Source organism: Vigna radiata, unplaced genomic scaffold (assembly GCF_000741045.1).
Source record: "Vigna radiata var. radiata cultivar VC1973A unplaced genomic scaffold, Vradiata_ver6 scaffold_51, whole genome shotgun sequence".
Lineage (NCBI taxonomy): Eukaryota > Viridiplantae > Streptophyta > Magnoliopsida > Fabales > Fabaceae > Vigna > Vigna radiata.
Window position 1 is genome coordinate 256,918 of NW_014542732.1, and position 52,325 is coordinate 309,242.

A 52,325-nucleotide genomic window follows, 5' to 3' on the forward strand; every position below is an offset into this window, starting at 1 on the left:
ACTCCTTAATCTTTTAGCACTCCAACTGTTCGATAAAAGTTTTACAAGAAATTTAAAACTGATAAAGGAACTATTTTTGTGACCGAACACGCTTTTCGCTTACTCTAAGTTTCCGCTGCGCTATACTCTTCAAACCATACATCGCTGGTACCAACAATTGGTATCAGAGCTTGCTTTGATAGTTTTTCAAATTTTTCGAAAATGAGCGGTCATAACCAAATGTATTTAGAGGGTGCTTCTATTGATAGACCTCCTTTGTTTATGGGGGAAAATTATGCGTTTTGGAAAATAAGAATGCAAATATTTTTAGAGTCAATTGATAGGGGTATTTGGGAAGTTGTTTTGAATGGTCCTTTTATTCCTACTGTAAATTTAAATGGTGTAGAGGAAGAAAAACCATATTTGCAATGGACTGCTGACGAAAATAGACGAGCCCAATTTGATATAAAGGCTCACAATATAGTATCCTCTGCTTTGGTATTAGATGAATTTTATAGGATCTCAGTATGCAAAACGGCTCAGGAGATGTGGGAAGTTCTTCAAGTAACCCATGAAGGAACCGATGATGTGAAACGTGCTAGGAAGAACACCCTGATACAAGAGTATGAGATGTTCAAGATGCAACAGGGTGAAACCATCGCTGATGTGCAAAAACGCTTCACACATATCGTCAACCATCTTTTTGGTTTAGGTAAGAAATTTGACACTGAAGAATTGAATGTTAAAATTTTGAAATCTTTGAACAGGGCGTGGTAGCCAAAGGTTACTGCCATAACTGAGTCTCATGACTTGACGTCCATGCCTATGGCTGTGCTTTTTGGAAAGTTGAGAGAGCACAAGCTCGAGTTGAATAGACTGAACGTTGAGGAAGCCTAAGGAAATAAGAAAATGTTGGTCTTCAAAACTGAAAATTCAAAAGGCATGAGCTCAGAAAAGGATGAGGAATCTGAATATGAAGACTCTGACGACAAAAATATGATTCACATGTTCAGAAAATTCAACAAGTTCATGAAAGGAACAAATTAAAAAGGATCGAAAGAAGAAACAACGATCTTCTTCAAATTACAAATGTTATGGTTGCGGAGAAAAAGGACACATTAATGCAGATTGTCCAAACCTCAAAAAGGGTGAAGAAAAGAAGTCTCACAAAAAGAAGAAGGCATACATTGCTTGAGAGGATACTGCATCAAGCACTTGTAGTTCAAGTGATTCTGTTGAAGAAGCAAAGTTGTGTTTGACGGTTGCTACTGATGACACTACAAGCCAAGTAAGTTGCTCTAGCCTTGACACTAGTGAGTTTGATTTACAAAAAGCTTTTCTTGAATTGTTAAATGAATCTGAGAAATTAGATGCAGATCATAAAAATTTGAAAAATAAGTTTAAGGAATTGAAAACTAAATATGAAAGTGCATTAGATGAAGAAGTGGTTTTGAGAAACAAAATTAGTAATCTTGAAATGAAATTAACTGAATCTGATGCAAATAATCAACCTGTTGAGTGTCTGTCTTGTAAAAGTCACATGTTTGACATAGATATTCTTGAAAATTTGCTTGCTAAGGCCACCAAATCTATTTCACATGTTCAAAATGGTTTTAGAAAGAAAAATGTTAAAAACAAGAACATGCATCAACATAGGAAACCTCAAATTAAAGGAACCCGTAGAGTTTGGGTTGAGAAGTGGACTTTTATGAAAAACAAGGTGCATGATGTTTGTTGTTTCTATTACATGAAAAAGGGATACACTTCTAACAAATGCAACATTAAACATTTTGGAGTTCCAAATGGAAAATATGCTTGGGTTCCTGTCATAAAGTAATATGTGTCTAACCTCAAGGACCCAAATAAGGTTATGGGTACCAAAAGTACTATTGCTTTGTTTTGTAAATTAAGTTTTCAAAAGGAGAAGAGAAGTTTCTGATATTCTGCTTTTGGAATTGATGCTCCAAGCCAGGAAGTGAATCAATCAAGTGATATCCAAAGCTTTGGTTCGAACACCAAGTGATTGAGCTAAGTAGTATTCAAACTGTACTATTGCATTTTGCTATGTTTGATCTTCAAATCTTTGATTACTATTATATTCATTTCTGTTTGAGCAAATGATATGTTCATCACTGTTTCATTCATCCTGTGGAGTGTTCCTGTTTGCTTGCACATTTTAATCAATGAAATTAATTTATTTAAGACATTCAAGTGCTAAATTTTTATCTTTTTATGTGCATTGTATTTTGATACTTTGCTGTAAAATTGTCAAATTGAATATATGTTTAACTAGTCCAGTATTCAATTTCATGAGTACTTTGAAGTTACCTTTGGTATAATCTCTGTCTAGCATCAAAAATTATGAAAAAGTCATTCAAATGAGCTGGTTTTCATTGGCATTTTTGGATGATTAAAAAAGAAAAAAAAAACATTTGATGATTAAATTATCATCTCTATTTTGAAATTATTTCGATGGAGATCTGTTTATATGTTCAAAATGAATTCCAAATGAGCTATGATAATTCACATTGAGAGCTTGGATACAATAAATGAAACGGATCAAATTTGCTTAATTGTGCTGTAAATTATTTGGTTTAAAAAAATTGTTGAAAGATAAATTTTGAATCAACTCTTGTGTTTGAATTTTTGTATATTTTGTTTTGATATGCACAACTGAATTCATGGGATTGAACAGATTGGGATATGAAAGTGCATGAATCATAGTTGTTTTTTGGGAAGTTATAAATTATGCTGTCAAAATTAGTTTTTTTGAACTAATTATGCTAGTAGAAATGCTTTCCTGTTAAACTTTGAGTTGTTGTGATGTGATCACATTTATATTAGCTATTGTTGCTTTCATTATAGTTTATAAATTGATTGCAGAATCATTGATAAAGTCTGATAAAAGCTGAATTTGATTTGCTAAGAAATATTGAAAATGGTTTGGAAGTTCAAATACTTTTCTGAACTGCCTTGTAAGCATATCTGCATTGTTTTGGACTGAACCGATCTTAAAATATTTTTCAGAATCTACTTTTGAGTTTAAGAGAAATTTTTGTTTGACATCTTATGACATGATCTTGTGATACCTAGTAACCATTTGAGGGGGAGATATGTAAGGTTGTTAGATGTTTGGACCTTTTATGAATGCTAGATGTGTTTTAGGTTGAAAATTTGGCCTAAATCTCTGTTTTTTCGGAAATTAACGTAAATAATCGATTACCAAAGGGTGATAATCAATTATCTCAGCCTAAAAATTTAGATTTTGACAATTTGGATCACAGATAATAATCGATTATCAGCTTAAATAATCGATTATCAGCGTAAAAAAAAACTTTTTAAAATTTTTTTTTAAAAGGGGACTATTACATTTAGGAGGAGTACTTTTAAAAAGGACTTAATTTTTTAAGTTACTTATTTTATGAGGAGCATAAACTTTAGATTTTTTTAAAAAGAGGGGGTGAAGCTTTTGATTGAGAACTTTTGTGATAATTGGAAGATATGAGTCTTGCCCTGAAACCTCACTTTGATCAAATTTATGAATGGCAGCAAGCTCATGAAAAGTTATATGGTTGATCAAATTCTTGACATTGATGTTCATCTAGTAAATATTGAAAATCACCTAAACCTTCAATCACCCGAGTGATCCAAGTCCTGAATTTTAGAATTAGGATTTTTTTTTCTGAGTGCTCTTTTGATTGGTTGTTATTCTTATCTCTATGTTAAACTTCTGTCTTTTATGTTTCTCCTTATGGTGTCTATGTAATCCTTTCTTTTATGAATAACATAATCTCTTGTTTTATGCATACATTGTTTAATTGAGGGGGAGATCATATTTAGGGGGAGCTTTTTAAATTTAATCTTTTTGCTTATGATCAAAAAGGGGGAGAAGAATAATATAAGGGGAGAAGTATAAATTGATACAGGTATTGCTAACTCTGTTGTTGTTTGTTAGCTCGTATGTTTTGCAGGATAGCCAAAGTTGCTTTTAAAAAATGAATTTTTGATCATCATCAAAAAGGGGGAGACTGTTACCAATAAGGAGTATTGGTAAATCTTGAAGACAATTGTTTTGATGATGCTCCAAGAAAACTTAGTTGAAGAAGAGTCTAAAATTATTTAAAAGCAATTTGTTGAAATTAAGTGTAGTAGGAAAGTCCTATAAACTTTGTAAATCTTACATTTTTAACTGCAATAATCGATTATTAAGAAGCAATAATCGATTATCAAAAGTCATTCAAGAATAATCGATTATCACCTCATATAATTGATTATCACTTTTTGAAAATACCTATAACGGACTTGAATAATTGATTATCACTTACAATAATCGATTATTTGTGGCAGTTGGGACTTGACCTTTGATATTCAGAGCAGCTGCCTATATATTGGGTTTCTGTGAAGTTCAGAAGTAACATTTGAACTTAGGTCTTTAGCAGAATACAGTTTGTCTGAGGAAGTTCTCTAAGGCTAGTTCTGTTCCCTTACCTGGTCTCGTGAATAGGAGAAGCTCGCATTTCGTGTGTCGATAGTCAGAGTGGTTCTCTTCGAGTTGGTAAGGTGCTTTGCCTGGTCTCGTGAATAGGAGAAGCTCACGTTTCGTGTGTCGAAAGTCGGAGCGGTTCTCTTCGAGTTAGCAGAGTGTTTGCTTCCGGTTCGTGTGTCGAAGGAAGCACTTCCAGTTCGTTTGTCGAAGGAAGTTACTCACTGCACTCTTCCGGTTCGTTTGTCGAAGGAAGGTGTTTCCTATCCCTTACTCATTTCATTATCTTGTAATCTGACTATATTTTTAGTGGAAATCGTTAATCACTTTTTATAGTGATTAACAACTGGACGTAGAATCTTTTGATTCGAACCAGTATAAAAATCATTTGTGTGATTTTTCTCTTCCCTACACTCCTTAATCTTTTAGCACTCCAACTGTTCGATAAAAGTTTTACAAGAAATTTAAAACTGATAAAGGAACTATTTTTGTGACCGAACACGCTTTCTGCTTACTCTAAGTTTAATTCCGCTGCGCTATACTCTTCAAACCATACCTCGCTGGTACCAACACTATGCAGGTTATTGACAACTCATTTAACACCCAAAATCACTTGTGGTCCCCCACGTTACTACAGGTGGTTCCTTCAGTACAACAGGATGTCCAAAACAGGAATATGGCTCACGTAATCGATTACAAGCCTATTGTAATCGATTACAAGAGTGTTTTATGTGGCAGATTTTAGTGAACTTCACCAAGGTTGGTGTCATCACCCTGGGTGGAGCCCTCTTACATCATGGGGTTTCCCAAGCATCACATCCAACCCTAGACTCACATTTATACCAAAAACAAGTCAAGTTGTCTTAAAAAACACCAAAAACACTCGTGGTCCCCCATGTTACCACAGGTGGTTCCTTCAGTACAACAGGATGTCCAAAACAGGAATATGGCTCGCTTAATCGATTACAAGCCTATTGTAATCGATTACAAGAGTGTTTTATGTGGCAGATTTCAGTGAACTTCATCAAGGTTCGTGTCATCACCTGGGTGGACCCCTCCTACATCATGGGGTTTCCCAAGCATCACATCCAACCCTAAACTCACACTTATACCAAAAACAAGTCAAGTTGTCTTATAAAACACCCAAAATCACCCGTGGTCCCCCACGTTACCATAGGTGGTTCCTTCAGTACAACAAGATGTCCAAAACGAGAATATAGCTTGCGTAATCGATTACAAGCCTCTTGTAAACGATTACAAGAGTGTTTTATGTAGCAGATTTCACTGAACTTTACCAAGGTTCATGTCATGACCTTGGGTGGACCCCTTTTACATCATGGGGTTTCCCAAGCATCACATCCAACCCTACACTCACACTTATACCAAAAACCAAGTTGTCTTCAAAAACACCCAAAATCTCTTGTGGTCCCCCACGTTACCACAGGTGGTTCCTTTAGTGCAACAGGATGTCCAAAACAGAAAAAAGGCTCGCGTAAACGATTGCCAACCTCTTGTAAACGATTACAAGGGTCTTTTTTGCTGCACAGATTGCAGTACTTGGCCTTAAATGCTATGGAACTTTCATACATTGCACATAACAAAAACTTGGACATCAATCAACAATCATTTCTACATTGCACATAAGCAATCTTGAAATCAATCATCTTATTGCAATAACAATTTATACAATGTCTTCAAAAATATAAAACAATCTTATTCCAATAAGAAGTTGTACAATGTCTTCATATATATAAAACGAAAAGTACACTGACTTCATATAAAAAGTACACTGTCATGACAACTATCCTATCAAAACAAACTAAACTACACTACATTTTTACACTGGACAACTATCCTACAACAATCCATAGACCTCTAGCGCATCCAGTAGTCTTATGTTCTCATCGTCCAGGATCCATTCACGTACATATCGCTTTCTGATTGCAAGCAATTCTTCCTGAAATGAAAATATTGTACTTGTCATATCAACCAAATCATCAAAAAATAATGAAAATATTGTACTTGTCATATTCTCCTAATCAAAAAATAATGAAAAGATTGTTATACTAACAAAAAAAATGCAACTAAATAAAAGACCAAAACTTTAACTTACCTTTGGGATTTCGGAAGCCATTGCAACTGCACAAAAAATGAAAACACGAAAGAGACCAAAAAATCAATGGTGGCTTAGGGTTCACAAAACACAAAATGAATAAATAACGCCAAAGAGAACAATGCGAGAAGGGGACGAAATGATACAGAAAGAGAACCCACATAATGCGAGAAGGGGACGAAATGACAAAACACACACACAACGCCAAAGCCACCCAAAAAGGGAATAGAGGAAATAGAGCTTACCTTGCGAAAGATAGTTTTTTTGGGGTTGAGATGAGATGAACGGTACAACAGAGAAATCAAAGGATTGAAGAGATGAAACAACCGGGAATGGAAAGAGTGATGGGAGACAAGAAGCTTCAGAAATAAAGTGAAAGAGAAGAAAAAGGAACTGCCAAACGAAATTTCATATCTTCAGAATTCTTATTCTACCCTCGTCAGTTTTTAAAAAACCCATTTTCATTTAAAAGAAAAAAGCCAATAGAAATTTGACACCTGGCCGGTGTGAAATTTGTGTCAAATAAAGGTGTTAAAGAAACATTTTCGATAGAAAAATAGTGATACTTACCTCCCACATCGCACCTCACTCTCGCAAATGGCAACATTTCACCGGAGACCCCACACCACTACAACACATATAACCTGCACATGCATGCGTCTCAACAAAGGGAAAGGTTCAAATAAAATACAAAGAATGAAATTAAAAAAAATGATGAGGTACAAGAAGAAATTGATGAGTGCAGAAAGCAATTGCTCCCATATAAACAACCAATATATTGAAATAAAATTATTAACACCTTTTACCTTAATTGAATCATCTCTATTAGCAAAAAACTTCTTATTAATCCAAATAAACTTTCATAATCAAACCTTACATGGGCACTACTTCTTTAAAAAAAACCACTAGAAAAATTCTTGATAAAAAAAAGTCTGTTGTAACAAAAATGAAGAATTTAATCTAAAAACACTAAAATGGCAAAAGTATTCTTTAAACTTACAGAAAGATAGAGAATATAAGTTTGTGTGGGGGTAAACTTTTAAATAAAATAAAAAATAAATATTTATTCTTAGTATTTTTCAATAATAGATAATTGTCTTTAATGAAAATTTGAAGGAGTTTTCATCGACATGGGATGAAAATAATAATAATTAATTCTATTGTAATTTAATCTGGCTTTATAACACAGTTCTCAACCAATTTAAAACCGAATAGATTTTAATATCGTGTACAATATATATATAGATAATTTAAAAATGAATGCACGTAACTAATATTTCATGGTCCTAAAATTTCAATCGCTGTCCCTTCCTTGGAGGCAAGAGAAGTTTTTATGTGAAATGTCTCCATGGAATTTCGAAGAGCGTGTAGTTAATATTTTGTTTTAAAACGTTGATATTTAAGAAGTTGCAATGGTGAGGATAAGAAGATTAAAATTGTAAAAAATAATATGAAAATCAGGATTAAAATAAAAGCGACCACAGCATTTAGCATCGATTATGATTGGTTTGTAAAAGGCGGAAAAGAGTAGGAAGATGTGAGTGGTGGGAAAAAAGAAAAGAAAGGAAATAAAAATTATCTTAATGTGCAGGTGAGGGAAGAGAGAGGGCCCGCAGAACCCTAACCTATGTGTCGTGATAAAGATTGATAAAGCTTCATAAAAACACAAAAAAATAAGCGCCAAATCTGATTCATGCAAACACCACCACACACCATGAGCACCCCTAACCAGTCTTCCAGGAAGCCCAAGCGCCCTCACAAAAAGTCCCTCTCCCTCCCCGCCCGTAACGGAGTCACCGCTCCGGATGATGGCGGAGAAAGGACCGTTAGGAATCTCCGTTTGTCCAAGGCCCTCACCATCCCTGACGGAACCACCGTCTCCGATGCCTGCAGACGCATGGCCGCTCGACGCATCGACGCCGTTTTGCTCACCGATTCCAATGCTCTGCTTTCCGGAATTATCACTGACAAGGTTACCATACAATTTCACGCCATTCTTTTTGCTCTAAATGTTCTTTTCTCTTGTTCACGTTCCTGCGTGTCGTTTTCAGGACGTTGCCATTAGAGTCGTCGCCGAGGGGATGAAACCGGAGGAGACAACGGTGTCCAAGGTCATGACGCGGAATCCCGTCTTCGTGACGTCTGATACCCTTGCCATTGAAGCGCTTCAGAAGATGATTCAGGGTTAGCTTCGTAAATTTCCTCTGTCAATCTCGAACTACTAGTTAAATATTTTAAATATTTTGAAGCATTTTTCACAGATATTCCAGTTTCATTCTGGGTTTTTTTTTTTCTTCGCAGAGGATGATCGTTGTTGAACGTTATGTTAGTTAAGGGATATTAGTTTTTATTTACGTTACATAATCGTAGCTTGTGGGACCCTGTGTATATAAACATGTCTGCTCCATTCTAAAGTTAATTGAATTTGGAGGAAAGCACTTTCAGAGCTAGATATGGAAACGTTACATCACGTGACACATATTAGAGTTGGGCCATAACTTTATTGCCTTTTACTACTGCCTCCATTTTATCGTGAGAACTATTAACTAATTCTGAAAGATTAAGAAAATTATTAATTTAATTAATAGTATTGATCATTTTTTAAATTCATTTTTTATGACAACATTTAGTTGTTGCAGATACTGTTGTCTAATTAGTTTTAGAGTTATCTGTATATTAGGAATTTCGTTAAGTTATTGCGCTTATTTCCGATTGGAGAACAGTGTTAACGGAGTATCATAAATATTGCATCTATATTTTCTTTTTTCCTTTTTTATATAATGCGCAACGCTAGTGAAACACTTGAAACTAATGTATTTCTTCTATTACTCATTGAGTTAAAAGTCAGGTTAATTTTGTAAAAAAATAATGAAGTTAAAAGATGGTGTTAAGATATTTTAGATTGATTCTCAGCAAAAGTACCCAGCACTCTTTTACTAAATGTTTCATTTTTTGTTTATTTGTCCTTCTTAAGTGATTCCTCAATTTTTTTTTTTGGCGCTGAATGGCTTTAAACATTGTTATCTTGTAATCATGGTCACCGTGTGTTGTCCTTGTAGAGTTTTTGTTGCTCTGTTTTTTGTTTTGTTTTATTTTTGCCCGTTACGTTTTCTTCTTTAACTAGTTGATTATGCTAGAATCAGGCAAGTAATTTTAATAGATTCTCTCTGTGTATATATATCTAGTTTAATGGACTCATACACTGGCTAGAAAGTATTTGATTAAGCGAGAAATATAATTTGACTTTTCTTCCGATAGGTAAATTCAGACACCTCCCAGTTGTGGAAAATGGTGAAGTCATTGCCATGCTGGATATCACCAAGTGTCTTTACGATGCCATATCTAGGGTGGAAAAAGCTACTCAACAAGGGAGTGCCGTTGCTGCAGCAGTTGAGGGGGTGGAACTCCGACTGGCTGGTCAATTGTCTGGTTTGTTAACTGTTGTACTTTTACATACATTTTTATTTATGATGCTTCATGCTTTTACATAAACTCGAGTTGCTTTTCATTGCCTCTCGTACATCTATATTAATCTTTAAAGTAATGATAATTTGACACACCTCCACTCATTTAATATGATTTTTATAATAAGAAAATAAAAAATAATGTATCAAACGAGAATGAGTGTAGACATGTGTCAGAATATTTTCTCTAATCTTTATTACATGGTCGAACATAAGTTTAAATTTTAAGATAAAATATGTTTTGGTCCTCTAAAATTTTGAATTTAATTTTAATCCTTGTAAACTTTTTGTTTTAGTCCCTTTAATTTTGAAATGCACCACCACTTTTAGTTTTTTCAATGGCTTAGATAATGTTTTGTTGAGAGACAAAAAGTGGTTTAGATTACATTTAAGAATCTAAAGTGGGCATTTCAAAATTAGAATCACAAAATCTCGACAAAATGATTTAGTGAACTAAAACTGAATTTTAGATATTTTAGAGGAATCAAAATATATTTTATGCTGGCTTACTCTTAAACTGACTTGGCTGTCAAAAAGAAGTTAAAGCATTGTTGTCTCTCTGGCATAAAATAAGGCACAAAGGAACTGGCAATACGAAAAAAGTTTGGAACATTTTCTCTTTTATCTTATTTTTCTTTTTATGAGGTTCTATTATTCGCCTTCACCCCCCTTCCTACTTTACCCTCATTTTTTTTTTGCAATAGTTTTTTTTTGTTTCTTAAAATGCCCAGAGTGGTCAGTGTGAAAAACCTATTAGTTAATGACTCGTGTAGTTATTTGTTACTAAAACGAAAATATAGTTGTCGTCAGAGATACTATTTTTGCCCGTAATTCCTCCACTGTATTTAAAAAATTTCGAATATTTTTATGGATCAAGTGTAGGAATTGTTTGTTTATGCATATATACTTCAATGGCATACTTCAGATGTTAATTTGGAAGGTATACTCTGTGATGTTTGGGAAAGGTTGGTAAGTGGAAGACAAGATACTATCAAGAAAGAGACATTAAAACTTGCGAGTTCTGCTATCTAAATTCTTGGGCAGCTCACAGTAATATTTGGGAGTGTTGAAAATTGCTATGTATTCTCTTTGTTTTAATGATGCTAATTTTCTGTTTCAATTCTCAATGTTTTTGTCAGTTCCAAATACTTTTATTGAAACATTGAGGGAGCGCGTGTTCAAACCTTCCCTGACAACTATAGTTGGCGAAAATACAAAGTAATTTCACATCATATTTTCTTGTTCTTTTACATGTTGCCAAGTGACTCTTTTATAATTAGATATGATAGTTTTACAACATTCTGTAGCTTTATGTGTTTCTAGGGTTGCTATTGCATCAGTATCAGATTCGGTCTATGTAGCAGCAAAAAGGATGCGGGAGTTGCAAGTAAATTCAGCTGTGATTGTGATGGAAAATAAGATTCATGGGATACTTACGTACAATCTTTTTCCTTAGGCTTTTGTCTCTCTCCTCTTATAAATACATGATAGCAAATAACATTCGCACCTGCACCTTGTTTATAAAAAGCAATGTTCTTGATTGACATTTACCAAATGGACATTGGAAAATTTTGTTTTATGCACAGTATATTGTCCTGTGAATCCGTTTTGCAGTTCAAAAGACATCCTTCTGCGGGTCGTGGCTCAAAATCTTTCTCCTGAGGAGACTCCTGTGGAAAAGGTTGTTATTATTTTATATTCTTAAGTAACTATACTGGAAAGTGGTTTATTCTGAGATATCGTTTCATCTGCCTGGTGCTTATATTTGCTAGGTATTCTGAAATAATTTTGATTTTCTTCTTTATTCTTTCACTTTGTTACTTATTTTTTGTTAGGTGATGTCTCCAAACCCAGAATATGCATCTCCAGAAACAACAATTTTGGACGCACTGCATATGATGCATAATGGAAAGTACTTACATATTCCTGTGGTGGACAAAGGTTAGCTTTGCCTTAATTGCGTACGTACTTCCTAATGTAATTGTGCTAAGTATTATTTATTTTTCACTTGCAGATGGAATTGTTACTGCTTGTTTGGATGTTTTGCAGATAACTCATGCTGCAATTTCTCTGGTAAATTTCATGTTTGAGTCTCAAAATACATGATAAACTAAGCCTTTTAATGGATATTTTGAAGAAAAATATTCAGGTTATCCAGTGTGTTGTGTGTCTGGGACTCTGTTTCGGTTGATAACTGATGCTGCATAATAATGATTTTTATAATAATTGGACCATTACTAATATTGAACAAAAAATAATATAATCTTCATTCTTGAATATTATGAATTAAGAAGCATGTACATTACTAACATTTGGTACTATTAAAAGGATTATGGTGTCCTGTTTATAAGTTGTGTACTTTGTAGGTTGAAAGTAGTCCCGGTGCATCTAATGATGCGTCAAACACAGTTATGCAAAAATTTTGGGACTCAGCATTTTCTCTAGAGCCGCCTGAAGATTTTGACACCCATAGGTAGGTACCTTGTTAAATGTATTCTGTTTTCTATGTGTTTGTTGAGCTGTTTTTTTGGTCGCACAAAAACACATGAAACAAAAACACATGAAATCTTAGTCCCTACTAATGAAAATATCTTAGTCCCTACTAATGAAAATATAGGACTGACCAGAAAATCAATCGAAGGACTTGACAAAAATTAAGTTTAGGATGTAGAGTTTAGTCTGATTTTATTTATTAACTAACAAATTAATGCAAGGTGGGGACATTTAAAAGAATGAAACTAAAAAGGAAAAATCTAAACTAAATCTCTTTGAAGAAAGAAAGAAAATAAAGTAAAAGAAAAGAAAAAGAAATAGAAATCTAACTAATAGGAAATGAACCTAAAATGTACAACGAGATGTGATATGAAACCGAACAAAACAGTTAGAAATAGACAAAAACAGAACCTATTTAATATCTCTACAAAGTAAAATTCATTACTCAAAAAATACAAATTCAAATGAAAAGCCAATATGAAATCAATAGCCGAACTAATTCAAAGCATATTCAACAAACATAAAAGCTAAGAAACCTAAATGCTAAATGATCATGAACCTATATGAAATACTAAAATGAAATAATGGGTCTAACCTGGAAAGTGAAAGAATAATGCAGTGAAATAAAAGCTTAAAGTGAAATGAACCATGAGTAAAGTACCCAAAATCTAAAAAAGATTAAAACTAAAATCCAATCTTTAGAACTCTCAAACAGAAATGATCAATTCTAAAACATTTGGCAAAGGAAGAAATTTTTATGGATGAAGAATCACTCAATCAGAATCTAAAATTTGGAAATAAAAGAAATTCAACTAAAACTAAAATCATTCTAACAGAAACACCTACAAATATTACTCAAACAATGAATCATTGATTAAACTCACGAATTAGAATCAAAATTGCAGAGATTAGTGCACAAAAGTGTTCATTTACAACTCAGGAAGACGTCCTGTAAATTTATAACCACTGTGGGGTTTTTAAGTCCCAATTTAGAACTTAAAATGTGTAAAATTCTATTCAATGCACCAAACCGCAGCAAGTTCAACTCTGGTTCAAGTTTGTAACCAATATCAGAAGCACATTCCTATCCTAAATGCAATTAAAAGTTACACCTAATCTTTAATGCACCTTTAAATTCCTAATAAAAACAATTGGCAGAAGCAAATCATCATTCTCTACTTGAATTTCCACAAACAATCTGGAATCCAAAAGAACTAACTAAGCTACTTGCAATCAATTAAAAAAACCTAATTAAAAATTACCTAAACAGAATTGCCATCACATGAACTCAAAAAATATACCTAAAATTGGGTAAAACTTAATACTGAAACATAAAAGCAACATATGCATGAAAAATAGAATAAACAATTAGAATCTAAACGCTGAAACATAACAATACCAAATCAGAAACTGTAAAATGCACCAATCAATTGTCCAGAGGCATCAGAATTCAACACAAGCTTCAACTATCACTATCAAAGCAAATAACAACCTAAAGTTACAACTAAATCAATAGAAAGCATGAAAACTGCCTTAACTACAAGGTAAAACCACAATAGCAATAAAAAAATAGAACCATGGCAACGGAACTGAAATTTATTAAAAGGAAAATGGAAATTAAACCAATAGAATGAAACCGAGACAACCACCCTACGAAGAACGCGTAAAAACCCTAGGAAAACCAAATCTCTCGAACACACACCTGTACAAAGTCGGTCGTGTCTCTCGTCCAAAAACCCCCTACGCTACGTATTGTCTATTTACATACCCCTTTATATAGGGGTCTGAATCAGAGAAAAAGAAAATAAAGGAAAAGAACCTTCTTCGCTTTTTCTTCTCATCCGATAGTGTCTCTTCTTCACTTTGCTTCCAGCTCCTCTCTGGACCCTTCGATCAACTCCACCTCACCGCCGATTAGAGCTTCCCAGATCTATTCATCTTCGTTCTCCTCTGGGCAGCGACACACGAGCCATGGCTCTTCTCTTCCTCGCGTTTTCTCCCGCACAAACCCTAGTTCGAGGGAGTGCTCTTTTGCCAAATGACTTGTGTGCGAATGAACCCCTCAAGCAAAGGCAGTTTCAGCCTACCAAAACGACGTATTTCCACTTAACTTCAGCCCAGATTCCATTCAGCCAATGGCCCAATGTGCATCTGTGGACTTTTCAGCCGAATTGACCAGAGACTAACCTATAAAAAGAGAAAAATGGAAGAAGGTTTAAACAGAAAAAAAAAAAAGGTTATATAAACAAAACTATAAAAAATATTTTTATTTTGAAATTAAAAAAAAAGAGAGACTAAAAAACTATTTATTTAAAAACATTATTCATCATCTAAAAAGCATTATTTTTACAAAACTCTAAAATTAAAATAAAAACTCTAAACTATCTTAATTCTAGAAAATTAAAAACTAAAAGAAACTAAAATTATAATACAGAAAAATAAGAAAAATTGGGGAGTTATCAATTTTGTTTTGTTCTGTAATTAAGCATACAATGTCTGATTGCAGTGAAAACTCTGCACTGGTGACTTTGGACGGGGCAGATACGACAAAGTCTACATATCAGTCTGTAGGTTTTGGAAATTCATTTGCTTTTAAATTTGAGCATCCCAATGGCAATGTGCGTCGATTCTACTGTGGTAAGTGACATCTTGGGGAAAGCTTAGCGTGAACTTTAATTTACTGGCCTGCGTTTTGCTGTCGCTGTGGACTTCCTGACCATAAGTCTGGATTTATAATATTTAGAAGTTGCAAGTATTTGCTGCTGTCTTTTTTATAGGTGCTGAACATGTAGACGAGCTTGTATCTGCTGTCATGCAAATAATTGGGGATTTTAATGACGGAGAACGCCCTAAAATTCTGGTATGTTTTATTCTAAGATTAGTTTAGTCTGCCTTTTGGTCATACTAAATGTAAATATTATGATATGGTGTCGGGTTTTACTTTTTTCTTCTAGTATAAGGATGATGAAGGTGATGATATTATTCTTGAGACTGATAACGATCTTGCGGCTGCTGTCAGCTATGCTAGGTCTGCAGGACTGAAGGTGAAGTTGTCTTCTTTTGTTTGTCTTTTCATTTGACAATGTGGCCTTTCCATGGATCTGTTGTAATGTCTTAGATGCATGCTTACACTAAGCGTCTTTTTTTATTTCAGGCATTAAAATTGGATTTGGTGTTTGCCACTTCGACCAAAACAACAAAAGTACCATCTGATACAGCGAGTATACAGAAAACCAGTACATTGACTCTCCGTTCTGGAATTTTTGCGGGTGTTATTGTTCTTGCGAGCGTTAGCGTATTGGTGTACTTAAAGCGCTCTAAACAGTAATAGATTTGCTAGCTTGAAAGCAAACATGCTATATTCTTATTCTAATTATTTCCAGAGGACACGGAATAGGTGTATATGATGTGGAGGTTTTCTAATCACCTCTTTTTATCTTTTTCTTGTTTGGGTCACTAATGTATTTATAACTTATGATATAGTCGTAATTTTAAGTGTTACATTCTTCTGTGTTAAGGTACTCTCAATTCTTTATACATCGAATTTTCATCACCCACACGGTGTTCTATTATCAGCTTTAGATCATCGTCAAAGTCAAGCCATTTGAACCGGGAAACGGTTTATGTTTCTGAACTGGAAACATTGTTCAGATCATATACTTTTGGCTACAATATAGAACATCTACCTAGCTAGTGATATGGGGAAAAAAGCACTTTTAACTGTTTTCTAAACAGTGCTGGATATGACCTTAACTTGACCCGTAGCTTTCTATATTCTTAAAAGTGGGTAATATTTGCGTCTTATGTCTGTTAATAGTTTGATTGTAATTAAATTGATAATAATTAAATAATGTTATTTTAACTTTGAAGCATAAAATGTTAAGTAAAATTAAATGAAAATAATATAATATTTAAAGTCATAATATTAAAATTAAATTTTATATATAAATTTCAAATACTTGATTCATAACTGCTGAAATACAATTTTTAAAATTAACATGAAATTATAATAAACGTGACAACTCAGTAATCATCTATTAAGCAGGTACACAAACAAAATAAATATAATCAATATAATATTTTATTGTCACAATTTTTGGTTAAATCCATACCAATTAATATTTTTTTTAGTCAAGAAACTGATTCCAGCAGATTGTTGATGATTTTGTCCAGTCTTCCTGGTTTTAGACTGATTCTTTGCATGACCTTTTTTTGGATTCATATCTATGAAAGATCTAGCACGAAGGCACCCGACATCTTATTTGAGAGCCATATTATCGATGAAAATGAAATAAGGTTATTTTGCCTTGAGATCAATGCTCAATTGTATTACACTTTCTGCAGCTTACGTTCCACAGTAGCAGGTTCTTTTAACCCTTTGGGTGACAGGTATAGTAATGATGAAGACGAAACTATGTTGTATCTTAAACGTGATTGTGCTAATTCAAATAAAGTATGGATAGAAATCAGGATTTATACTCAACAGAACTGGAGTTGTCAACAAATATAAAAAGTTCAGATGGCACTATCTTTGCAGTGGCTTGATGGGTCATTTGGAAGCAAGAAATGCAATCTGACTCTCCGTAAACAGACCAAGGTGGCGCGGAATCACTCATCACAGACCATGCTTATTTCATACGGAAACCCAGGGTAAAGCTGGCTTCGTTTATCTTTCGGGATCAATTAGGCAATTGATAACAGATTTTCAGGTGCTTGTGGGCTCTCCACCACTTTCAAAGCTGAATTAATCTCAACACTATATGGTAAACAAAAAGCTTAGGAAAATGGGTAATAGATATTTGAATATCGTTTCGGACATGTAATTCGTTAGGACTGATTTAGAAATCTCCTTTATTAATAATGAAGCATTAAATAATAAAAGAAATCGTTTTTACTGTATAAAATGCAATAATTGAGCATTAAATGCAAGATCAATATTATTACAAATGAAAGTCACTGGCAATCGAAATATCGAATAGTTTGTCATCAATAGCTTTCATTAGCAAACACAGTCAACACCTGCTAATGACTGAGGTACACTACAGACAGCAGTAAACCTACCCTTTGCTGCCATATATGGATAAAAGGTTAAAGAGAGACCGATTTTCAAATCTAATCAACAACGAACAAGACAAGAATCAAATCGCAGCTATATGAACTAGCAACCACAAAAACATTAGTAATTTCTACAAATACTTTCGTGCAAGAGCTCGGACTTTGGTATCAAAATGCGACGACGTGATCCGGGAGCCAGGCAAGTACAGGGGATTGAGGAGAGTCTGCAATTTCCCAAACAAACAATAAAGTTACTTCATCTTTTATCATTTCAACAATCCATAAAATGAGGTTTACAAACAAAATTAATATAAGAATTTGCACTTATTTCCACAATCAAATTAAGAGAACAATTAACAATTTCAACTTCTTATACTGATAAGAGTGTTCCCAATCTTATCCTCTCGAGCAGAACAAAAAGTAGTAGTTAAAACTCTGAAACTCCAACAACCGAAAAGAAACCATTGGGAACTTATTTTGCATTCTGCATATTGATACAGGAAGAATATTGTTTGCCAAAACAAGTAAGGATGGAATTTTGTAACACTTCTAAAAATTGCTCCTAACCTTATTGTCGTGGGTTTGGGCCCCACTGTGGGCACTAAAATATTCTAGGCAAGAGAGATGACCTCCTTTGCTAAAGCACATAATGTTTGTTGACTTTTCTATGTTTTCTTCAACTCCTTTTATAATTGAGTAAGCTTCTAGGCTTATAATTTTTATGCTAAAATTAAGATCATATCCCTAATTTTGTTCCTTGCATATATGTTTATTTCCTTATTTGATGATTATTTGATCCTACCTACTAGTATTAGGATTTGCTATAGTATTTGGTAGATTTGTTCTAGATTACGTAGTTTTTGTTTAACTATGATAAAATCTTTCCATATTTATATGGACAAATATATTCTCATTTACTCGTTAATATTTGTATTATTATATTCCTAATAAATATTACGTGATTAATCTTATCCTGAATACGTCATATATTCACTACATACTTTCCTAGGTCCGATTGACAGAGCTTATCTAAAGGTAGGCCAGGATCCTACCTCTCACTATGCAGCCCCCTTTGACAAAACTTATCTTAAGGTAGGTCGGAATCCTACCTATCACCACAAAAACTTTAAAATACCAGTTTGTCAATTGTCATTCTAGTTGTAATAATGTACGAAGTATCTAATAGGTAGTTTAGCATACCTATTATAGTGAAACATTGAATTGGTAATTAGGGGGAAAACGTAGAATGTGGCTAATTAAACATTTTGATAAGACTGAGACCAGATGTTTTTTTATTCCAAGAGCTACAGATACTTTGTGTAGTCAGCAAAGCATGCTTCAAGGAACTGATAAACATGAACTTTCTCATAATCCCGTTTAAAGAGAAGGATATTGTAGACTAAGAAAAGGCCACATACGAAACTGAAAAAGTAATGAAATGATAAAATTAAACATGTTATTGGGGTGAGCAAGAAAAAAAAAAACATATTACCTTTATGTAAAGCTCGTGCACCTCTTGGAAGAAACTTTTAATGCCATCATCATTACGAGAGTCATGTAGCAACATCAATCTGGTATGTATGATAAGTCAAGGAAAATCTCACACAAATGCAGAAAAAATGTTCGTAAGCTGTAAGAATTCTCCATTCTTGGCTTGTTCATTTTGTTCCCCTTCATAATAATGATTCTTTAACCCATTTGTCACATTGATTTAGTTTAGAATTGAGCAAGTTATTTTGTTTTCTTTTAAAATGAACTATTCCTTGTGCTCCGAAAAAAGAACCCTTTATTTAATTTTTTAAGAATTTTTTTTTTATCAAGTCTTAACTTATAAATGTTTATGTTAATAATTCAGGTTTGTAACAAATTTAAAAATACATATGGTTGTGACAAAAAGGAGACATTAAAATAATTATGTGAATTCGCATTCACAAGAAAGTGAGCAGGATCAATGGCATAATTATACAATTAAAGAAGCAAACTATATTCAATGGTCCTTAAAGGTGGGTACTCAGTCTTCATTTTTTGGGATAAAACAAGGTTAAACAAAAAAAAAAAAAGTGAACAACATGAAAGGTGAAAAGGGAAGGTTTACAGCAGAAGGAAAACTGTATGATTTAATCTATTGTAAGGTAGATAGTTATTTGTCTGTAGTTAGTTGCATCTGAGTTCTATAAAGTTAAAATGGACAGTTTTAGCAATTTCTGACTTCTATAAAGTTAGAATGGACAGGCTTAGCAATTTCTATCTTTATTTTGTAACTTGTGAAGGTTAGGGAGGGAGAGTCTAGTTCTCTCTAATAACCAGAGGCTTAGCAATTTCTATCTTTACTTTGTAACTTGTGAAGGTTAGGGAGGGAGATTCTGGTTCTCTCTAATAACCAGAAAGTTATTTGTTGTTTAGGTCCTCTCTTCAGAGGAAATTCAATGTGAATGCTATATTACATTTTACAGTTTAACCAAGTTCATTCGTATAGGTCTGTAATACCTATCATTGGTATTCAGAACCACTTTCCTGGTACTGTGGTGGCTGTGCGGCATGGTCAAAACAAGAATGGAGGCAAGATTGCCAAACCTCTAAGGCTTTAAGGGGATTTTTCGGTCTCACATGTTATTATAGATGTCTTGTCAAAGGATATGGTAAGATTGCCAAACCTCTAACTTGTAATACCTATCACAACACAAGAAGGGCAATACACCTTTTTTTGTCTCAACTATAAATTAACCCCACATATAAAGGATATGACCAGCTGTAACATACACGGACACCATAAGCTCATTAAACCTGTCTACCGATTTCAAGTACCTGCATACCAAGGAACAATATGTTAAGAAAAAGAACATATAAAACAGGAAGCTCAAAAGAGGATCATGATGTCAAAAGTTTCAAATTTCAACTACAATTATGTATCAAATAAAAATTTAACTCACATAGCACTAGTAGTCCATGCGAGGTCCTGAACAATATCCAAAGCAGCATGGAGGATAAATTGATGCAGCTGAGCAGCATCCTCTCTCTGTCACCGGAGCATGGAATTGTAAAATGATGTAAATTTGGTGAAGTAAAAGAACAAACTACTTTAAAAGCCACATAAGACAAGCTGAAGCACAAGATTCAGATAAGCAATTAAATTAATCAGGTGAAAAAACCAAAACAAAAAACAAATTAACCATAACATTTTTCACATAATAGCGAAAAAAAATCACACAACTTAATGGTGGTCATGGTACAATCCACCTAAATAGTCTAATTACCAATATCTAGCAAGCAGCATGTTAAACAATATAAATAAACTTCATAAATGAACAAAAAGCTTGAAAATCACAAAAGCTAAAATGAAATAAATAAAGAAGAAAACCACACTTTAGCAGCTACTCCAACTTCAGCTTCATATATAGGAATGTCATTTCTGCTAACAATGATGAAACAGGCAGTGGTTGCCATTATGAATACCCTGGACACAAAAGGCAAAAGAGGATATAAATATATTATTATTATACTTATGTCCAATATATCAATAAAGATTTCAAAATCACAGAAAAAAAAAACAAAAGAAAATCCTAGTGATTTGAAAATATTTGCTTGCGTGCAAAAGCACAACAAATTAATCAATTGAAGAAGCAGGCACTGTCGTGTTCATTGAGTGTTGTTAAAATCGCGAGTAAGATCGTAAACTCGCACGATCCTGCGAGTTTGGACCACCAAGAGTAAACGCGGAGGACGGATCGTAAACGGACGGATCGTGGGCCGTGTCAATCCTTCTCGTCCTATGATAGACGCAACCCATGAGAAACCCAACGCTCTTACCTTTTTCTACTAGGGTTACGTTCGCATAAAGGAATGCCGCCCTCGCTTCGGATTCGCCGGCGATTACCGCTCTCGCCGTCGTCGACGCTAACCACTCTCGTAGTCGTCGGCACTTGCAGTCAGCTATACTTAGCCTCTGTTTCTCTACTTTTTATTTTGCTCTCCATCTCTGTTCCTGCTAGAGTTTCTTTTACCACTTATGGGTGGCTTAATTCGTAAGGAAGTAAGGGTAAAATGACACTTTTTACATTCATTCATTCTATTTAATTTTATATTTATTTGACACATAATAAAAAGAGTAAAATAATTATTAATAAATAAATTTTTATATTTTTTTTAAAAAGAAAGAATAAAGAAAAAAAAATGCCAAAGTAAAAAATTTATGTACTGGTGAAAGTGTCATTTTTCTTCTTCTGACTCCAGTTTTGAAAGAAAAAGATATCATCTCCTCTTATTGCTTCTTTTTTATGTATTAAATTTTAATACTTAAACTTTTTATTATTATTATTTTGTGTAAATTATTTTTATCATATTTATATATTATTTTTTTTATCATACATCTGTTTATAAATATAACTTTTGTTCATGAATATATATTTTTTAATTCGTTGAGTAAAGAGAATTACGATTCTTTTCTTGTCATTTCGATCCCTATCGATCATCTGAGTTTAAGTTCACTCCACGTCTTTCTCAGTGGACCAACAAAATAAGTACTTAGAAATGAAAAGAGAATAATGTGATTTTCATGAAGACAGAAACTATAACGATTATTGGTCCAAAACCACAAAGACAAAACTAAAGCACATTATTTCTTTACATTTTAACAACCTTTTTTTTGTTATGAGAAGTACATTTAACGTATAATTATAAAGAGAACAGAAAATCACTACTGTCTACTTAGAAAAAATTATTTAATTTATTTTGATTGATCACACTTTAACTTATAATTATTTATTTTGAAGTTATCCTCCACCCATGTGACTGATTATCTGTTATGCTCAACAGTTCTTTAATTTGCCACTTAACGAATATACTTTTCACCATTGGTGGGAAATAGGATTACAAAACATTCCACTCCACTAAGTAGCAAAATATGCTACCTGCTTACTAGGTTTGATAGTACAGGTTAGATAGTTCCGATTAATTCAGGTACATCAAACACCATGGAATTTTAATCCAAAAGTGCACTTCCAACCCAATTGCCATACATCAATTAATAAGAACCACACAAGTTAAACAGAAGGGAGATCTACAAAAGATCCCTCATTCCTTTACCCTTCTCTGTTAAATTCACGTTTACAGCCTATACAGACTCTCTCAAGTTTCATGATACAGTTCAAATTCTAAGCAAAGAACGTGACATAAATAGACAATGCTCAATTTTTCTTTGGGGCATATTCCACCAGTTTATCCAGCATGGAAAAATGCCAAATAGCTAAAACGGGTTTGTTTAACAGAAATTGATCAAGCATTATAATTTTTCAGAAAATAAAAAATGCATGGTATCCTTTATAATTTCAAAAATCCTTATCCTGAAAGATTTGGACACAGTTTCATCGTCATGGGTTTCTACCTATACAACACTATTAACACTGCACAATAGGGACCGGTGTAAAAGACATTCAGTAAAAATTGCACCCAAGAAGAGTGACCTATAATCAGGAAGCCAATATTTTAACACAAGGCTTAACCGCGTCTGACTATTGCAGTTTCAGTCAACAAGGAAAATTGAGTTTCATATTGGCTAATAATGTCTAGGACAGCTTGAAACATACGCACGAACATAAGACAAATCATTAGTTCCTAAAAGCTCATACACATCAAAACAAACGATTTGAAAATAAAAATTGATACACAAATATCAATATTTAACGATTAAAAGTAGCACTAGTTATTGGTGGAGCCTATTATAAATAAGTAAGATACTATTTAAAATATACATATTATTTTCATGAAAATATGATGGCAATTATAACAGAAAATTACACGATATTGGTGCTCATATTTTATGAGCAGCTTTATATGCAAGGGCTAATAGGTAGTAGGAGGGAATTTTAAAGACAGAATAAAAACACCTAGCCCCATTCTCGGAAAACTTAGTTCTATTGGGTAAGGTCTTGATGAAGTCACTAAAGTAATATAGAGGGGAATGTGTTCATTACAGGTCAGGAACTGCTGTAGTGGAACAGTTTAGTGTAGCAGCCATAGCGGGACAATTATTGGGCTGAATAGTGGTGCTATGCTCTGATTCCAGAAAATCCCTCAGAACAAAGATCTTATGGCTTTCTGAGAGAGTATGTTTGGGATTTCAATTTCCAAAAATGAAATTTACAACGGTAATAATAATGAAACTGATCAACAAGACCTGGATTTAATACACTTGATTCATGATTATAGTAAACTTGCATTTGACTGTTGCCTGTATTTACTTACAGTTACATGTTTTGTTTAAGACACCTATGACTTTTATTGTTAAATATGAACACCAATAATTTTGAGTAATGTTTAGCACTTTTTAGAATTTGTATGTAATAGCATGCATCATACAAACCATATAAAAAAAGAAAATTCAAAATAGCAGCTAGCCTGTTATACTCTGTCCCTCTTCTTGGCTCTGTATCTATACAGAAGTACAACACACCCTATCAGATATTTCACATTTAGTATTGACAGTATGTCTACAATCTTAATATATCCTCCTACATGGCAGTGTCTGATTCATCACCTCTTAAATGGAAGTTTCTATACAGATACAAAGCCAAGAAGAACTAAGAAAGAACATCTGGAAGAAGCTCTGCTTTGATTTGTTCTGTTTTACTTGATGCTGAAACATTTGATGTTCACTGTCTTCAATTCAATTTACCTTAATCTCACATCGCATTGGACTAAATGGTGTGTTTGGTTTTGAAGAAAGAAATAGAAAGGATGGAAATAGAGAAGAAGCACAAGGAGAAAAAGAGAAACAGGTAAGAAATAAAATTGAATATTTAGTTGCTTGTTAGAATAGAAACACGAGAGAAATAGAGAGAGTACTTTGAAAGTTTTGTAATTTGATTAGTTTGATAGAAAATAAAGGTAGAGATATAAGTCAAAATAGGTATGAAATAGTGGAGTAGGTCCCACCATATTTTAAAATTAATCCTCCCCTTATTCTCCATCAACCAAACTAACCAAATTAGTTCTCTCCCTATCCCTCCTCTGTACCAAACAAACTTTAATTGTTTTACAATTAGGTTGCATTTGTAAACATGTTAGAATATGAAACATAACATGAGCTCCTTTTTTTTTGTGAATTTAAGCTGGACTAAAACATTTCTGTAACCCCAAAAAGTTAATCCTTAGATAAAATGGAAGGAAACAATGGTTCAGTTCCATTAGGTCCTCCACACACCGAATGCTAGATTAAAGAAAACAAATTCCTATGATGTAGGATAGAGTATCCAAGCAGAACCCACCAAAAACAAGCCAGACCCAGGAGTGAAAAGATATTACTGACCTATCACAGCTATGTAACATATCCAAGAATGGTAAATGCAAATGAAATGGGTGGACATCTCCTTTTTAACAATGGTACAAAAGTCCTAAATGAAAAGATTTCTTTAAACACTTCATTTAATAACTCTTGTTTTAACAAAAAGAAAAAAATTTAATTTGTTTTCAATATTATCAAATAGCCAAATAACTCTTAACTAATTTGGCATTTGGCTGCAAATGCCACAACAGTATTCTACAAGCTGATCCCATCTAGTAAGTCATTGGCATATGGAATCGAACCCAAAGTAGGCCAATGTTAGCAATTGATAGTGAAAAGGGATTTTTCATACACATACTAAGTCCTGATCGAAGTGAATCTCCCATAGATAGATGTAAAAGTTACTTTGCACAAAAAGAACAAGACTTTAAAAACAAAATAGAAGGTTAAACAAAATGAATGAAATCAACATGGAAACACAAAATCAATAGAATAGAAACGAAGCACAAACTCAAATAACCCTAGATCTGGTAGAGAGGAAATGAACGGAGATTAGAGAGCCAAAGTGACAAACCGGCGAGCGCGAAATACAGTTCTGAAGAAGAGAGAGGGAGAGCAGGAAGCTCTGGACCAATACGAAGGTAGAGTAAAGGAATTATATATTAGTGGAATTTAAATTTCGATACTTTAAATTAATAAAAATATTTTATAATACTACTAATTATTGTTTTCCAACTAACTCTTATTTATCAATTTTACGAATTTTGTTATTAAATAATAAAATTTTATATTCTATTCTATCATTTACATTTAAAACTTCTCATATCACATGTTTGTCCTCTTGTATCTTTGTTTGAATTGGATGAGTTGAATAGTGAAAATGCAAACAAAAGCTTATACTTATTTTAACTTTGCACAGGCATGTTTAATTGATGAATAAAAACTTGTTTGAAAAGCTTTTCTTACCAGATTCAACTTACAATACAGTTTGGCTCATCTAGTTCTTATGCATTTTCAAATTAAGCAACTTTAGTATCCAAATTTTAAAGCAAAAATTCAAACAGACTTTGGACACTGAATTTGACTCCAATACAACAATTAAAAGTTGCTCAAAGTAGCAGAACAGTGTAATGGATGGCTAGCAAAGATCTAGGTGCTAAAACCATATTTAAAACACAAAATGAGCCACGCAAAGAAGGTGCAGATCGGCCAACTGCATTTTTGTGTTCTGTTGAATTTTTCTCAAAGCATCCAAGCTATGCCTAAGCATTTCATGGCTTATATGGTATGCAATTGCTTTTGACCAGAAGAAACAACTCACAGTTTGCTAAAATTAGATGTGCAACCAATGGAACAATATCCAATTTTGAAATAACTTCAAGGAAGTGATCTAAAACTCATAATCTAATTGCATATCTGTCATCAAGCTCATTCAAACGAATTTCACAGCTCTTTGATGATGTACAAAATTTACTTCCAATCATAATTCACTTGATTCACAGAAAATGAAGATGTAGCTAATTAACTCAGATTTAAAATGACAATGAAAACCAATGCATAGCAATGCACATGAGTTGAACATAACAGAACAAGATTCATAAATAAAATGACTTAAACATTGAAATGGTCTGATTGAAAATAAGAATATCAACAAAGCAACAAAAAGCTGGACAAAACACATACTCAACAGAACCTAAAATAACATCCAGTGATGGTAATTTCAGTGAAACAGTGCACATGCAAATCAGAAACAGAAAAAGAAATTTAATGACAGTGATGAACGAAAAGCAACTGGACTTAGCTCTTGGAGACAACTTGAAGCTCGGATTACCACTTGATAGCTTCGTCCAGAGGCATTGCTAAGCAGAGAGCAGCGAGAATGGAACAATGGAGGTTAATGGTGAATCTGGCAGCGGAAGTAAAGAGGTTTTGGTCACTGTTTGGAATGGAGGAAGGATTCTATGGTGCAACTCTAGCTCAGGCAGCCTACCATCTATGGGAGGAAGCTAGAGGGGTAAGGGAGGAAGCAATGAGAGTGACTCTTAGTGCAGAGAAAGGTTGGAAATGCATCAGTAGAGTTTTCTCTATATAATCCAAAAGTGAAGTTTACATATGGTGCTAACGTGAATTTATAGGGGGATTCACGTTGCTGGTGTATTGCTAATGATCAGCCCAAATACGTGGATCAAAGGCCACGTGGCTAAGGAAAGAAAAATGTGCGGAATTCTAGAAGAGCAACAAATACATGTGTTGGAAAGTAAATCTGGAACGTTGCAGCTGAGCGGCAAGGAGGGTGTGCTCAGAGCCACCCGGTCAACTTTTTCCTACAAGTTGGACTTCTTCTACCCTTCTCCATGTTCTGGTATGGGCCTTGTTGGATCATCTAGTTGGGCTTCTGGCTTCCATTCAAAGTGTGTAAAGAGCACTTGGCTTTCTGGAGGGAGATCTTCAAATGCTTGTTGTATCTTCTTAGCCATTCCACGGGTGATGGGTCCATGATTTAGCAGTGTGCTTGGACCCCGTCTATCAGATTAGGTTGGAGAAGACATGCACTATTTGGTTGCAGTTCATCACTTTCATATTTGAAGGAGTAGGGACTCGTGGAGGCATGATCAATCCAAGATTCATAGTTGCATTGAGTATGCTTTGCTTCCAATAAAGATAAGCTTCTGATTCATTATTGTGTAAGTGGATGTCCTTGTCCCAGATTCTACGAGGGTTGCTCAACGAAGGTTTTGTAAGAGCTGGCCTTGTACTCCTTTTAGAAAAAGATTGACCAAGTTTCTCAACCAATAGAGGGGGTGAATTGGTTTTGTTTTATAAAAATTGTTCTTTTAAAACTCTTTTCAAAATCTTTGATCCTTTATTAGAAAGCAAGCAAATAAAGAAAGTAAGGAAATGTAAAAGAGAAAGGATAAAAAGATCAACACCACAGTTTATAGTGGTTCGGCCTCAACTGCCTACATCCAATCTTCTTTCAATCAATCTGAGATTGAAAGGATATCACTATTAAAAACATTTATGTTGTTGTTGTAATCAAAAACACATATGGGATATATGGGTTTAGCTTTTACATAGCTCCCCCTATCAACACTCTTAATAATACTAATCTTTTTCATCTTCAGAGGTCTTTCATCAATAGGAGGTAATCTGGGTGCAATGGTGTCTGGCATGACAAGTACCTTTTTTAGGGGTTTGTTTCCATATTCATTTGCTTGAAGCACGGTCAGAGCCATGTTGCGATAAAATTCTTTCGGAAGGCCGCCTTTTACTTCCCACGGATGAACTATAGTGAACTTAGATAGATGAGGAAAGAGTTTGATGTTGCCTACATAAACTCCTAGAGGACTTGAGTTATTGTGTTCAATGCTTGAAGCACGGTCAGAGCCATGTTGCGATAAAATTCTTTAGGAAGGAGGGATGAACTATAGTGAACTTAGATAGACGAGGAAAGAGTTTAATGTTTCCTACATAAACTCCTAGAGGCCAACCACACATGATTGCTAACAAGACTTATATAATCACATGCATAGGCACAGTGAATATGCATGACATAAGTTCAAGCACATATACAAATATAAACAACAATTTTGCTATATGTGTGCAAGAAACTATTAGAAACATTTATGTTGTTGTCATAATCAAAAACACATATGGGATATATGGGTTTAGTTTTTACATAGCTCCCCCTATCAACACTCTTAATAATACTAATCTTTTTTATTTTTAGAGGTCTTTCATCAACAGGAGGTAATTTGGGTGCAATGGTGTTTGGCATGACAAGTACCTTTTTCAGGGGTTTGTTTCCATATTCATTTGCTTGAAACACGATCAAAGCCATGTTGCGATAAAATTCTTTAGGAAGGCCGCCTTTTACTTCCCACATGTGAACTGTAGTTAACTTAGATAGACAAGGAAAGAGTTTGATGTTGCCTACATAAACTCCTAGAGGACTTGAGTTATTGTGTTCAACAAATGAATGCTCAATTTCCTTTCTTATCTTTTCATCCTTAGACGATTTTGGTTGATGAGTAGGTTGTGACTCATGCCGAATGAATGCCATGGACCTTGTTGGTATGCAATATGGTGGTGACCGCTTGAGACCCAGATATATTTCTCTGATTATAATAGGTGCAGGTAGAGCAACTATGGAATCTGGTGGAAGATTCAAATACTCACTTAAGGGTATGTGGTGATATGACAACTGATAAGGAATGGTTTCATAGGGTATTTCAATGGTAACTCTGTGGACAGGTTCAAAATGGGTAAACTTTTGTGGCTATCAAGTGAGCATTCAACTTCATAGTCTTTATTGTAAGGTATGCTCAGGAGTGGATAGTCGAAGGGATGATGTGGAGTAGGCTGATAATTTGGAGGATAGAAGGACGATAAGTTTAAGGTGAGTTTTGGGTTTGAAGTATTATAAAGATAAGTGGCTTAGGGTTACCTACGCCTGCAGATTTCTCTACGGTCACCATATTTGTTTCTATAGCAATTGACTTCTGTTAGGGTATAAGGTGGAAGGATATTCAATATAAGTAATGTTAGGGGCTGGAAAGTATATGAGAGGAAGAGGTATACGAGAGAAAGAGAAGGGCGGGAAAAATAATTAAAGTAGCAAAGGCATATCTCAATATTTTATTCAATATAAGTTAAATATAGTAAATAAATATATTCGTATTAGAGGCATATCTCAATATATTATTCAGTATAAGTTAAATATGGTAAATAAAGCTAAATATATTTGTATCAGATACTGATAGTAAATAGGATTATTTTCTAATATTCAGTACATTTTGGGAGGGAACTAATTAGTATAAATAAAGGGGAAGCCTAGGGTTAAAGGGATGCTTTTGATTTGTGAGTTTTGTAAGAGAGATTATGCTCTCAGGTAACTGATGGAGATCCTGCTCCCAGTTATTAGAAATAATTGACGGAGGTTATGCTCCCAATTATTGTTTGCTTTTCTATTTGATTCAGATATTCTTATCAATAAAAAAAAGGTTTATTAAGCTATTTTCCATTGTTCCTTGTCCGTGTGAGTGTGTTAGGAAGCTTTCTAGTTACTCCCATACTCAGGTACGTAACAACTTCTCAAGCATCAACTCACGTGAGGACTGAGCAAAGCTTTCAAATGGAACAATTTGCAGTTCAGCTCCGTCTTGACCTAATGCACGTACATTAGACACAATGTTTATAGGTCGTTTGACCACCAGTTTTTGCCTTTTTGTTGGTGGTAGTGTTGTCGTAGGTCGACTTTGTGCTTCTTTCCTCGCCAGTTTTCTCAGGTGTTCAATAATCATTCCATCATTGGAGTCCGATTTTTATTCAGAGGTTCCTCTTCTAATTGTCGCCATCATTGCTGTCTTTTTTTTATTGAAAAGTCTTAATAGACTTTCCACTCTTTGACTACCATAGTTCTTCTATGAGAGGAAGTGAGGGGAAATGGATACATTTTCTACCAAAGGACTTGGAGATCGTTGAACAACAGCTACTTGTACTTCATGTTCCTTAGTTAGTCTTTTTCCTTGATATTCTCTCAAGATTTCTCAGTTCTTGAGTGTTCTTTCAACTTCACTCAGACTTCTCTTGAAGCATCTCATTAAGAGACCTTCTTTTTGTTGCAGATTTTGATGGGGAGGTGTAGCTTTGTTGTCCCTTTCTTTGCCAAGACGTTTTGACTCGAGAGGAGGAATTTTTCTGAGCTTCCTTACCTTTAACTACATTTGCTTGAGGTTTCCAACATTGAACTTGTGACTTGCTATAACACCATTTACCAGAATAGCGTTTCTGATTTGAGTTGATGTGGCTTTTAATAACATGTGGGATATGATTCCTTGATGTTGCATTATCCTTGATATTAGACAGGGATAATAGGTCCATAAGCATTCTTCGTGCAATATTCTAATACATCCCATTATATTCAAGTAGATCAAATGTGGCATATTGAAGGGAATACCAGTTAGCAAGTGATAGATGACAAACTTCCCAGTTCCGTGATGTGATCATGAGAGCTATTCTTGTGAAGAAAGGTCTTGGAGCATACATGTTGCAGTACCTTTGCATGTGGGGTCAGACTATTGTAGATAAGCTCTACTCCGACATATTCAGGTTTGAAATTTTCATCGTAGAGGAGTTTTTCTACTTTATTCCCTTTTGTGTACACTTCATCCTAATTGTCGTAGAAGCATGTATCCACCCTGAGGCACTCGATGGATTTCACTATCTTTTGGGTGTTGATTATAACTTCCTTTCCTAAAACTTTCGAGACAACTTTATCTTTTCCTTTAAGTTCTAAGTTTGTCCAGAACTGATATATTGGTTCCGGCAGAATTGGAGTGTTCCATTCAAAGAATCGGTGAATGTTGCACTTGTGTGTGTCCTGCAGAATGTCACACCCATATATCCTTAGTTCCTTGAGATCAATCCAGCGTTCGATGAAGATTCCAATCCCTTTTTCCATCAGAGGAGGAATAGTTGATGCCTTTCTTGCGTTTGACTAAACTTCTTCAATGGAGATGATTTCCTCTGGTTAATTTTCCATGACTTCTTCGGAGATTTCTCATAGTGGAGGTGGTTTCTGAAGTTAGGTTTTGAGATGGCTTGAGGAACACAAATAGCTAGGGTTTTGGTGAGTTTGGGGAATGTGAAGGTGTCGCAACCAGAGCCAGCCATCGAACCGCCACCCTACGCCGTCGTCGAGGTTCCTCTCGCATCATCGCCGGCGTGGTGGTTGTTCTTTCTTCTTGCAGAGGAAAGGAATCAAAGGTTGTGTGTGAGTTTCTGCTTAATGATTTGATTTCATTGTTGATTGGTGGTGAACGAACCCGTGATGTTCAAGGTTTAGGAGCGGAATGACCGCAAAAGTGGTTGTCATGGTTTCACTGATGCAGGGTAATGAGAATGCAGAATGGAGAATGTGGAAGACTCACCACAGTACATACTCAAGCAAAGTGAAATCAAACATAAAAGGCAGTATAATGCAGTAAACATTCATCACCACATAAGCGAGCACGGTGCTTACCTCTTGGAGCTCTACTCGCTGTTGTTAGCTTCGTGTGTCCGGTGACCCTTTCTCCTTCTTCCTGGCTGGCCTCTGTCTTCCTTTGCAGGTAAAATGGTGAATGCCCAATGAATACGCTTTTTAAGGATCTCGATTCTTGATTCAGTGATGAGTTTTCCTTTTTTCTTCCTAGTCTGTCTTCTCTTAGGTTCTAATCCCTTTTACTTTAACCGTTTTACTTTTAACCGTTTTTCTCTGCCAATTTCCTCTGCTGTGTCCCGCTCGCGTAGTCCTTACCTGCCGAAAACAATTTTCTGCACCCTTCCCCTCCAACACACGTACCCAATGTACCTTCCTCAGCCCAACCTCCTTTTTCCTTTTTTCCTTTTTTATTTTTATTTTTATTTATTATACTTTTTTATAATAAAGACAAAGCCTTTTTTTTTCTTTTTTTCTTTTTTTCTTTTCAACTATATTACTTATATTAATTACGTTTAACTATACTAATTATATTAAAACAACACTAAAAATAAAAACTAATTATATTAGAACAACACAAAATAAAAAGTAAAAACAAAAATTAAAATGAAAGTTATGAGAGGAAAAGTAAAATAAAATAAAATAATATAATAGATAAAATAAAATAAAACTAGAGATAAAAAAAAGAAAATAGAAAAATAAAAAGAAAATAAAAATAAGTAAATAATAAAAAACCTAGGACAACAAAATATAATAAAATAAAAAACCAATCCAGACGAAATTTGGTATTGACATAAGGATTTTTGTTTTAACGGTAGTGATGTGAGAGGATTGTGTCACAAAGTTATGCCTGTTAGGGATTTTTGAACGTGTGATTCATCATTGTTTGCTTTTAACGAGTGTTACTTGCTAAACAAGGATGTGAATTAATTTGAGGTTGAGCGAGAGAGAGGTTTTGTTTTGGTTATTGTGACAGGGTTATTCTTGGGATTTGTGGGCTGTGGTCAAATTTTATGAGGGTATACGCTTAGTCACTTTTGACTCTTCCATCCTAAACAATTGATTTCTATATGTGTATTATGGGTCAAAATAGAAGAATTTCTACAACATTTTTCTATTTTCTATAAGTAGTAATAGATATCTCATTACCTACTTTGAAATACTCAATCAGTGCATATGTATTAACAATCAAGCAAACTAACAGGCAATGCAAACACAACAACAATATTTGCAGTGATTTATGATGATCTATTTTATAAGTGGTGTGGTAAACATACCTTTTTCCTTTTTGATTTTTTTTCTTTGTTTTGTTGTCCTCTATCCTCAATGATTGCAACTTTCGTCTGGCTTGTCTTGCTTCAGAATGTATACTCTTTGTTGATTATGCATCATCAACATCCACTCCCCTTGACTCATAACATGTGTCTTTACCCCCATCATCCAATACGTCAGAGAGTTTGAGAATTTGGGCTTTTGGTATCCACCTACCCCTATGGTTGTTTCTTTGGGCTGAGTTAGCTAGACACTTCTTGTATGACTGACATGTGAGATTGAAAATATTCTCTTTAAACTTTGCCATGTGAATTTCTTCATCCTTGGTGGCATTGTGATCTATTACAAAGGTGTAGTTCTTGCCTTTTTTGATAAGCCTTTTAAGGCCTCGATTATCACCATATAATTTCTTTAGCTCTTCTATTATTTCATCGTTTGTTTGTTTGAGAAGGTTGAATTCTTTGATATCCTCAACAATGATGGCATCTTTGACCATTTTCTTATGCTCCTTTGCTGATTTATTCTTTTCTTTTCTTGATCTGAGCAGTTCATCTTCCAATGTGTTGACACTTCTTTCAAGCATTTTTGTCTTCTGTTCAGATAGTGTGAACTCCCTACTAAGCTCTGTTGTTCCTCTTGAGATTTTTTTGCCTGTATTTCTAATTTGTGACATATTTTGGCCAATGTTGCACATTTGGCTAAAATTCCTTCATAGGCGTCTATTACGGTGTCCAACTCAAAGAAATTTATTTCTCTATTGTTGTCTTCTGTGAGATACATGAGATCTTCTTCCTCAACTTCTAAGAAGTAGTTTGAACTTACGTTATTCCTTGAATGCTTTCTGTTGTAGACGTGATGAAGTACATCGTTGTTGCACATGTAGTCTTTCATTTTTCAGGATCGTTTCCTAGAGTCATGGTAAGAACTAACCCCGCAAGGTTAGCTTTGATACCAACTAAAGTACCTGAAAAACATTAGAAGAGGGGGTTGAATAGTATTAATGAAAAATGTTTGTCGCAACTCTTCTAATATAGCATATTATCGAGCTTTTGAAATATTCTTTTGAAATCTTAGATGCTCGACTTGAAAATATGTATAAGCGTTGATATGTTTGTCGTGCTATTTAGAATATATCTACTGCAATGTTTTCTTAAGAACTTCCTTAAAAATAAATAATTGTTTAGCTTGGAAGTTCTTGTATTTGAAATATAAAGCTCAACTGCAAATTTTGCAAGAGAATCATTTGGTTAAGAGAAGAGAAAATAACACAAGAGATTTTATGATAGTTCGCTCCAACTAAGGTACGTCTAGTTTCCTCCATAGAGGGTTCCACTATAATCTTCACACGATTAAAAATGAGTATTAACACCACTCTTAGTACTCAATTACCTCGCCGAGATTTCCTCTGAGTATTCCCACCACTCCTGGTACTTAGCTACCTTGTCGAGATTTCCTCTGAGTATTCACACCACTCCTAGTATTGAACAACCTTAGCCAAGATTTTCTTTGAGTATTGAACCACTCCTGGTACTAGACTACCGCACCTAGATTCCTCAACTCAAACAGAGTTCAGTTGCAAGTGTTTTAATTCTCTTCATAATTGCAATCAACGATTGCTAAGTAGTTCAGACTATATTTCTCAACGAGAGGATTTGATTACAATACAATACAGTCCAAACACTCATAGGTGTTTCTCTCTTCTCTCTTACAATAGTAAGAAATTTGATGCTTAAGCTCGAGAGTATCTCTTTCTCTTTTTCTCTTTTCTTCTCTTTTCTTCAACTCAGACGTGTTCTTTTCTTTGAGCTCTTTCTCTCTTTTTCTCTTTAGGATGGATGTATCATTGTAACCTTTATTTGTGCTCTTGAGCTATCCTCTTGATTTTCTTCTTGAGAGATCTTCTATTCATAGGCTTCATGAATATTTGTCCATTAGACTGAGTTTGTAGTTATATCCTTGATACTTCTGTTTTCTTTTTCTTCTTTTCGCAGCAACGGTTGTGTAAGTCAACTTTGTCAGAGCAGACATGCTTTTCAGTCCTTTGCTTGAAGTAGGTTGTACGATTTTTTTAGACTTTGCTTCAAGTGAACATTATGTGAATATCTCCTTTGTCTCTAACATCCATATTTTGATATTTGATCTGTAGCACTATGGATGCATGTATAATAGCTTATATGCAAAATTAAAGTAAATTGTGCATCCAATAGATATGACTTTTCTTATCACTTTTCTTGCTTTTGAATGTTGAGCATTTAATGTCATTTAATGCTTGCTAAGAACAACAAAGTGCTTTTTTATTTTCTATCGTTAGGTAGTATTTCTCAAATAAGTTCTTTCATCTAGAGATACCAAGCGTATATATATACTTCATCAAAAGATGAGGTATTTATGTAGCTCATGGTATCATTTGGTCAAGTAAACACTTCTTTAACTTTTGTCTCTTTTTAGACAAATAACATTTAGCTTGCTTAAGCTTTGTTAGAATTTTTAATCTTAATGTATTTTGTTAAAGACATTGTCTTGACCTTTTTGTTTTCGAGAGAAGCCAAATACCTAATTAAGGTATTATAAGCATTGAGCATTTAACTCAATCTCTCTTGGACTCTTTTAGACAGGAAATCGTCTAGTCATGCGTCTGGGTGTTTTAGTCTAGATTTTTCTTTTTTTTGTATTTCCCGAGACCTAGTTTGTATTTGTTTGGGGTTTAGGCTCTAGGTTTTGTGTTTTCACCCTAGGTTATTTTCTGATTGATAACTAGTTTTAATGTTATTTGATTAAACTTCAAAACATGAAAGCATTTGTTCGCATAGACGATTTTGTCTTTAACATCAAGGACACCTAACACCACTCAACGCTAAACCATTCACAAAATGGACGCTCAACAACACCTTGTCTCTGCTCATCGCTATACCATTCACAATATACGACACTTAACAATTTAAAACTAGCACTTAGTGACCTAAAACTAAAATGCTCTTAACATGGAAAATGAACTAGCGCTTAGTGCCAATTTGCCACTGCTTAGTTTTGTGTGGAAAACAGTTGGCAAAATTCTATGATTTGGGAAAAATGGAACCTATTCAAATGGTCAAATTAATATTTCCTTCTTAGCACTTTGGTTAATAACAACTTTTATTGTTAGTGCACATACCAATTGGCTAAATTGATCAGTTCCTAAATTCCCCAATCAACACAATAGTCACCAGGACAATTCAATGTATCAAACATCCAACTTAACAGAATTCACCAAATCAAACATCATCATACCACTCAATCACACAAAACAACATTTCAAGATATTTATAACTGAAAAACAAATGTAATTAGCTTTTCTTAGTTGAGAAATAAACGAACTTGCTCTAAGGAACCCTAAAACCCTTCAAGCTAGCAGAATGTCCTATCTACACCTAGGAACATCACAAACATGATTAGGGCACATCATTAAAATCATTGATCAATAAGACTCATATAGATAACGTATACAAGTGAAATAATTATGTATTTTAAAATAATGAAACTCGTTCATAATAAAATTATTTATATTAAAAGCTTTTAATATTAAAATAACTAATTCTCATATTTTTAAACTACAATCATTTTTAAAATGTTACTTTTAGGTTTTTATATAATCGATTATAATTTAAGTACTATGCTATAACTTTTATTTTACATTCATACCAAGTTTATGCATAAAAGAATTAGAAAAGCATAACCATCTTTCGAGAGGATATTTAATATAGTAATGTCGAAATCTTAATATTTAAAACAAGCATTGTTAAAACTTAAACAAATTCATACTTGTGTAAGAGATGAAACTTGTAAGGACTTAAATAACTCAGACAATCTCATAATAGAAGAAACAACACCTCATTAAACAAGTTAATTATACAAGCAATAATAAGTGACCATTTTTTAAACAAAATAAAGTTGGTAACAAGATGTTTAAATTTCATAATTATGTTGTAACATTTATTAAAATGAAAAGGATAAAAATAAAAATTAAACCAAAATTATTCTATCGTAGTCTTTTGTAAATATATTTGATTATCAATAAGAAGTGCATCTATAATTTTTGTACTAATTATTTTCCAATTGACATTTATTTATAATCAAGGCATGATGATGATTAGACCGGTCAAATTAGTTTATATAATGGGATTTGATCTAACTCATATGGGTTGGGAAAAAAAAAACCCAAATGACCAAAAATAACTTTTATTAGAAAAGCCTACAAGATCAAATATAATTATATTAACATCATTAATATTAATTTAACAAAAAAATATAAAAATCACATAAAACAATAAATAAATAAAAAATCATTGAATCAATTGTTACCAATAAATAATTAACAAAAAAGTGTTTTCAACCCAAAGCTAATACAATAAATAACTACATTCTGTATTGTTAAACTGAAGTTGTCAAAGTGTATTTAAACATCTGTATTTAAGGCTTTGAATGTTTTAGATGTGAATTGTTTCACTGAATTGTAACCAAACATCTGTTATATATGTAATCTGCTATTGAATATAACATAATAATAGGAAGAAGGATATTTGACAACTCATTTAAGAGTAAAATAGCCACGAAAAAAACATATTCTCTTAACATTTTATTTTTTAAAATTTACATTTTTCTTAAGTTTATTCTAATTTTTACTTATTTATGAAATTTAATTTATCTCAATAATTTTAAAACTTTCCATTATTGTTTCACTTATGTTTTATAAATAATATTTGTGTTTGTTAAAATTAAATTTACAATGTGTACACATTTGGTAGTTAAGAACAGATGCAACTCAAAAAAAAAAATCAAATATAAATAAAAGACATAAAAAGTAAACCATTTATAGGAGATTGTTGTGTGAGTGAGTTTGCTCAAACAAAATTCATTTTACAGCTAAAAATATCCATAATGGTTACTTAATAAAATGCATGGTTGCATAGTTACTAAATTAAACAAAAATATAGCATTCAACAAGAAAAGCCAATTAACATATGTGCCAATTTGACAATTAGTTACGACAGATATTTTATTAGAGTCTTCAACTATATATAAAACAAAAAATTAGCTTTATATAAACGTAAACTTATGACTTGAAAATTTCAACCATTCTACACTTACTTTCAATCAAGAGGGAAATCTTCAACATGGTAAACAATTTTATTTTTCTTTTAATATGCAAATTTTATTTTTAACCGTATCCACTTTTACTTCATTTTCCAATCTTTCCAAACCACTAATTTATTTAAATTATTTGTAATTACACAAAAAATGACGATTTTAGGTATATTTTTCATAAATTAACTAATGATTTATGTACAGGTTAACATGAAGATGATGACTAAAGTAACTATACTTTCATTATCGATAATAGTGTTGCTTTCTAGAAATGCATGCTCAATTTATCAAGAATCTGAAAATCATATCAAGTCAGCTACTTTTTTGTCTGAAAAATTTGAAGTAGGACCACGGAAAATTGCGTTAAAAACATTTTTAGATATTGATTTTCCTAAAGGTCATATTGGGGTCAAGAATTTTGAGGCTGAAGTAATTGATGAAGATGGCAATTTTGTACCTTTGTATGAAGCTTACCTTCATTATTGGTTTGCAACATCTCATAAAACACATTTCCCAAGATGAATTTCATTAAACATTTGACTTTACCAATCCAACCAGCAACAAAAACTCCCGCAGCAATATAAACAATAGCTGCGTAGATAATTGTTCGTAAAAGACCAATAATCAATATTAAATAAATTATACAAATTTTTTCATTAACTTTGGTGAGACATGGAAGGTTGGGAGAAAAGTTCTATTTGAGGCATGAATTGAGAGAAGAGCTCGAGTAACTAACCTTGTAACATACAACAGTGTCATCAGGATACATTGCAAATAGCTTTGTACCAAGGCGTGCATCACAGGAATCACAGAGACTCTCATCATCAATTTGAACATGCCTTGACCTCTCCTCCAATCTTGATAATCTTGCATCAATTTCCACAGCACGAGATAAATTATGCACAATCTGAAAGAATTTCTAACTAAGATCACAAGCCCATAATACGTGATTGACAACAGAAAGAAGAAATCAACCTTGAAATGTCAGACTACAGAGCACAAGGAAAAATTAATCTGGGGAAGATGGCATATAGGAGTTATTGGTAAAATTAGTTTCATTTCAGAAATTAATGAATTTGGTGGTTACATTACATCCATACAAACTGATGCTACGGTAAAGACTATACAAAAAGTATCTCACAAAAAGAAGTCATATTTGTTCTATAAGCATTTAAAAAAGTTATATTTGCCAAAATCTTGTAGAATGCTCTAAAAACCGAACTTCCAGAGAAGTTTCATAACGTAGGATTACTGATTATTATTGACAGAAGCCGCTACACCCTGAGTGGAGTTTAATATTCTTTCTCTATCACGTAGAAAAAAGACCTGAGATTACGACAATCTATCCATCTGGAAAAAAACCATGTAAGTACCTGTCCTTGACGATGATGATGAACTCTGGCCCTGAACATTCTTAGTAAAGTATCAGAAGCAAGTTGAAGTGGCATATCTGGAGATAGTTTCTGCATTATAAAACCACAACTTTAAAATTAAGAACAACTCTGACATGAATTAAATATAGTTAAAAAATGACAAACTGCATTTCAATAGCTAGAGTCCTTTAATTGCAGAGAGACACATCCATCACTGACAATTACAAAACTTTTTCAATATGCCTACGGAGTGGCTTGCGCATGCAGCTCCATTGATTAATTTATAATATAATTGTTTCATAAAAAAATAATAAAACTATTCATGAGAGGTTTGGTATTAAAGACCCCATGACAAACACCCAGAATTCATATGTTGCAACTGCTATTTTTCTACACAAGTGTTGAATTTCAACATGATCTAAGTCATACAATTGCATTGTTCGATGTCCCAACATTAAACCCAAGATGATCTTGCATGTGGAGGAACTTTTAATACAACCATATATATGCCTTCACCTAAGAGGTTATTGAGAACAACATTAGAAGAGAGGAGGTAATACAACCCTTCAATCCTTACCAAAGGGCTGAACAAGTTTAAAACCTGATGGCTTTATATGGGATAATCATTTTTTTTATATTCATAATCTAAAGGAACTCTTCCAATGTAAGGAATTAACCCAATTAAGAGAAGCCTTTCAAGGTCTATACCTATAGGCCCTGTTGAGATTAAATCAGAAAAATATATTTCTAAAGGGCTTAATTGACCCTTCTCATGTTCTACCATTTATATTGATAAAGAGTTAATACAATAGGGAGATAGAAGGTCAAGAGGTTGTCCTAGACTGCTAGGTACAATCATTATAGATAACCCAATACACTACTACCTACTTTAGTCCTTCTAACTACCCTAACATAGATAGACTTAGTAATTATTCTACCATTAAGATACACACAACTCACACACACTAACCAATAATTCTAACACTCCCCCTCAAGCTGGAGCATACAAATTGTATGAACCAAGCTTGAAATAGATAAACTCGATTTTGAACTACATGAATTTTTCTTCAAGAGTGTGAGGCAGTGTGTTATCACATGTCAACGAAAAACTACCAACAACTTGTGAAACTTCAACTTCAAAAGTGGATGACAAAGAGCAGTGGTGGACAATGAAAATCTGCAAGGACGAAATCCCTCATCAACTAAGGATGGGGCCTACAGTGGCTAAATGCGACAAAACTACAGGGACTGTCATCTCTGAGACTGATGGGTGATGGGGCCTGTAGTGGCTGAAAGCTACAAATCTATAGGGACTACCATACTTATGTGGCTTGAACTGCCGTACTTGACTTGCAGTGTGCCATCTCTGAGATTGATGGGGGATGGGGCCTATAGTGGCTGAAAGCTACAAATCTACAAGGACTACCATACTTGACTTGCAGTGTCTTGGAAACAAACATTAATGTGGCTTGAACTGCCATACTTGACTTACAGTGTCTTGGAAACATACTCCCCCTCACTGTGAACGTTGGAAACAGTGAAATTGTGGACTGGCATTGGAAGCATCACAATTTCTTTGGATAAACACACATAAATGAAGTCGACAGAAGAAATTGACGTCTGATGGGGAGCTTGCTGTTTTTTTTTTTATTTCATCCTCTGTAAGACTTCTCTCATCCCATCTTCACTTTCATTCACCAAGAGATCATGAGTCTTCAATTCCATAATCTCCATTCCTTTAAGCCTCACGTGGAGCATTTAGAGAAACATTTACCTACCAATTTCCTTCATCACCCTGCATTCTCAAATAACAACTAACTAGAAAAATACCCAAAATCCAAAAATACAAATTTGTTATCACAGTGGGTTGCTTCCTTCACAGCACCAAGCCTAGGTGCAAGGCTCACCATCACCCTTGAAATGCCAAAGACAGGTTGGAGTGTCCAAAGGAGAAGAAAACCAGTGGTGGCAAATAAGGAGAAGAAGAAACCAAAATGCCACTAGGATAACCATGGCTGGATTATGTGTTGCGACAATGAACGAACTTGAATGACTCTTGTTGTAGGTACTTAAGTGACGCAAATAGGGTGATGAAGAAGTAGATGTGTCTCCACCATTCCAGAACGAAAACAACATATTGGAGTGTTAGGTTAGTCTTGTTTAGGTTTGTTTTCTTGATTTTATTTCTGTTTTGTTTTCATATTTGTTCCTTTTTAGTTTAGAATCGGTTTGTTTTTTTTTGCATTTTTGTATATTAGGATCTCTTCTGCAGAGTAGAAGTTGTGAATATAGCTTGTATAAATTTTCTTTTCTTTCAATTCTTTTGTTGAATTTTGTGATAGAGTCCTAGGGGTCTGTTTGGTGTTCTTCTAGTGTGCATTTGCTAAGCATGGATCATTCCTCTGCATATGGTAATTACTCTTTACCTTACAATGCTCCACCACAAAGATTTAACATGTTCTTTGAGCCTGTTCCTGAGGAATTTTTGCAGCCAATCAATCAAGATTTCCAGCAGCACCCACCACCTTGTTTCCTACCTTATGGTGAGCAGCCATCTTGGCCTATACAACAGCAGCTGCCACAGTCATATTGGCACGAGTATGCTGAACCAGAACAACAGGAGAATTATCAATCGCTGCAACCATGGCAGGACCAACTTTGTGACCAATTGCAGCAGGGAAATCCAGCATCTAATTTTCAAGGGATGACCAATCAAGTAGCTCAGTTGGTAGTTCTTGTCCACAAGCTGACAAGGAGATCTGAAGATGAGGATGACACACCTCCTACCATTGAGTTTCAAGGTTTTGAGTATAAAATCACTTCAGCCACTGCAAGCTCAACATCACAGTTTTACCAAGACGCAGATAAGAATTGGCAGACCCAATTTGATGAATCAGAGCAGCAAGAGGCATACTCTTCAGACAGTATGGCTTACATGTGGAAGGTGGCAGCACAATTGGCTAGGAATAACTCAGATGAGGTAGTTAGTAAGCAAATATTGCAGGTTATTCTGAACTTGATATTCCAATAGACTGCCCTAAGGTTCAAATTGATTTTAATGTTTTTGATCTGTTCGACCTTGTTCCTGTTATGCATTCTCACACTTGTGATTCAATACTTGAAGTAAAACACATTGACATACCTGTGGTTGTTCATGATCCTTGCACTAACCTCAATTTCTGTGATAGATTTAATAATGCAGTTGCTGTGTTGGTGGAGGATAATGAGGTTAATTTTGAGAAGCAAGAACAGGTTTTCTCTGAACTTGAACTTCCTGTTTGTTTGAGTGAGATGCAAATTAATGTTGATAATATTATGCATGTTAAATGTGAGAAACCACTGCCTGATATTCTTGCTGTTACACTTGGTAATTCTGAATTGGTGCATGGGATTTTTGCTTTGAATCATACAAACACACCTACTGATGGGTGTTATGACTTGAATGCATATGTTCTTGATTATCTGTTGAATGATTATGCTTTTATCTGTGACAATTAAACAAAGTTTGATGATTCAATTGTGCATATTAACCTTGATCTGGATGTTGCATATGATACATTTAGTGCAGGCATTGATCTTGAGGAGGCTATAGGCACTGAAGGCATGAAAGAAGTTCCGGTTGAGCTAGTTGGGAAAGGAGAGCCGAGTTTGCTGTAGTGGAGAGCTGAGAAGGAGCAACTCAATGCAACCTTAGAGGTAATGCACAGAGTGGATGAGCAACATGGAGAAAAACCAATAAGATCCTTCTTTCCCTTTCTTTTAAATAGTAGTAATAGGTCTTTTCTGGTAATTAGCATAGTTTTTAGTAACATAGTAAATAGTAGGGTAGAAAATATGCAGTTTTTCATAAAACTAAAAAGAATTAAATTTGATCTTTGGCCAATTTGAGATTTTTTTTCTCTTGTAGCTTTGTAGATTTAGTTTAGTTTTCATAATTTTGTTAATATACATTTTGTGCTATATTGTGTTCAGTTTTCCTGATTCTGTTATGTAGATATCTTTGCTCAATTTTAGTTTTTTTTTTTTTTAAATTTTGATTTGTATAATTCTGATGCTCTTTCTCCTGTTAATATGTAAATATGTATGATATGTGTTGATAAATAACCTTGTTCACTCACACATTGAGGGCAATGTGCCTCTTAAGTGTGGGGGTGGGAAGGTATAGGTAATTTTTTAGTCTAGGTCTGGTTTGTTTTTTTTTTTTTAATTCTTCCTTTAGTCTGTAAATACCAAATATTGTTACTGATTTTTTTTAGTTTAGTTTTTAACTTTGTTGATAATTGTTCTTAGGTCTAAATTTCTTTCTTTCATTTTTAGCGTAGTTCCTTTCTTTTCCTATTTTCTCTTCTTTATGTTCGTTTCTTGTTCTACTGTAAGCTTTTGATTAGTTTCTATTGTTCATTTTAGTTTTATGATTTTTTTTTGTAGCCTTTAATTGGGATTCTTTTCTTCTTTCTGCTACTGTTGTAGAATTCTCCTGAGGCTGTTTAGTTCTTAGCATTTTAGTTCTTAGATTTTGTTTCAACATGCAAATAGAAGTTGCTTTAGGATTTGTTTAGTTTTAATTCCTTGCTTTGAGATTATCTTCGTTTTTTGTAGGTTCTGTTTCAGTTTGTAATTTGAATTTGCTTTAGAGATTTTATTTTAGCTTTTAATTAGGTTTATCTTTAAGTCTTTCTTTTTTGGGTTTTGCCTTAGGTTTTGTTTTAAGTTGTCTATTAGGAATTGTTTTTCCTTTTTATCATTCACGGTTTTTGTTAGAATTTGTTTAGGTTCCTTAATTCTTTGCTTAAGATCTTTTCTTTTCCTTTTGATGTTCTCCTTCGTAGAGTTTTAATTAGGAGTTGTTTAGGTTGTATACTATTCTGTCTTGGTTATTTAGGATGTATAGAGCTTAGGTAAATTTGTTAGGCATTTCTAGGTGCATTTAGGTTCTGTTTGAAGCTTTTCCTCCTTCCTTGCTGAATTCATTCAACTTTTAGCTTTATTTCCTTATATTAAAGTTGTCAAAAGTAGACTTAGCTTTAGATTTAGGCAGAGTTAGTTCTAGCATTAATTTTTGCAACTCTAGTTCATTTCAATTCGGTAATTTTTTGCATTGGATGAGTAGCAAGTCAGTTTCAAAAAATTTTAACCCTTGAGAGATTTTGGACTAGTTTTTGTCTTTCTTGAGTGATAAGATGCATGTTTAACTTTCATTCTGATTTTGCATTGATTCTTTGTTGATGTGCTTGCTCTGGGTAATTTTGAATATGATCTAGGCCTCCTTCATTTTCCATTTTAGTTTACCCATTTCATTTCTTACCATTGTACCCTGTTTTGAGTTTTAGCCTGTTCTCTTTGCTTTCCATCCATTTTAAGCCATTTCCCCAAACCATTAATCAACCATAGAGACTTGTGAGATTTAGGGAGAAGTCTGGAACTCGGTGAGTGCATGAAAAGAGTGAGACCAGAGGTGAAAAAGAAAAGAAAATTGTGCTGAAAAATCTGGTTTGGTTGATAAAGAAAGAAACAGGTTTGGAAATGAGAAAAATCAGAAAAAGAAAGTAAAAGAAAGACCTGAAATAAAAGAGAAAATAACCAGAGAAAAAGAAAGAAAAAATTTGTAGGCTGGCTAAAGTTTGATTTCACTGAGTTCTAGTTTTCTCCCTTGTTCTTCACACTTCTCTGTTTCATTCCTGTTCTCATTATTCACTATTTTTCCATTTCATTCCATGAACATTACAAACCAAATAAAGACCTAGTGATTTAGAGAAACCTTGAGTGAAGCACTGACATTTAGAGTCACTACTACAAAATTGGTCATAGATAGCGCTTAATAGATAGCGCTTTTTTAAATAAGCGCTATCTATGAGTGTGCGGAACAATAGATAACACATATTTAAAAAAGCGCTATCTATATACATGACAATAGATAGCGTTTTTTAAAAAAAGCGCTATCTATAAATAATTTATATTATTCTTTTAATTTATAATTTGAAATAAACAAATTTATAGCGCCTTTTTTTTAAAGCGGTATCTATTATGATATAATAGATAACATGTTTTTAAACAAGTTACCTGATTGCATAGCGCGGCTCAAAGCTTACTTATCATTTCCTTTTCGTTTTTCTGACTTTCATTCTTATGTTCCCTGTGTGGATGAAGCAATCTCCTTCGTTCTCATTTCCCCCTCAAAGTTTCTCATTTATCTTTTGTTCTCATTTTTCCTTCTTTTCGTGATTCCATTTGCATATCACTCTCACTGATTTTCACTCCCTCACTCTCTGCCACCATAAGTAGTTAAACCCTAGGGTTTTAGGAAGAAGAGCGACGAGTGTGTGAGGAAAAGAATGAGTCTGGTTGCAGGTCCGTACAAGAAATTCATCTGGGTCTCACCCTAAAGCCCCAATCTCAATCCTTAATCCCTCTTTTCTCCCACCTTTCCCATCTCTCCTCTATCAAAATTGTCGTCGTCTCAGGCTCCGTTGTCGCTTCCGGCAGCGACGACGACATCATCCACCTCAACGACTTCTCCGCCGCATCCTCCCTCGGTTCCCTCCACCAACACTCTACCTCTGTCAATCTCCCCTTCCCTCGCAACCTCATCTCTGCCAACGCCGTTGACTCCCTCGCCATTCTTGACGCGGACAGCTTCATCCATTTTACCACACTCTCCTTCCACTGCAACGCCGCTATCAACGACCTTGCCCTGCACCCGTCTGGTGAGTGCGCCCTCACTGTTGCCCTGACAACTGCTTCGCCATCGTCAACCTCGTCCGTGGCCACCGCAACTACTGCTTGCACCTTGACAAGGAAGGTACTCTGATCAAGTTCAATGCGACCGATGACCACTTTTTTATGGCCGCGAAGGAGAAGGGTTTTGTCCACCAGACTGAGGATGCACGCATATATTTTGAATTGGAATGATCCAAGCTCGTTCTCTACGCTGCTCCTGCTAGGGTATTAGGGGCTGGTCGTGGTATGTATGGTATATGACTATGTTTTATTCCACTGGATATCGAATATGAATGATTAACATTGTATGATCGTTGGGTTCTCATGAGCTTAAGCTATGACCTTTACTGTTATTATTTATTTATAGTCTTAACCAGTGCTTTTGAATGCCTTCACACAAAGTTATGCTTCACCTTTTAGAAATAATGATTTTTGTAATTACCTAGGTAGAGGTGGCAAAAGACGAAGCTTTTGAGCGTATCTTTCAAGGAGGATACAAACCTTTGAATTTTATTACAAGAATCTGGTGCTATTCTACGATGCCTAAATGATGAGCGTATCATATCCATGTTTTCCATTCACAAACCATTATTTTCCTGAACAGGTAGAGGGGAAGCATTTTTTGATTCCAAGCCCTGGTTAGACTCAAATTGTGAAGATGATTTCTATAGGGTCAATGGTGGTAAGGATTCCCTGTAACTCTCTTTCCTTTGGTGTCTTTTTTTTGCTGAATTAGTTTACTTGGTCATTTTGTTATGTGTAATTAGGATATGAATCATGAGTTGAGAAAAATAAATTGGGTATACACTCCTGAGGATGTGGGTACAGTAGGTGCAATTCGGGCTATTTCTCATCACCTAACTGCTAAAGACATTTTGGTGGAATATCCCTCCCTTCCTGGCCTGTGAACTCTGTGATCTAAATAATATTGTTCTTCATTGTCAGTGATGATCTTATTACGGATGTGCCACTTGGTGTTGTTGCAGCTACTCATAGACGAGATGATGCAATTGTTACTGCTATGCTCTGCTCTGCTCCTATGAGTGGAGCTTTAGAGTCAGTATCTTCTAGTGGGAAAGACAAAACCAAGAAACCTGGCCACTGACTTGATAGGGCTGGATCCCACAAAGCAGTTTTTAGTTCACATAGCAACTGGTTAGTTATCTAGCTTTTGTTTATATATGGCATGGTATTGTTGTATGTGTATTCATGTGGAATCTTGCAACAATTTTCAGGAGCAGAAGTTGAGAAGGATCTTCGAATTTAGAAGAGCATACTCCCTGCAATTGGCCAGGTACTTTTCTTTTTCTCTTGTCTGGACCTTCTTAGTTGGTTCCACCTACCTATAATTTCTCTAATATTACATGTTTATCATTCTTATGGTGTGAGATTTAACTGTCTATTATGTAGCAAAACTTTCTACTTTCATTTTCTATTTACTGTTATTTATTGCATCTCTTATTCAGCACATTGACCAACTTTATTATTGGAGTTGTTTTCTGTTTGTGATTTATGTGGAAATGGAAATTGGTTATCATGCTTCCAGAGTTAGAAAACTGTTCAATTTGTCAATCTTATAGAAGTAACATCTTNTGTGAAAATATGAATTGGTCATCTGGTTAATTGAAAATTAAAAGCAAGACTTTTGTTATTTCTTATTTCTCTTTATTGTTATTTGTCGTTCATGTAGATAGAAATAAGAGNTGATCTNATGGATGCCCACTTGTATGCGTTCAAAAGGTATATTCATTTTCTTTTTTAATTCCTTCCTTGTTCTTTTGTCTTGAATCACTCATTTTTGCATCCTGAAACAAACTTTTGTTGCAGATCAATTCTACAAGAAGTTCTAGATCAGAAAAGTGCATTTCATAGCTTAAAGCATGATGTATTNCCATATCTAGTCCGGAGCCAACTGNTTAGTTGTTAACGNTTTTTCACGAGATAGGTTAGGTATTGTTGAACTTATAAAGATTCTAACCTTGTTCAAATTTTCTTAATGAGAGTTAGAATTCAAAAGTATTATTTAATGGTATGCCACAAGTGGAAGAAAATGGAACTGTAAAGGTTATATCTCAGAGCAATCAACAAATGCTATCTCAAATACTTGCTAATGCATCTGAACCAACCTTTCATCTACGACATGCACTGGGTTCTTATAGTTATACTTCTGATCGAAAAACCCACAAATGCTATGTGTATATTGCTGGAAGCAGCAAGTACTGTGCTCGCTTAAATTCTATACAAGCATACAATGACATAAACCGAGATGTCAGTTTGTTGTTGTTATGGCCTTTATCAGGAACTTGTGATTATCTTAAATTCTCTAGTTGCTTTGCATTATTAATTTTTTATTGTTATAGGTAATAGGAGAGGCTACTCATTTATCAGGGACATTGTTGATGATTTATTGACAAGAGTAATTCCTCGTTACCAAGGTATAAAAGTTACTAAACACTTGAATTTCCACCTATTATTTTTTTTCTTTAATTTCACAACCATTTGGTGGGAGAACGAGAATTGTACTACTGAATAATTAATTGCTAATTATTAATAAGTTAGGACTTTTCAATTTTTCCAATTAATATTTTATTTTATAATTATGTTTCGGATAAATATTTCTCATATTATGTCTACGGGTTAAAGATGAATCCTCCTCCTTATTTCTTCTGCAGGGAATTGTTTAGTTGACAATGGGTTTTCTAAACAACAGTTCTACAATCCAATGATCATTTCATCAATTTATGTCTCTAAATCCCTGGTGGTTTTTTCATAGTTCTTGGGGTTACACCTCTCCAGAAACTTGTCAAACTTTTCATTACAGCTTTTGACTTGTTCCGTCACATCAGCTATCTGTTGGCAAAGTTGTTGATCATACTCCCACATTTCTATTGGTGAGGAGTATTGTTGCTGCCACTGATATTGTTGCCTCTCCTCTATGCTTCTAGGAGAAGAAAATCTTGTATACATGTCTTGTGGCAAGAATTCATCATTCTTTACAGTCTCTTCTATGCCCTTGACATGGTACACTTCCAAATTCATAATCCTCTGAAGCAGTTCATCAGACTCTGTATTTTTCTTAATTGGTCTAATTTGTGGCTCAGCAGCTTGCCCAAATTGACTTCGATCCATGTATGAGTGAGGTTCCGACCAGTGGTTGAAATTATTTTGGTAGAATTGAGTGCCCATATACCCAAATTCTTGTCTAAACTGCATTCTGCAAACATTAGACACAAAACCCTAGAGAACATTTATTAAAACAAAAATAAAAACAAACATAAAATCAAGGCAACTTCAATCAATTTACACTCGAGGTTTACTTTTTCAAGTAGTGTAAATTGATTGAAGTTGCCTTGATTTTATGTTTGTTTTTATTTTTGTTTTAATAAATGTTCTCTAGGGTTTTGTGTCTAACATTTGCAGAATGCAGTTTAGACAAGAATTTGAGTATATGGGCACTCAATTCTACCAAAATAATTTCAACCACTGGTGGGAACCTCACTCATACATGGATCGAAGTCAATTTGGGCAAGCTGCTGAGCCACAAATTAGACCAATTAAGAAAAATACAGAGTCTGATGAACTGCTTCAGAGGATTATGAATTTGGAAGTGTACCATGTCAAGGGCATAGAAGAGACTGTAAAGAATGATGAATTCTTGCCACAAGACATGTATACAAGATTTTCTTCTCCTAGAAGCATGGAGGAGAGGCAACAATATCAGTGGCAGCAACAATACTCCTCACCAATAGAAATGTGGGAGTATGATCAACAACTTTGCCAACAGATAGCTGATGTGACGGAACAAGTCAAAAGTTGTAATGAAAAGTTTGACAAGTTTCTGGAGAGGTGTAACCCCAAGAACTATGAAAAAACCACCAGGGATTTAGAGACACAAATTGATGAAATTATTGATAAGGAGTAGGCTGAGATAGGGGTGGAAAAGACAGAAGAAATAAAAATAGAAAGAGTTGTTGCTGAGATAGATGAAGAAAAGGTAGAGATTTATGAGGAGAAAATAGAGGAAGAAGAAGAGAAAAGGTTGAGTGAGGGAGAGAAAGCTGAGAAGAGAGAAAAAACAGTGGTTGAGAAAAAAGAAAAAATATGTGAAAATAAAGAAGAAAAGAAGAAAAAAGAAAAAAAAGAAAGTTGAGAGAAAAGAAGAGTGAGAAAAAGAGGAAGAAAGAAAAAAAGACAAGATCCTATGAAAAACCCTTTTCCTCATCCAAAGAGATATCATAGGAAAGAAAAGAAGTTCAAGTGCTTTATGGAGATCTTCATGAAATTGGAGATTAAAGTTCCTATGATTGAGATATGGAAACATGTCCTTGGTGTTCTGAACTTAATGAAGAAATTCAGCAGGAAGAAGAAAAAGAAAAGAATATCAAGCAAAAGGGAGTATCAACACCTATTGATGGGTGTTTGAACTCTACGGGTCAGGCTAGTGACATAAAAAAAGCGCTTACTAGGAGGCACCCCAGTGATCCAAGAATAATATTTTTGTATTTTAAATTTTTTAGATCTTGGTGATGTAATTATGAACAATTTTTAAATTTTTGTGAATTGGGTAGCTTCTACATAGGGAAGCTAAAAGAATTTTAGGTACTCACTGAAGGGTACAGGAAGGCACACCTACTGAAGGGTGTTGGAAGGAATTGCACTTACTGACAAGTGCTAAATAGGTTTGGGGTCAGGCTCGTGACGTTAAACAAGCGCTACTAGGCTTTATTTTTGCAATTTTAAATTCTTAGAATAGGTTGAATTTTGTTTTCTGCTTGGCTTTAATACTTTTCTGAAGATGTTTGACTGATTAATTTGCATGATGAACCTATTTGATGATGATTTGATGTGGATGATAATTGAGTTGTGTTGCATGTTAATATCTTGTAAAACAGATGTGTGATGAATTATGATTGTGGTTATGATGCTAAGCAGGGTGTATGAATGAATATTGTGTGAGAAAGCATGTTGTGTGAGGTATTGAACTCCAGAGTTTTTATGGTTGTATGTATTGTTCACAGGAAAACATGAATGATATTGCCTGAATCTTGAATTTTGATTGAATTGCATGTGAAGGTCATATGATCAAGGCCATCTTTGATAACCCTTCTCTGGCCAAATTTCCACCCACAATGCTTAAATGATTATACCCTTTTTGAACCCTAGCCTTAAACAGGATGCGAACCCTTGTTTTGAAATTCTTTACCTTGAGTTGGGTTGAGCTTAAATGTATGTGATGAAAAAGTTCAAGTTTGGGGTTGCATAGGGGAAATTGAAAAAGAAATTGAAAAGCATTGAGCTCAAAAGTTTGAAAAAGAAAAATACATGAGAAAAAGAAAAGAAAAGAAGAAAAAGCATGAAGATGAGCTCAATGCAAAAGAAAAAGGAAGAAGTTGGGAAATAAGTGAGATTGGTCAGGAAGAGAGTTGTGCTTAATTGTTGAATATTATGGTAGCTCTCTTAACTCAAGGACTTTGCATTCTAGAAAAAAAAAATTTCTTGTTAGCCCAGCCTCATTACAAGCCTTGGAAAAGTCCTTTTGATGGCATTTGCATGTAAGGATTTTGATTGTTTTAGATGAATGACAATTTTGTTTCATGTGACTTGTGAAAGGTAGAGAGTTGGAGTGACACCCTAAACACTTGAGTGATTGAGTGAAACACGGCCAACTGCTAAGCACTGAATTTATGTACTTTTGCAGTGTTTAACATCCATGTTTCGGTTTGTCTTAGACAAAACACTGTTCATGTTTCGGTTTGTCTTGGAAAAGTCCTTTTGATGGCATTTGCATATAAGGATTTTGATTATTTTAGATGAATGACAATTTTGTTTCATGTGACTTGTGAATGATAGAGAGTTGGAGTGACACCCTAAACACTTGAGTGATTGAGTGAAACACGGTCAACTGCTAAGCACTGAATTTATGTACTTCTGCAGTGTTTAGCATCCATGTTTCGGTTTGTCTTAGACAAAACACTGTTCATTTGGTATGCTTGT

The 52,325-nt window shown here is 34.2% G+C and overlaps 2 protein-coding genes and 1 pseudogene across 3 annotated transcripts; 2 read left to right on the top strand and 1 right to left on the bottom strand.

Annotated features, from left to right (window-relative positions):
• The first annotated feature begins 8,041 nt into the window (after positions 1-8,041).
• Positions 8,042-16,033, top strand: LOC106780719 (CBS domain-containing protein CBSCBSPB3). The gene is made up of 13 exons (XM_014669034.2): positions 8,042-8,547; positions 8,627-8,759; positions 9,834-10,004; positions 11,179-11,257; positions 11,363-11,476; positions 11,654-11,720; positions 11,875-11,980; positions 12,054-12,112; positions 12,406-12,512; positions 15,039-15,169; positions 15,310-15,392; positions 15,487-15,576; positions 15,687-16,033. The coding sequence occupies exons 1-13, from the start codon at positions 8,269-8,271 to the stop codon at positions 15,858-15,860; spliced, it is 1,593 nt and encodes a 530-aa protein (XP_014524520.1). The 5' UTR covers positions 8,042-8,268; the 3' UTR covers positions 15,861-16,033.
• A 1,411-nt stretch (positions 16,034-17,444) lies between these two features.
• LOC106780715 (trafficking protein particle complex subunit 2) lies at positions 17,445-32,092 on the bottom strand. 2 transcript variants are annotated; one of them, XM_014669029.2, is made up of 6 exons: positions 31,891-32,092; positions 20,951-21,041; positions 20,518-20,603; positions 20,331-20,392; positions 19,080-19,165; positions 17,445-17,811 (listed from the first exon to the last, which is right to left on the bottom strand). In XM_014669029.2, the coding sequence occupies exons 2-6, from the start codon at positions 21,029-21,031 to the stop codon at positions 17,719-17,721; spliced, it is 408 nt and encodes a 135-aa protein (XP_014524515.1). In that variant the 5' UTR covers positions 21,032-21,041; positions 31,891-32,092; the 3' UTR covers positions 17,445-17,718. The 2 variants fall into 2 exon arrangements, with proteins under 2 accessions (XP_014524515.1, XP_014524514.1); XM_014669028.2 differs by lacking the exon at positions 31,891-32,092 and adding an exon at positions 21,395-21,609.
• Positions 32,093-47,060: 14,968 nt separating this feature from the next.
• LOC106780656 lies at positions 47,061-48,791 on the top strand (annotated as a pseudogene).
• The last annotated feature ends 3,534 nt before the right edge of the window (positions 48,792-52,325 follow it).

Excerpts from the sequence above, each read along its gene's own strand:
- LOC106780715 (XM_014669029.2), bottom strand. The coding sequence starts at position 21,031 with ATGGCAACCACTGCCTGTTTCATCATTGTTAGCAGAAATGACATTCCT. Across the intron at positions 20,604-20,950 it reads AAGTTGGAGTAGCTGCTAAA|AGAGAGGATGCTGCTCAGCT; the intron begins GTGTGGTTTTCT and ends CTCCGGTGACAG. Across the intron at positions 20,393-20,517 it reads GCATGGACTACTAGTGCTAT|GTACTTGAAATCGGTAGACA; the intron begins GTGAGTTAAATT and ends CTTGGTATGCAG.
- LOC106780719 (XM_014669034.2), top strand. The coding sequence starts at position 8,269 with ATGCAAACACCACCACACACCATGAGCACCCCTAACCAGTCTTCCAGG. Across the intron at positions 8,548-8,626 it reads CCGGAATTATCACTGACAAG|GACGTTGCCATTAGAGTCGT; the intron begins GTTACCATACAA and ends TGTCGTTTTCAG. Across the intron at positions 11,721-11,874 it reads AGGAGACTCCTGTGGAAAAG|GTGATGTCTCCAAACCCAGA; the intron begins GTTGTTATTATT and ends ATTTTTTGTTAG.